We start from the raw sequence: 72,089 nt of genomic DNA, 5'->3' as shown, positions 1-72,089 counted from the left end.
AAATCAGCTGCTAGTGCTAAAAGCGGCAAAACCTGTTACAGATGCGGCAAAGAAGGACACTTTTCGAAGGATCCAGAATGTCCGGCGCATGGCGCTACTTGCCAATACTTGTACGAAATGTGGTTTCGAAGGACACTTTGCTACTGTTTGTAAAACGAAGTCTGGGAATTCCAAATTGGGAAAATCCGTAAAAGGCGGGAAAAGTTCGAAATTCCCCGCCAGGAAGTCCCAGTTCAAAAAGAAAACGTCTGACAAATCGAGATTTGTTGCTGAGGATGAGGCTGAAAGTGACAGCGATTATGGTTTCGCCATAACAAGTGGAAATGCTCATGACTATGGGAATATCAATGTCAAAGTGGGCGGTGTGTACATTCGCGTGTTGATTGACTCTGGGTGTACAACAAACGTGGTTGATCAAGAGACTTTGCAGTACTTGAAAAAACAGCGGGTCAAATGTGTTTCAGAGCCAGTGTCAAAAAGGCTCTATCCATATGGCCAGGCTGAACCGCTCAATGTCATTGGCAAATTCAGTGCCAACGTTCAAGTTGGAGATCGCAAATCGATCGGTGATTTCAGTGTGTTTGAAGGGAAAGGCCGTTCTCTTCTTGGCAAGAGCACTGCTGAAAGTTTGGGGGTGCTCAAAGTAGGACTTGATTTGAACGCAGTCACTCACACTAAAGATGAAATCAGTCTCCGATAAGACATTCAGCGTCGTTTTCCTGAGGTTTGCAAGGGAATTGGGAAATTGGAAAACTATCAAGCCAAGATTCACATTGACCCAAATGTGAAACCAGTCGCGCAGAGTGCTCGTAGGGTTCCTTTCGCAATACGCAGTAAAGTGGAAACAAAGATCAAAGAGTCACTGAAAGACGATATCATTGAACCAGTGGAGGGACCGACCCCTTGGGTGTCACTGCTCGTAATCATACCAAAACCGTCGGGTGATATACGCATATGCGTCGATATGCGTCAAGCCAATGAGGCTATTGTTAGGGAACGCCACCCTATTCCAACGGTGGATGAAGTGATCCAGCGCATGAATGGGAGTACTGTTTTTAGCAAAATTGATTTACGGTCGGGATTTCATCAACTGGAATTGGATGAGCCGAGCCGAGTAATCACAACTTTCTCTTGTCACCTTGGAATCTTTAGGTTCAAAAGATTGATTTTCGGTGCCTCCAATGCCCCGGAATTGTTTCAACACGTCAATCAGCAGGTGTTGAATGAGTGTGAAGGCGTAGAGAACATTTCGGATGATCTAATTGTACACGGGAAAGGAGATCTGGAACATGCCGCGCGATTGATCAAAGTTATCGAAACACTCGCGAAAAATGGACTGACAATTAACTTCCCTAAGTCTCTTATTAGGCTACCAGAATTAGAATACATGGGTCATAACATGAGCAAAGATGGAATCGCTCCCACAGAGGATCGAGTGAAAGCGATCTTAGAAGCTGGGCGCCCCGAATCGGCGTCCGAGGTTCGAAGTTTCTTAGGACTTGTAAACTATAGTGCCCGATTTATACTCAATTTGGGGACGTTAGCTGAACCGTTGCGAGAGTTAACGCGAGCAGAACAGGAGTGGCAGTGGGGTCCAGCCCAAGAGAAGTCATTCGAAAAGCTGAAAAAGGCGCTAACCTGCCACTTTTTCCAGGGGACATTTTAAACTTCTACACTGGCCTGGTTGACACGTCTCTCTTTATTTTACAACATCGCAAAATTGTGCACGAGCAACATAGGCCTACGATTGCCTTGATGATCCATCATAAGTTAAGATATTCAAGTCACATGATGACTGATGATGTCCAAGACTCCCAGATGACAAATCAGTTTAAACAGAGAATTTCCCACTCTCATGATAATAAATAAAAGATTTTTCTAAAACGCCCACCTGAGTCAACCATCCCACTCTTGATGACCAAACAGCCAGCAAGATCATGCGATAACAGGTGACAAGCCCGAGATCCTGGCAACGATCCTTAAAACCACCCCAAGTCCCAGGAGGCGAAACGACTAATTTTTGGGTAGAGTGACTCTCACATTCTCAGACACTCTCTTGATTTAGCTTGATTACATTACATCACGGCACCTTCAGCGCCACCACGTGGGGCCTAATGGTATTAGGCAAAGTTTGGGGGCGAAAAGGCTGGGGGCGAAAACGACCGGATACCCATAACATAGAAAATCCGCTGCAGACCAGATTCCGCAGAATCCGCAGAATCCGCAGAATCCGCAGGCATGGCAGGATCCGCTAAATCGCCATGGCCGCAAAATCGGTCAAATTCGGTCTCACCGACACCGGAACGTTAACCGCCAAATGGCCAAACCCGCCAAACCTCGGAGTGAGACTATAGACAAAATGGCGGTGTAACATTTTCGTCAAATGTCGGGTTTCAAAATTATGTGTCCCTTTAACTATCTTATACATAGTTTCACATTGTCTTTCCCTCCATCTTGAATACCCCTCTTTCAAGACACCTTTCTTTCAAAGTAAGTTATACTACTTATTTTATCTTAAATCCCCTATTTGCCCAACCAGATTGGTACCCACTTGAGTTTAACAGGTTTAAGATTTTGTCAAGCATCTCCCTCAATATCCTGTGTATTTTGGACTTCTATCATGGACTGATAAATTTATCTTTCAAATCTGCCGCCAGTTTTGTTTTTAGCAGTGACACTGCACAATTTGAGTGTAATGCAGCACAGAGACGCTGTAACTCATCTTCACGTATAGTATTACATGTATCATATACAGTGTACATTTTGTACACAATCAGCTGTTTGTAAAACTGTCTATCGTTTGTGAGTGGAGTCGAGATTTTCGGGTCAGAATCTAACAAAGTCGCTCGTTAAAATCAACCATATTTTACCTAAAACAGTTCTAGAGACACTGTTCTCTGAACTACCTATCTTCCTTCTCCAAGTTGACATCCTTGGGGACTTCAAATTTATACTTTATAGTGGTTCGCTCACTTTATAATTGGGCACCGCCATCTTGTCAAAATGGGTTTTGTGGGTTTCGCACCAAGTTGGATTCGTACCTTCTTTATCTCGATTTTTGCTCGTTGAAATTTCCTATAACTTCATATTACGATGGTTGAGACATTTGGCTGCATCCTTGACCAAATTTTGTGTATGAAACTCATACGCCATTGTCAAAATTCACATCGTTTGTCACCACTGTCATTTCACCTGTCGACTGGTGTCTGGACCTCGTGGTGCGATCACGCATCTGTCCATTTCGTGGAAAGCTTTATAGCCAGAATTTTCCTCGTTAGAATCCGCTATAAGTTTGTACTACGATAGTCATAGCATTTATCTATAGCCTGAACCAGATTTAGCCGTGTAGTCCGAGTATTTTCGTCAAAATTGGCAATATTGTCGACCTCACCGTTTTACTTGTCGTCTGCTATATTCGGCCATTGTGCACGTGCATGAGGCCGCTCGCACTTCCTTTCTCCACTTCCCGGAGAAACGTCATGATTTAAAATTGCCTCGTACGAATTTATTATTACTTTACAAATTGATATTCGAGTATTTGACGAACTTCATCATATCTATAAATATTATTTCGGTTGTGGGAAAGTTGGTGTATTTTGGCGATCTTTTCGGGACACCCTCTCGCCTGTTGTCATAGCAAGGCCTGAAACATGTCGCGCCATGCGGGATCTTTTGTTTCACCAAGACCGCGCGTAACTTCAAATATCTTAAAAACTACTCGTTGAATTTTCGTCAAATCTCGTTTACTCAATCTTGCATACCATATCTCTCTTGTAATATATTCAATTCCGCGACGGATTAGCCAGTTGCTGAATTATTCAGCATCTATTTCGACCTTTAGGTGGTTTTCGTCGTCATTTTGTAAAGGCCAACGGCTAACGTCACGTCGTAGAATTTACCCTCCCGGTGTGTGGAAAAGTCTACATATTTTCTTCTGTCGAATCGATTTCGATCAAATTGTATGAGTATTGTGTTTGATACTATGAGCATGGCTTGTTTAAGTTTCAGCAATTTTGTACGAGCCATTTTTGTAATATTAGTAAGTTTGTTCAGCGCAACATTGGAGAAGCGTCATTGTTGTGTCGTTTTACGCCTTGACGCCGCTATAACGAGGCGATTTTGCCTAGTTTCTAATAATATGCTGTCCTGTATCATAAAATTATATTGTCTAAGTTTCAGTAAAATCGTGCGAGCCGTTTTTGGAATATCGGCAAGTTTGCACGGCGTAAAGTGGGAAAAAGCGTCATTGTTGTATCGCTTTACGCATTGACGCCGTATTTGAAATTGTCTCCGGCTGGTGTGCGGAAATGTGTGTAAATATTTATCTAGGGAGGCGATTTTGCCCAAATTCTGGAAATATGTTCTTCTTTATCATCAAGACATATTGTCAAAGTTTGAGTAAAATCCTACGAGCCGTTTTCATAACTTTTGCGGATTAGTCGGTGGGAAAGCCGTAACTCCGTCAATCTTGCTACTGTGAAATGGCTTAGGAGCCGTTTCTCAAAAAACCTTGGGGATCTAACTTCAAACTTTATTAACTTTGGAACCGCTCGTTAGATTTTTCTCTTTTACGGCTAGTGTGTTCCTTACCGGTAAAAGAAACTTTTGTACGCGACGATTTTTGATATTCATCTTATAACTGTAATTTTAGAGTGAGTTTTGTCAGAATTTCTTACAAAAATTCCCGTTTCTGCCAACTCGCGACGCGAATCTGCGACGCTGATTGGCTGGGGACTGCGTCATTTTGCTATAAAAGACGTGCTTTTTCTAGTATAATCAGTCTTGATCGTGTGGTCAATCCGACAACATCGACACAAACCCAGGTACGCACCAAACCTGTCGCGCCTCCCCAGCCGGGGTCCGGCGGCGACCGTAGCCTTTCCATTCCGGCTACCCGGCGTATTCCACCTCCGCTTTGGGTTCCAATAGTTCTGATCAGACTCACTCCATCCATACCATGACCACACTATGCTTGCATGTACATTGGGTGTTCAGTCCATTGAACATTTCGCGCTTAATCAGCGCGTGTTACTTAGGCCACCAGGGCCTGTCGGTCGTTAGCCATGAGAGCGTAAACTTGTTAGACATAGGCTAGAACTTAGTCAAATTTCATCTCATCGTAAATATAAACATGCCATAAGTGATCATCTGTAATATTTCGTCAAGGACGTGGATAAGATACTTATCCTATCATTTGAAGTTTAAATAATATGTTATTAGTTATCTTATGACTTTGTCGGCCATTATTTAAAACGAATCCCACATTGTAGCAACGCCTTTTCGATGAGCTGTACGGATCTTTCTCTGAGGTCTGTTTCTGAGGCACATGTCTATTAGTTAGTTTCAGAAGAACTTCTCCATTTTTAATGATTACGCCGAGTCCGAATATACCTTACCAAGGCCAGCTTCCATGGCGTTTCCGTAACCGACCCAAAGAGCCAGCGACCATGGCGCCCATAGGCTAGTTTCTATAGCAACCAAAGGTCCGCGCCGTACCAGGTTCCTTGCGTAATCATTTATTTAGAGTTCTTTGTCCTATCATAAACCGTTGGTTGTTACAATCTAAAAATGCCTCAGAGACATATCTTTATTCACAGCTGGGCCTCGGATCAAATCAGAGATAGACATTTTTCAAGTAAAGACTTTTGACTTGACGTAGGGTCGTGTGCATATAAGGTAATTCCATAAGTAACGTATTCCCAGTCCTAGGGGGTCATGCCGACCGAGGAGGCCAGCCAACCAGGCGTTCCAATCCAGGGCTAACCTGAGCCTTTCTCCGCTCCTCCTACCGAACCGACCAACCTGTTACTTTTACCTACATGCACATTGATTTGCGTTTTGTTGAATGTCTTTGTCCCAACCCCTCAATTGTCGTCCGAAATGCTATAAGGAATAGCAGGAGGCAATTCGCCCTGTCTGGAAACAGGACGTCTGTCTCATGTCACAATCACAATCGAAGACAGGACAACCTGTCCCTCTATAGTTTCTAGTCTATGGTACTTGGTCTCAATAAGTAGATTGTGGGCGACGGTGGGAATCCGAACCTCTATGCGGCCGGGACAATCTCCATGTCGTCCAACTGCCAACCACCACGTCATGTCCTACCTAACTCCCCTGGACATACTCACATGGGCCGTCACAACCAGCCAAACCTATTCCTGTCCCCGCATTTACTGATACATTGAGCCAGTTACCTTTATCTACGTCATTAGTTTAGTAATCTAGATCGTGTTGTGACATAAACTCTAAATCTAAGTTGTGAAAATAACCACAATCAAGACAAGACTCGTGGTGTATCAAATGCTAGATCTATATCGTAATATGTCCGGTCCTACCGTCTCGCCAAATCACCAAGACGTGACGTCACCCATGACGTCATTGGCTGTGACGACCGTTGCTCTGGAGTCCGCGCAGTCCGTTACCAGGACTGCTTACCAACTAGGACTCTGTGACGTACGCCAAGCTGAGAAGCCGGTCATGATCCGTTAGTTTAGTGTAACCCCCCCCCCCCCCCATCGTCCCGTTTCTAAGAATCGCTACAGCGGCATCGGTCTCACTAGCCAGTGGTGATCAGGTCAACATTAGTCCCCCCCCCAAAAGTTCTTCAATCTCAGGCGATTACCATGGATACAGATAAGCCTATCATATCGCTATTGCTGCATGTTCAAATGTCGGTGTCCTGGGTATTTTGTGAAGAGGTAGCTCTGACGATTATTTGAGGAAAATATCAGCTTCTTTTTTATTATTATTATTATTATTTATTAAATCCAAATAAACAAAATTACATATTGAGACAATTGCCAGGGCTTAGGCTGAAAGCATTAATAGCCCTGGTTACAATGGTATACAAAGAACAAGTTGAATCAAGATAAGGTACTTTGAATGGAAAGAAAGGGATGCAAGTAAAGGTAAAGTAACACAAATAGTTATAGTTTGTACAAAGGTAGTGATTGATGAGGGGTTCAATTGATCTGGCACTAGTTACCAGAAAAGGCGTTAATATTACTGAGAAAAGTGGCTGTTTTTTCTACAACAAGCCTGTTTGAAGTAAGGTCCAATGAAAATTGACCATAAAGAAGAAAATGGAGCCTCTCATCAACACGAAGATTGAAAAACCTAACAGAAGTAAGGTGTGGCAGCAAACCAGGATCATTCAAGAAATCGTTACGTAAATCATTTAATAAAGGGCAATTAAAGAGAAGGTGTTTAGTAGATTGGGAGTGAGCCCCGCAATCACAAGATGGACTTAAAACGTTGGTAAAATTGTGGGAATAAAAGTGACACCGAAAAACTAAGTCACACCTTGTCCTATTGAGTGAAAGTTCATTTTTACGAGTAAGAGCCAATTTTGTAGAAGTAAGAAGGTTATGTTTACCTCTCAGAAAAATTCGGATATTGTATTTAAATGAGTTTCTTGAGAAGCAGTTTTTTATATTGACAGGCACAGACTCCCAATCTCTAATTACACATGGCATAGTTGACTTGCTAAATCTTGCAGATGATCTAGGGGGAAGTACATAGTCTCGCTGAGTCCTTAAACGGCCAGGAGGCGCCCGATTACGATAAATGTCAAAGATTTCATTGACATAACATGGTACCAAATTGTGTTGTACCTCATACATAAGCACCAATCTTTTTTCCCTACGCCGAGCAGAAAGTGACATCCAATCCAAACATTTTAAAACCTTTTGGGTGTTAGTCCCATGAATACAACCACTGACTATAATGGCACCCCTATAATGGATTTTATCTAATTGAGAAAGTAGACCCTGATTGGTAAAGTCAAATATAATAGATCCATATTCAAGATGAGGTAATATAAATGATAGATACATGCGTTCAAGATGCCTTGATTGAACCGTAAACTTCAAAGCATTCAGTGGATTTAACATGTTGTTACATTTTACTACAATATTGTTGATATGCATGCTAAAAGTCAAACACTCATCAAGTGTAACACCAAGGTGCTTATGGAATGCGCCCCTTGGAATAACTCCCGTACCCAAAGACAGAAGTGGATGGTTATTGATAGTTTTACGAGGAGAGTGAAATATGACCTCTTTGCTTTTTGACGCTTTAAAATCAAGTTTCCACACATCCGACCAAACTGACAAATTGTGAAGGTCATTTTGAATAAGAGTATGGGTTTCGTCAGTGGAATTCGGCAAGGCCGGGAGAAATAAAGAACTGTCATCAGCATAAAGATACAAGATACAATTTTTAACAACATCACTTAGATCGTTAATATACAATAAGAAGAGGAGCGGGCCAAGTATAGAACCCTGTGGAACACCACTATTAATATAACCTGTCGGGCTCAGATCCGAAGAAGAACTTTCGATCTTTACCTTAACCTTGCGGTTTGAAAGGTACGACCTGAGCAGTTCAAGAAGTTTTCCCCTTATACCATAGGCCTTAAGCTTTTGAAGGAGAAGAAAATGCGGAACAGCATCAAAGGCCCCCGCAATATCAAGAAAAACCCCTCTAGTTTCCATACCATTTTCAGAATTTGAAAGAATCATATTTACAATACTTAGAAGCTGCTTATCAGTACTATGACCAGGAAGAAAGCCAGATTGACGTTTAAATAAAAGCTCATTGAGCTGCAAATGATCATACATAGATGAGTACACAACCTTTTCAAACAACTTAGACATGGAGTTTAGCAGGGTAACAGGACGGTAATTAGAAGGACATGACTTACTCCCTTTATTCTTATAGATCGGCACTATGATGCCTAATTTCCAACAATCAGGAAAACTGCCATGCTGTAGGAGGACATTAAATAACTCAGACAGTGGTTTTGCAAGAGAAGAAGCTACAAGTTTGAGCATTTTATTTGTTACACCATCGACGCCGCCTTGTTTTGAGACGTCCAAGTCCAATAGAAGTTTTCTGACCTCGAGTTCAGTGGTCCTCAGGTCACTAATTGATGCCATTGTCCTTGCAGGGAAAACAGGGGACAAGACCTCATTGTGGTCATGATGAAATTTGACCATAAACTGTTCCAAGAATAGCTGGCACTTTTCCTGCTGGGAAACATACATATTATCATTGTGAACAATACATGGGATACCAGAGGCAAACTTTTTACCGAGCAGTTGCTTAATAATATGCCAATAGTTTTTGCTGCTGGACGAACTGGTATCAAGAGACTTACATACATTTTCATGAAATGTCTTCTTAGCTGAAGTAACTAGGTCAGACACACACTTAGCACAATCTTTGTATCGAGCAAAATTGCCAATACTATTGTTCCTTACAAGTTTCCTATACATTTTGTCCCGTTTATTTACAGCTTTCTTAATCCTACTGGAGAACCACGGCATGTCCTTAGCTCTGATAACTTTGTCATGATGCGGTATCTGCTCATTGAATATAGTGGATAACGCCTAAACAAAAGAGGAAGTGATGTCATTTACATTGTTGCCAATAAACACTCTTTCCCAATCATTGTCAGCGACAGCAGCATTTAGGGCATCAATGTGTACCCTCGAATAGCTCCAGATTGTTTTGGTTGTAGGAGTGTCAGTCACTGGTTTAGAGAAGTCCAAGGAAACAATAGTAGAACTATGATCTGACATGGCAATTGGGGCTTCAACCGTTGCGTCCAGCACATACCCAGGAGCATTACTGAAAACCAGATCATTACAAGATTTGGAACTGTCAGTGATCCTGGTAGGTTCATGAATAAACTGGGACAGTTGATGTTTAACAGATAAATCAAACAACTGAGAGCCTTCACACGTATTAACATCCCCGTCCCACCATAGTTTATTCCTAGCATTAAAGTCACCTCCAATTAATGTAACATCTACTTTTGATTTAGAAGCCAGGGTACAACTCCTGTCAAACTCAGCAAAGTAAGCGTCCCTTGTCGCTTTATCCTGCGAAGGTGAACGATAAAACACCCCTAAGAGAAGTGTTCGCCGCCCTATCTTTACATCCAACCACATACAACCTTCATGTGTCTCCAGGTCAAATCGCCTATCGACAACAAGAGAATCATGAACATAGACCATTAGACCACGGGCACTTGCCTTGTAAACAGACTGGTCAATGTTGTGGTATCCACTAATTGTACAATCACTTGGGTTCAAATTACACCCCGTTTCACTTAGGCAAGCAATGTGAATATTGTCCGTTTTTAGACGCACGCTTAGAGCATTGAGTCGCTGACCTTTTTCAGCGGAGAGACTGTTTATGTTTGTGAACAATACATTAAAAGCATTAATATTAGGCCCTGGATTACATTCAACATCACCAGCCAGGAGAATAAGTTTACTCGTAAAGTCAGGATTAACAACAAAAATGGTCAAATCCCACAGCCCAGGAACCAATAACAATAAGATGAAAACTGTTGAAGCATAGTAGACAATACCACGTGGAGCTAAAGGATGCGACAATAAGTTTTTGACAATCAGAAATACACCAAACGGCACCACGAGAAGTACAAGTCTTATCACTATCGTATCTTCTGTGCACGTCCGCAGTGACCAGGCCACGCATGCTATTTATAGCTCAATCGGATATTGACATGAACTGGTTCCTGTCAGAGTGCACATGTTCTCAAGGTGAGACTTCGCGGTCAAAATGCTCAAAGAAAAGCCGCAACGGCACCCTATTTTGGTATCAAAATTTAAAATGGTTATTATTTGGCTTTCTCAAGGTGATAAGTAGAAGTTTATAAAAATATTATTTCACCATCCATGTTAATTGTCAAGTTATATAGCGGGCGTCTCATGTATTGTGCTGCCCCCATGTTCTCATGACTGAATTACTTGATAACAATGAAAGCTGGCCAGATGTATTCTAGAAGCGACAAGCTATTCAGAAATGTATAGGTTTATGTGTGAGAGTGATATACTGCAAGGTCGACAGCCACTTGAACAGGGGTATCAGGGCCGTATTTGACTTTTTTGTCCAGGGGGGGCAGTGGGATAGATCGCCGAAGGCGATCTGCATGCGCCGCAGGCGCATCCGAACGGGGGGGGGGGGCCTCCCCCAGAAAAATTTGAAAATAAAAGGTCTGAAATGGCATTTTCCTGGCATTTTGAAGTGTGAATCAATAGTATTTTTACTCTAAAAAAGGACCACTTTTATGAAGTATTTTACGAAAATACCACATTTGGACAGAAAATGTTAATTTTCATAGTTTTTCATAGCTAGTCTTTACCTAATGTTGCATCATTGTGTATAACCATAGAAGACTAGGGTCAGGGCACTCGACTGGTCAGATTATAAAGGTTACACCTGAGTCGATAACATCTGCTATCCATATGCTGCTATCATGCTGGTAAAGCTATGGCTAAGATTAGTTTGTCTTTTTATTACTGTCTGAAATTTTTTTTTCAACATTTATTGCACAGGGGGGGGGGCAGCTGCCCCCCTGCCCCCCTTCTAAATACGGCCCTGGGTGCGAAATTTTTTTCTGCAGGATACTTCTGCCATAGTGTACATCTGACAGCCAATCAGAATTCAAGGCAAGCACGTGTCTTTGTTGACATCATCTTTCCACATGGCGCAATAATGTCAACAATGCCACGTGTTCTGATAATCTTGGAAAGAACAAGTTAGCAAATGGTTAGAGGAGTATATTAGCTAAAATATATTTATTTGCAGTATCTTAACATGTATTTTCATTGTCGAGTGGACTGTATTTATTGGACTTGTCTGTTAAAGACGCACTGTGCTCGGCAAAATAACCGAGGTTGAATGTCAACCGTGTAACTAGTTCTGCTGTATATGCATAGGTGGCGCCACCATTCAATTTTTTTTTTTGCTTGTCAAAATGTGTTTTATACAATGGCCCTTCAACAATGTTCAAACTACCAAAATAGGCCTGATACCTTCAACAGCAGACATCGGATACACTGTCCCTTTAATAATTATCAACATTGGCAACACTGTCAGTGTCACTGCCCCTTAAAATTTCACAAATCGCGAGACATCGGATACACTGTCCCTTTAATAATTATCAACATTGGCAACACTGTCAGTGTCACTGCCCCTTAAAATTTCACAAATCAATGCATGCACTGCAATGTAGCGATCAGATCAGCTGATGCCTCTTTTGTACGCATAATATCATCAATTTTACAATGAATCTGTGCAATTCATTCCTAAACACTACGACACAAACCTTGAGTTGAGCATAATTGGGGTCAGACAATGAACTATTGTCACATTCACAGTTGAAGTGGCACTCGGCATGCGACTCGGTATCGTCCATTGTATTGCATTATCATGCATAAATAAACAGTGTGACGTCAAAGATCGCGCCAATTGTGATTGGCTGTCAGATGTACACTGTGGCAGAAGTATCCTGCAGAAAAAAATTTTCGCGCCCTGGGTATGCATGAAATGACGTCGTGGGTTGATTCATTTATGTCGTGGTATAATTCAGATTTAATGGTCACCATAATTCATGAAATGCGGGGGTCTGATTGGCTGTCTACTATTATGAATATAGTCGTGGTATAAATCTGATTTATCCCGACCCTTAATTCAGATATTTGTCCACTCCCGCCATTAAATCAGATTTATACCACTCAGATATTTGTCCACTCCCGCCAATGGCTGGCGGGAGTGGACAAATATCTGAATTAAGGGTCGGGATAAATCAGATTTATACCACGACTATATTCATAATAGCAGACAGCCAATCAGAGAGCCGAATTTCATGAATTATGGTGACCATTAAATCTGAATTATACCACGACATAAATGAATCAACCCACGACTATAATCGTTTTAGACCCACGACTATATTCGTAATAACAGACAGCCAATCAGAGAGCCGAATTTATGGACGGAAGTGCGATTTATGGACGCCGGAAGTGCGATATATGGACGCCATAAATAGCACTTCCGGCGTCCATATATCGCACTTCCGGCGTCCATAAATCGCACTTCCGTCCATAAATTCGGCTCTCTGATTGGCTGTCTGCTATTACGAATATAGTCGTGGGTCTAAAACGATTATAGTCGTGGGTTGATTCATTTATGTCGTGGTATAATTCAGATTTAATGGTCACCATAATTCATGAAATTCGGCTCTCTGATTGGCTGTCTGCTATTATGAATATAGTCGTGGTATAAATCTGATTTATCCCGACCCTTAATTCAGATATTTGTCCACTCCCGCCAGCCATACCGGCCAGCCATAGTCGCGCCATTTGTGGAGCCAGGTAGGCCCGGCCATTGCACTGGCTAGTGAGACCATCATCTGGCATGTCTGCATGGACAGTGGACGGCTGCCGAAAGTTTCGGGCCGTGCGGAGGAGAAGACGAGGACAAAGCATGCAAACATGGCAACGTCGATAGGGTAGAGCTGCGCTGACCTGAGCATCCCCAGGATGGTTTTGTGAGTGATTTTTCCACTTTTTTATTGGCAGAGCGTATTTTCACTGTCACGTGCACTATGTTTATGTTATGTATGTATTGTACACACGCTGTACTCGATGTACACGCTTTGAGGTATGTGTCCAGTACGGAGGCGTGTACATCGAGTGCACGCTTTGAGGTATGTGTCCAGTACGGAGGCGTGTACATCGAGTGCACGCTTTGAGGTATGTGTCAGTATGGAGGCGTGTACATCGAGTGCAGCGTGTGTATAATACATACATGGTGCACGGGGCGGTGTAAATAGAAAATAGTCCCTCGATCATAGAGTCCTCAAGCAAATGCTAGAATGATTAAGTCCTTAACACTAACAGAGGGGGAGAACGGGTATTTTCGGGACGCCTGGATGGGCCGAAAATCACTATCGGGATTCGGGATAGACACCCTTATTTTAGCGGGATTCGGGACAAGCCATGTTTTGCGTCGGGATTCGGCTGAAATTGCTTAGGCCATAGGAATGAAAGTATTAGAATACCGTCCTGATGATCCAGAAAATTGATGAGGCTTTTTTTCATTATTCATTATTCATTATTTTTTTGAAAATGTAATAACCAAGCAAAATGTCCGAGTAGTTTGTAAAGATAATGTATTTTATTGAAAGTATTAAAGCACATATGAAAGATAATATATTTTCAGACATGTCAGGGTAATATTTGCCATGCTGCAGCATGGACGGTTTATACGAGAGTACAACAGTGCTAACAAAAAAGACAAATTGTTGATATTGTCCCACATTGACCACTTGATTTAGAGTCCTCTCTTCCTAATAGGGTCCTTCTGGCAATCATCACATTGAGGGTACACATCATCATCATCATCCACTCCCTCCAGGTTTTCACCACAAAAGATACAGATTGGTTCATAACCACATGAGTAGTACAATTTTTTAATATGTTCTCCACAGTCAAGATTTTTTATGTACACATCTAGGCCCTTGGGCAGATTGATGTCGCCTGAAAAATGATATAAAATACATGTCAAGATGGCATTTGTATTTGTACCACACCAACAAGATCTGTGCTGGAATCCCCTTTTACATTCTCCGTCAATGCAAGAGTCGTGCCTGCAACACCTTCCTTCAGAGTGTATTTTCTGCAGTTCTTCAATGAAGACAGTTTGAACTGTGAATGTTTTTGATCCATAATATCTTGAACAAGTTCACCATAGCTGTACGACGCATACTTGTCAATGGCAAGAAACCGCCACACTTCTTTCACTTCATTCCCCACCAAGATTCGGACTGCCACCTGAGAAGTTGTTGCCATGGCTGCTGAAAGTGAAAGAAGAAGGTATTAACAAGCCTCCTGGCTAGAATTCATGCATGTGACGTGTGGGGACTGTAGGCCTACGGTAGCTCTCCTACAGTACAGCATGAGTAGGCATGGTAGGTACGTATACAAACATAGATGAGTAGTGCATGTACGAACGCAATGCATGCATGGTATGCAGAAGAATCTGACATGCACGTGGTCCTTTCAGTTCGCGCCTTCAACTGCGCATGTGCATCAGCAGCACATTTTACACATCTGAATCAATGCGACACAGGCCGTGAAAGTATCTCAAAATATCAGTAGCAATATGGGCCATCTGATCACAACAAACATCTGAGCGAAACTATGACAGTCTGATAGCTTGATTGCCATCGAGAGTTGTTGGTTACATGGATGTTTTCAGTTAAAAAACTCACCTTTTGCGTGTGAATGCGAAAGATTTCACAGATTTTACCGGGCGGCCATGATGGTTAACGCAGACAAACGAGCTGTTACGAGGACGGTGATTGGAGGATCGCTTCGCGCCAAAACAGGCTTCGTAGATCTTCGGAATCGTTCGGGTTCGCGCTTGTTTGACAACCACGATCGTGTCTCTTTTTGAATAGATGTGCTAGAAACACTTTTAAACCAAAAATCAAGTTTGTGTTCTCATTTTTGGGGGAAATAATGAAAATTTTCGGCGGCGGCTTTGGGGGCATGCGGGCGGTGGACGGTAATCTAATACTTACATTCCTAAGGCCTTATTGGGAAACGGCCTTTTTTCATAACGGGATGTCAGGACGGGTACACCCTCTTAACAAACACCTGTGCTGCCGACTGCATGTACTAGCATGACTGGTGCATTGTATTGTGTACATGTAGGCTGGACTAGGGCATGATGTAGCCTACTGAAGCTAAGCCTACACCACACACACACACAGTACACAGACGCATATCGATTCGTGTGTACATGCATGCATAGCCTACGACAATCTGGATCATGTGGATGAAAATCGCTGTGATTTCCAAGATGGGCCTACCGTATTTATGCGAATTTTATTGCACTGCTCTAATATTCAGGGTGCGCTTAAATTAGGTTATAAGCGCAGAACAAAAATTACCGCTAAGTTCCAATGATTCTAAAAATTCTAAAAAGGCTGACAAACTGGACTATGGAATCCATAGAATCGCCCATAGAAATTAGTGTTGGCAGTTCAAAAATTTCTATTAAGAGCCCCTGTCTGAGAAAGTAGCACTGGTTGTGGAAATGACCCCCCTAGAATTGGACGAAAATTGGTGTGTGGGTGCATATACATGTTTCATGGAAAACCCCCAATTTTTTTTGCCAGGGGTGGCTTTTTTGTTTTCAGCGCCCCCTGGAAGAAGTTGAGGTAGGCCTAAAAATGTAAAATGGGCTAAAACTGCAAAATGCATGAGTTTTTGGCTCACCGTAGGGGAGTCTATACAACACCGCAGTGTCCGTCGTCCGTCGTCGTCCGTCGTCGTCCGTCGTCCGTCGTCGTCGTCGTATCCTGTTTCAAAAACAGTGGCACGTTTCTTAACCGCTAAGCCTATGAACTTGTAACTTTGTACACAGGACTCCCTTGGTCAGATGACCTGTGACACTAAATTTCGGTCCGATCTGATTCTTAATTTGGCCACCAGGGGGCCGAATGTAGATATCTAAAAAGTGTGATATCTCGCTTATTAATAACTTGTTTGGAATGAAATTTTTGTGGTAGGTACTCATAGCAAGGGTACATCATATATCATACGGGTTTTTAATTTGACCTACTTTTCAAGGTCACAGAGGTCAAATGGCGTAAATTGGCTGTTTCAGTGTAACTATGGCACGTTTTTCAACCTCCACAGCTATGAACTTGAAACTTAGTACATATAACCCCCTATACCAGATAACCTCTGGTGCTGAATTTCGGTCTGATCTGATTCTCAACTTGGCCACCAGGGGGCCGAATGTGGATACCTAAAAAGTGTGATAATTCGCTTATCAATAACTTGTTTTCAATAAAACTTTCGTGGTGGGTACTAATAGCAAGGATACATCATATATCGTACGGGTTTTTAATTTGACCTACTTTTCAAGGTTGCAGAGGTCAAATGGCATAAATTGGCTGTTTCAGTGTAACTATGGCACGTTTCTCAACCGCCACAGCTATGAACTTGAAACTTGGTACATATAACCCCCTATATCAGATAACGTCTTGTGCTGAATATCGGTCCGATCTGATTCTCAATTTGGCCACCAGGGGGTCGAATGTGGATATCTAAAAAGTGTGATATCTCGCTTGATGACTTGTTTTCGATAAAACTTTTGTGGTAGGTACTCATAGCAAGGATACATCATATATCATATGGGTTTTTAATTTGACCTACTTGTCAAGGTCACAGAGGTCACAACGCAGACACAGATATGGCCGAAATTGCATGTTTCGTGTTTTTCGTGTTGTGGCAATCCAAAGGTCGTGAGTTCAAACCCCGGTCAAGGACGGCCAAAAATATTTTTTTTATTTTATTATTTTTTTTATCTTTTCCCTTTTGTCTTTTCTGACTTGTATCTTACATTTTCTTGATTTTTTATTTATTTGGTGCCATATCATTAGGTGGCTATCTTGGAAATCATTTTTTGTCATTTTGTAGCCTATTGTTGTCACTAGAGTGATGAAATTGTTGGTGGATGTGTATACATATCACCCTGGTTTATCATTTGACCTATCAATCAGGGATCACTGAGGTCAAAGTTAAAAATTCACCATTGTCATCAAGTGGCACGTTCTTCACTATTATTTTGACCTAGACTGTACATGCAAGCTTGGTACCGCAAGTCTCGGATTCACCACTTGGCCAGGGCCAGTTCTGAACAGATCACAGATGCATGTGTGAATAAGGAGAGGCCTACATGATCATAGGAAAAAAGGCAGTTGTCTGATTTGTCATACCTTACAGAAATATTAGAACAGCTCATAGATCATTCCAAATTTAGGCCCCACAGGCCAAAGTGGCAGCTGCAAGTACCGCACGTCAAATTATGCTTATGATTAACCCACCACAATCGGGTGGGAAACTTGTACCATGTGACCATTACTTCTTGGATTTTATTGAAAATTATTTCAAAGATGCCACTAAATTTGTGCACGAAAGGCGCCCTATAAGTATAGTTGGAGACCATACATAAATATGCTGTACTACTACTATTGTTTCAATTCAGTTAGGAGGAAAGGATTTCTATGTAGGGTCTGCTGTATTTAGGTTCTACATCACTGAAACTGAAAAAAATACATATTTGAAAAATATCAGAGAATAATTTATTCAGTAAAGGCGCTCCATACATTGACCACTTCCTGTTTCTCATCTTGCAAGAGACTGCACATGTGCTTGATTTCAGGATTTTCAAAGTGTTATTAGTGCATTATTGGTAAGTTAAATGCAACATTTGGGACATGAGGTTTGATTAAAATGTACATTGGACCTACACTCATTGTATTTTCTAGTATTAGTAGGTCTGAGGTGTGTTTTTGGAAGTTTGGTCATGATGCTCGTGCTCAACTACATGCAATACACACAGCATGCATGCAATGATGCATGTCGTCTACACTACATTATTGTATAGGCCTACACATTGTTTGTTTACAAAACATGTACTGGTCGTGCTGGCCACTGTATACTAGTACATTGGGTTAATTGTACACAAAATGTACTGACTGTCCCTGCCATACCAGATTCTGCAGTCAACCCAGTTTGCAAAATTCAGCTGGCCACAACAAACTAGCAGAAAACTAGCATCTGTTCTTTTGTTCATTGTGCCTCTTAAAAGGTTTGTTGTGGATGGCGTGGCAGTGACTTCCTCCGGCTGGTGTGATGTTATCTCTTACAGCTAAGAAAGGTCGATCAAACGTTCTTGACACTTTCTGTCAGGCTGTGGTTGGGCTTATAATAATAGGCTCGATAATAATATGCTAGTACATGTATTTCATTTACTTTTTTAGGTTGTTGCTATTTCTATGAGTCATTGAGTGTATTGCTGATGCAGATCAAGCTTATTTAGGGCTACTGCGGTAAGTCTTACATCACCTGGTGTAATATGACGATGTTGTCGGAATATTGTCTGTGATATCGCCACCTTTATTGGGAATCAACGCCATGACGATATACAGTATACACACAGTGATAACTGAATATTACATTGATTAGTACGACATCGTCTGTGTATATGTATGATGTACATGACATAATAATTTTGTGCCCCGCCATGGCAAAACCAGTCGCATGGTGCACAGAAGATGACGTATGTTGTACATGACAACTGTTTTAGAAAACTTTTTCTCTGTCTCTTTTCAAGATTGACACACTTAAGCAAGGTTGTGTGCTATTGACACCAAAGTGGTGGTGGGGTTGTTGGAGGTTTTGATAATGTAAGTACACTGACATAATTGGATCACCAAGTACGCATACTTTCAAGGCATTATTTTATCAATGTATCTATTAGGAATTGGTGGACACTTCGCGATGGTAGTTCAACCCATGGCTGAACTGAAAGTTTTGTGGTGTGATCTCCTATGGTAGAGGAAATTCCCTATTGATTTTAGGCCCAAACCAAAGTCCCAGATGTCCACCAGGCCACCAACTTGTTTTCTTTTTGACAGACCTGAAACGTATGTGGGTCATGACCTACATGTAGTGAAAGGGAGATTCTCTACTAGTTCCAGACCCTATTCAAAATCAAACATGGCCGCCACATGGCTACTATCTTTGCTTTTCAAAACCACTTTAGTGGACGTCAGGCCTTTGGACTCTGGTGTCCATGGAGCAAGGGCATGCATTGCGATTCGCCTGCTTTCACGTTGCAGGTAATTTGATAAACCTTTTGTTCTTTCCCAAAACTTTCTAATTTAACCTGTTTCTCCTTCTTGTTTCAGCTAACGCAGATTTGGCTTGCACTAGCCACGACGACCTTCCACTGCTGACAATTGACCAAGTGTCCTTTGTACGCCTGCCCTCCGAGTGATATTGGCTGTGCCTGCCATATAACTCTGGCATTGGTGTTTATTGCCTCTCACCAAGACCCTCTCACATTGGTGAGAACATAGTTCAAGTGTCAGCGTACACTTGAACTTAATCGCAGGTGTCAGCGTGCACCTGTGCCTGCCGGGTAACTCTGGCATAATTTTCCATTGATGAATTTTCATCTCGAGAATTCTCATTTGGAAAATTTTGCGTAACGCTGCTGGCGCTTTCTCAAGTTGTCTGCCCTGCTTGAGACAGCGTGCAACTTTCCACAGGTTGCACAGTCCAGGCTCTCTCACGAGAACCCTAGCAGCACAGCAGGCTGCACGCCTGTTATATAAGCATAAGCAAACGAAGAACATAAGCATAAGCAAACAAACAACCAGCAAAGCAAACTATATAATCAGAAACAAAGAAAGCAAGCAAACCAGACCTACGAAGCAAAACCAAGTGAAGCGCTATCAAAGTTATGTGAAGAAGAAAAAGGTACTTCTCAAGATTGACCAGCAGAACAGTCCATTAAAGCCTGAAGGAAAAAGGTTGATACTCATTTCCCATCGACTCCATTTTATAGGTGCATCTTGTAGGACCAGCTACTCTTCATCATCGTTCCGACTATTTTACTGTATCCACCGTCATTCTGTACTATGTCTTTGTTATAATATAAGTATATTTTTTCTTCATAAATAAACTCTTACTTGTATATTATAGTAGACTTTGGTTCCTATCTATAGATAGACAGAGACATAGCTACAAAGGAACTGTTCCTGTAATATTGTTCATCACCAAAAGTGCACAGCTAATTGTGACAATTTGGACAACCGGTCAAGACTCAATAAAATTCATCGGAAGGTCGAGTGTAACCCTCTGATTGTTCAGTTCTTCAATATATTTACTACCCGTACTGATAATATATTTCCTACTTCTACCTGCAACAACGTGTTACTCCTGTTGATATTGAACCTAAGATTGTGACGATCATATTGGCCACAGAAAGGGTACGACATTATTGTCGCTGATTATGACTATTGGGGATAGACCGATCAAGAGTGTGAAGTACAATACTTCTGAAAGACAAGTACATATGAACTGAATCAACTTCTTGAAATATTGCACTATCGAATTATTTAGGGAAAAAAAGCGTGTCGCGCTTGTAGTAAGTTGTGTCAATCGTATTGTGTAATTTAATCCGTGGAATAGATAAAAGTAAGCATGATATCTGTTGAACAATACCGTTCAGCTGTGGGCTGTTTCTATAGTAGAGCAACATCCAGCAAACATAAGGACATTGGTCAGTGTGGATGCACCAAAATCTTCATACCACACAGAGATAACTCGAAAGGCTACAGTCTGTCTGAACTGTATAGCTACAACATTAGGTTTGACGAAATTACCAAGAAAAACAATGACCAGGTAGAAAATGTAAGAGCGGCTGCCCATTACTCCTCATTACAAAGCACTTGTGAATACTATTTTTCATGCTGCCTGCTGGAACATCTACTTTTATGTCGTTCATATAACTTCGATAAATTGAAATTAAGTGGTGATGTAGAAAGTAATCCTGGACCAATGGATAATCCACAAATAAGTCGAGTTGTCCAAGGCCATTTCCACCAAGGAGATCACCACTTCTTCTCTACCGACTCAGTTGGTAAGCAATGTGTTGCAAATGCAGTGACCGCACTGATGTATTCACTTGTCATTTCACCTTTGCATTGGGCATCAAATGATTTGAATGACATCTTGATGAATGGCGACATGTTGTATAGGAGTTTCAACAGTATTAGTTACCTTGCAGTTGACGAATTGCCTCCATTAATCAAATGTTTCAATGAACATTTCAAATTGAAACGGCTTGGCTCGACAGTAAATGTGATTTTACATGAAACAACAGTGGAATTGCCAAACTTGTCCATTCAAACTGCTGTTGATCACATCACAACTTGCACTGGAGCAATCTTGATTATTGGATACGATGCATTTGCAGTGATGTTTCATGAAAATGCTTATTATCTCTTTGACTCTCATAGCAGAGACAAGCATGGTAACCAAGTTCCTGATGGAACATCAGTATTGTTAAGCTTTGGTGATGACTCTCAACTTCAGTGTTATATAAACAAATACGCCAATGATTTGCATCAACTTATTTTTGAAGTGACTTTCTTCAAAGTTAGTATCCTCACACCAAAAGCCTTTCGATTAGCACTGAATAGACAACATGATCCACTCCATTTAAGCTTACCAGTACGCACCAGAAATATCACTGAACCTTCATCAACCACTGTTCCAAAAAAGATTAGAAAAAAAGATGAAAAAATTAACCATTCTGATGATAAGAAAATAACCCAACCAAATATTTTGAAGACACCTGCACATACAGCAATTTCAGAAAATGAATGCATGTCTGAGACAATAGTCTATCCGAATGACATCACGACTCCCTCCATAAATGCTTCGCATAGTGCCACTTCAACCAAAGAAAGATTATCATCAAATTGTCAGAAACCACTGTTAGATCATCTTGCGACATATTTCATGGATCAGAACGAAAAACATGAAAGGAAGAAAGCGAAAATGAGGGCCTACATACGTCAGAAACGTACTAATCCAGATTATAAAGCCAAGGAAGTCAAAAGTAAGCAACTGGTTCGTGCTGATCCAGATTATAAAGCCAAGGACGTCAAAAGTAAGCAACAAGTTCGTGCTGATCCAGATTATAAAGCCAAGGAGGTCAAAAGTAAGCAACAAGCTCGTGCTGATCCAGATTATAAAGCCAAAGAGGTCAAAAGTAAGCGACGAGATCGTGCCGACCCAGACTATCGAATTAGGGAAAATGAAAGAGGAACATCAAGCAAACAGAAACTGCGAGCTGATCCAAACTATAAAGCCAAGGAGGTCAAAAGTAAGCGACGAGATCGTGCTAATCCAGATTATAAAGCCAAGGAGGTCAAAAGTAAGCGACGAGATCGTGCTGATCCAGATTATAAAGCCAAAGAGGTCAGAAGTAAGCGACGAGATCGTGCTGATCCAGATTATAAAGCCAAGGAGGTCAAAAATAAGCAGCGGGTTCGTGCTGATCCAGACTATAAAATTAGGGAAAATAAAAGAGGAACACCAAGCAAACGGAAACTGCGCACTGATCCAGATTATAAAATCAAAGAATTAAAAAGTAAGCAACATGTTCGGCAAAATCATGAAGTAAAAGTCAAAGAACGAAGAAACAAACAAAAAAGTCGTAGCGATCCAAGAATATATTCCATTGAACAAAATAATGATTTATCGAGAAAAAAGAAATACAGATGTGCTGAGGAATTCCAAGAAATTGAAAGAGAAAGAAAACGATTTAAGCGGTCAAGTGATCGAGAATATAGGCACCAAGAAATGCTATCCAATAGAATGCAGAAAAAGATATCTAGAGCAAACGCCAATTACCAGTCTGTAGAAAAAACATTACGACAAAAAAATGAGTATGGTTCCAACCTTGACAAATGCATAGACAAATTTCATCAAAAAATTAAAATTGGTCCCCTTTATGTTTGCACGTGTTGTCATCAAACGTGGTTTAAAGATTCTGTCATTGATATCAAAAGAGCTAGTGTATCAACGGCACAACAAGATTTGTTGGCACAATGTAAGACTGAATATATATCTGTTGACAACAAAGAATGGATCTGCCGAACTTGCCGAGATTCCGTCAGTAAAGGGAAAATCCCAAAATTGTCAATTGCAAACAATGTTGGCTTCAAAGTAAAAGACAAACCACAAGAACTGGAATTGTACCAGTTGGAAGAAAGACTTATATCATTACGCATTCCGTTCATGCAAATGAGAGAACTTCCAGTTGGTGGTCAGAAGATGGTGAGAGGCAATGTGGTCAATGTCCCAGTAGATGTGTCAAAAACAGTTAGGTCTCTACCTAGAAATTTATCCGATATGGAAACCGTGCCAGTAAAACTCAAAAGGCGAATGCAATACAAAACCAATGAATTTATTGAAAATATCAGACCTACTAAAGTACTTAACGCTCTGAAGTGGTTAAAAGACAATGGTCCTCTTTACAAAGATATCACTATCAATGACCACAACACTTGGAAGGAATCTTTACACCAGCAACACTCTGGAGCCATGTCAGAATTTGTTGACACAGCAGGATCAGAGCCTCGCCCAAGCACTTCACAGTTATTGAAACAGGATGAAGATGGTATTGTCAATTTTGAGATGATCACGGAAAACGGCAAAGATATATTTTTTAGTGCTGACCCAACAGCTTCTTCACCTGTGCCAAGCACGTCCCAACTGAAAAGAAACCGTCAAAATAGTACACCTCATTTTGACATTCACATTGCCTCAAATACAGAGGATAAAACTAATGATAATGACACCGATGATGATAGCGATCATTTCAGTGAAGTCGACGAAACAGAAAAAACATCTGGCAACATGGACACAATGCTCGATGCTCCGGAAGTTGCTGAACCTCAGGAATTCATATTTGCCCCTGGAGAAGGCCAAAGACCACTAAGCATATTTCAAGATAGTAATGCAGAATACCTTTCATTCCCAACAATATTTTGTGGAAATGGTAGATCTGAAAATGACATACCAGTGCACTATAGTGATATCAGCAAATATGAATTGAGATCCGTAGATCGCCGAGTTTCCCAGAATATTCCTAATCTTTTCTTTAAATTGAAGAAAATACAAATCAAACAAATATCTGATAAAGTGAAGTTAGCTGTACGGCGTTGCAAAAGCAAAGGAAAAGCTTACACAGCCGAAGATGTGTTAAACAGCAATGTTCGAGATAATATTGTTCGCTTGGATGAGGGCTATTATATATTCAGAACCATACGGAATTCCCCACCCTACCTCGAAAACAAGAAAAAAGAAGTTTTTGCTATGATACGACAACTCGGAATACCAACTCTGTTCATGTCTTTGTCAGCTGCTGATACAAGATGGTCACCACTCCTTAAGACACTCGGCTTGTTGATTGACAAAGTAGAATATACTGATGAACAAATAGAGCAGTTTAACTGGCAAACAAGAAGCCGACTGCTTAGTGCTGATCCTGTAACCTGTGCTAGATATTTCGATCATAGATTTCAGCAATTCATGAAAATTGTTTTGAAAGGACCACATTACCCACTGGGCGGTGAAATTAATGATAGCTTTTATAGGGTGGAATTTCAGAATAGAGGTAGTCCACATGTACATATTGCTCTATGGATAGAAGGTGCACCAAAGTATGGCTCAGCCTCTGAAGAAGAAGTTGTGAACTACATTGATTCTGTAATTAGCGTATCAGCAAATGTCAGTGAATCTGATAAACCATTCCTTGCATTGCAATATCACAAACATTCAAAGACATGCAGAAAAGGTAAGCATCCAGTGTGCAGATTTGGATATCCAATGCCACCAATGAGAAGGACAAGAATTCTGGAACAACTTGATCCAGATATCGATGAAGAACTTCTGAAAAAATACAAGGCAAATTTCACCAGAATTAATGAGACTTTGAATGAAATGGGTGACGGAAAAGATGTCGTCCTCACGTTTGATGAATTTCTTGCACAGTTAGACATGTCAGAAGATGAGTACATCAAAAGCATTCGGTCATCCCTAAAATGTCCAAAAGTATTCCTAAAAAGAGAACCTTCAGAAATCCGTATTAATCCATACATGAAGCACTTACTTGGTGCCTGGCAAGCTAACCATGACATTCAATTCATTCTTGATGGATATGCTGTGGCAGTCTACATCATTGCATACACCTGCAAATCCCAGAAAGGAATGAGTGCTCTTCTTGACACCGCATCCAAAGAAGCAAAGGCAGACAAGATGGAACTCCGACAAGCTGTTCGCCACATGGGAAACAAATTTCTCAATTCTGTTGAAACGGGAGCACAAGAGGCAGCATATCTTGTACTACAAATGCCAATGACGCGCTGTTCACGAGATGTGGTCTTCATAAATACCAATACCCCTGAGGAACGTCCATTTATATTAAAAGACCGAGACAAATTAGAGAAATTGTCACCACAATCAACTGATGTACAGACTCTTGGAAACATCGGCCTCTATGCTAAAAGACCATTTTGTCTTCGAAAATATTGCCTTGCTGATTATGTGGCATGCTTCACCATTACATATCCAAAAACTGAACATGATGATGATCTCTTTCAAGACAATGTAGATGATTACCCTTCTGATGATTCCAGTGAGCTTGATGACCAAATGACTTCAAAACATGTTCACAACATAGATGAGGACCATGATTTTAACGTAGAAAAATCCTACGTCACAAAGAGTGGCATGAAGATAACGAAGAGAAATAAACCTAAGGTCATCAGATATGTCAAATTCAATAAAGACAACGATTCTGAAGCTTATTATAGGGAGAGAATATTACTGTTTCACCCTTGGATGACATCTGAAAAAAACTTGCTGGGGGATTTTGAAACCTATGAACAGCATTACAACTACCTGAAAACAACTACACCTATTGAAGCCAAACGAAGACAGTATGAACAGAACATTGACGAGTTACAAGAGGCTATTGCCCAAGCAGAAGAAGGCGATATCATTGAGCAAGATGAAATTGATCACACTATCCAAAGTAGCGAATGCTTATTCTTTGACCCTGAGCATGCAAATAATCAGAAGACTTATGACATTGGCCAAGACATTGGTATTTCTGTTCGTCCACCTGGTCATAAAGTTGAATTGATTGGTAAAAGATTGCCAGATGATCAGTACAAAGATTTGCTTCGAACTTTGAACCATAAACAAAGAGAGTTCTTCACACATATCGTACAAAGATTGAAGACCAGTGATGATCAACTGTGTACTTTCCTAACAGGCGGGGCAGGAGTTGGCAAATCGCAAGTTGTTAAAGCCCTATATCAATTCATGCTAAGACACTTATGTTCCGAAGAAGGTCAGAATCCAGAGGATCTACGAATACAAATAATAGCCCCCAGTGGATATGCAGCATATGTTGTCGAAGGCTCTACAATACACTCAGCATTTAGTATACCATTCAAAAAGAATTTCAAAGCTGACTACATACCCCTGGTACAAGAAAAACGAAATACACTACGAGCTAAATATAGGCACTTAAAAGTCCTTATCATCGACGAGATATCTATGGTTGGCTGTGGTATGTTCTCCTTCATTCACCAGAGACTAACGGACATTTTAGACAACAAGAACCTATTTGGAGGAATACATGTCCTTGCCATTGGTGATATGTATCAACTGCAACCATGTTTTGACAGTTATGTGTTTGAAGATTCAAATGCACCGAATGCCTACTTGGCAGGTAATTTTTGGCAAGAATACTTCTTTGTGTACGAACTTGATCAAATAATGAGGCAACAAGGTGACATGACATTCGCCAACATCCTAAATAGATTAAGAACAGGAAAACAAACCCAAGATGACTTGACTCAATTAAAAAGTCGTATGATTACCCAAAATGATCCAAATTATCCTGAAGATGTACCTCACATATTCTTGCTTAATAGATTAGTCGATGCTCATAACAACAAACTTTTCGATAAAGCAACTATGACAAAAGTAACAATTGATGCTCATGATGTTCTCATAACAAATGTTTCGGAAAAACAAAAACAAAAGATATATGACAGCCTAAAAACAAAAGACACGTACAAAGCCTCTGCAAACCTCCAAAGGACACTCAACATTGCTGTTTCCCTCACATATTCAACAACAATTAACTCCGATATAGAAGACGGCATAGTAAATGGCTCATCCTGCATTGTAAAATATATTGAATTTAAAGACATTGTTAAAAATCCGTCCATTATATGGGTTCAATTCGAAGAAACAAAGATTGGACAACAAAGATGAGCAACCAATCGCTCCCTTTACTCAGACCACATCGACAAATCATGGACACCTATATTTGCTGTCAAACGTCAGTTCTTATGGGGAAAACATCATACCATTATGAGAAGTCAATTTCCCTTGAAACCCAGCAATGCAAGAACTGTCCACTCTGCACAAGGGGGCACATTCAAAAAGCTTGTGGTTAACATGAACACTAACCAAGTACTGCAAACAACACCAACAAATTTAATGAAACATTCACATTATGTTGCTTTAAGTCGAGTCCGATCCATCGATGATCTGTACATCCTTGACCTCAATGAAAGTGCCATTTCGCAATCAGCCAAAGTGATCAAGTACATGAGATTAATGAAGCAGAAAAACAAACTCTCCTTGTGCTACACACCTGTCTACCAGGGAAAAGAACTTGCCATTGTCTTCAATGATGCTACATCAGTGTATGATCATTTTGATGAGATTAAAAAAAATCAAACCATCACAACAGCGTCCGTCATTGCACTTGCAAATTCTCGGTTGAAACAATCTGATCACACTGAAACATATGCCTTACCAAATTTCAGACTTGTACGTAATGATCACCAACCGACAGACAATATCATGAGACCAATGCATGGACTGATGCTATACATAAAAAAAGACATTACTGTCTTGGAAACCACAACCGATCGAACAGACACTTTTGAAACAATCCTCCTGCACTTACAGCCTCCGCAATCTATCTCGTGTAAACAATACTATGTCCTTTTCATAAACGTGTATCCAAATTCCACTTGGTCAAAACTAATCAATAATTTCCATACTTGCCTTTTGCCCTACCAACAATTAGAGAGATTCTTCATCATTGGAAATTTCAATAACATTGACAAGCCAGTACTAGCTAATGATCCAGATTCAGCGAAAGCAAACAAGATAATGGTCAACATGTACCAGAACGACTTGGAAACCATCATGATGCAGAGATATCAATTTGAACAATATATTGGAGAACCAACCACAAAAGGTCTGCCAAAACATTCCAAAAGGGATGAACATCTGTTTACACAATCAGATAATGGTATGTTCACCGCCTATCAATCAAATGAAGAAACAAGCACGAAAAAAAAGAAAAAAGTTTACAAGTGTCCACATGCAGAATTAGATTTAGTGTTCACCAATCAATTGAATACCCAGTACATCCACTCACTGCACATAGCTGACCAGAGTTGGTCAAATCATCAAATAATACAAACTGCCCTGTCTTACCAGCCATCAAATCTACTGAAAATTGTCTACCACAATGCTAGATCTGTCTACGCACACTTTAATGATTTAAAACCGGATCCAAACATAACCGCTGCATCTATTGTTGCATTAGCAGAAACACGTTTAAAACGATCTGATACCGACAAGAACTATTCTATCACTGATTTCCAGCTTGTGCGCAATGACCAAAATACTGCCAACCCTGTGCAAAGACCACCTCATGGTCTAATGATTTATGTGAAAAATGATATAAGAATAATGGAGAAACGATTTATTACCACCAGTAACTTCGAATCTATATCTCTTTGCATCCATCCAAAAGACTCCAACACAGTCATCCATGTCATTGCAATCTACACAGCACCAACTTGCACATTTCAAAACCTGGTCTATAGACTACAAGAGTGCCTCTCAACATATGAACCAACTGAAAGGTACCTCATCATGGGCGATTTCAACATGAAGTCAATAGCTAATACTGAAAACTACAATGCTAAATTAGAAACCTATATGTTGCAAGGATTTGATTTCACACAGCACATGACAAAAAACACCACAGATTTTGACTCAACGTTAGACCTAGTCTTCACCAACACTGCTTTATCACATGATATTGAACTTGTCGATGTCATTGACAATTATTGGTCAGATCATAAACTAATATATACCACCCTGTCCTATTACTAGCCATTCCATATATATGTATGAGTACGCCTACCAGGGTACCTATCACCTATTCACATATCGCACATAATTAACAGTACTAGATTGCTTTCTACGGTGAGCACAATGGCCCCTGGCCGTTTCATTTGATGCAATATTATGAGGGCACTATTCAAAGTGCCAAGCTAAATTTGATTGATATGAATATAAAAACTAGAAATTTGAAATTTGCTTGTCAGCAAATTTGATAGCCCCCACGGGCCCACACAGTACACGTATGGAGGATTGAAGTCTATTCCGTTTCGCGGATGATCTATTTCCGGACAAACACGCTCACGCTTTCTCAAAATCACACGCTCAATAACATTTAAACAACACCCTAACCTTTTCAGATGGGCAGGATGGATCATCGATAAGCATTTAAGGCTATTCCTTTATTTTATTCCTACATTCAACCGTCGTTCTTTGCTCAAAATACTCGACAGCTCGCCACTTCGGGGGATCCCCCACTTCGGCAAAGAGATACCGCCGCCATGATGCATGAGGATATGACGTCACCATTACGGGGCGGAGCTTATGCTAATGTACGTGTGATTGACAGAATCGTGCCGGAGATTTGAAAGCAAATCAGAAAATCGGCGCATAAAAACGCTTCAAAGTCATCAAAATTATCCGAATTTCGAAAAAATCTTTAGTTTAGTTTGATGGGACAGGGGTGACAGTTTTTCAGTTGAAATAGCAGTTTTGCTGGACTACCTCCATAATATAACCTGGGAAGAATGCAGAAGCCTAGTACCTTCTCCTAGTAATCTCAATATAGACCCCACATTTGTTGTATGTGGGGTCTATAATGATGTTGAACTTCCATGAAAATCAGTTGCCACCTGGTGGCCGCCTGGAGAATTTTGTAACCAGGGCTCAAAGTTGGGGGGAAATTGTAAGGGTACCACAAATTTCGGGCTTCATTTTCAAAATACTCCAAGTGAATGCCATGATATAGGAAAGGCCCACATACATAGAGTTGAAAAATGCAAAACATACTGCGGCACCATTTCAGAGTTTTTAGCTCACCTCTTAGCAGAGGTGAGCTTATCCCATACCGTGGCGTCCGTCGACCGTCGTCGTCGTCGTCGTTGTCGTCGTCGTCCGTCGTCGTCCGTTAGCAGGGCACGTTTCGTAACTGTTAGAGCTATTGAGTTGAAACTTGGTACACATGTACCCTTATGTAATGACACCTTGGAGACCAAGTTTCGGTCCGATTCGTTTCATGGTTTGGCCACCAGGGGGCCAAACGTTAAAAGTGAAAATATGCAATATCTCCCTTAATATTAGTCGGGAAATTTTGAAAAAAATATGGTAGGTACTTCTAGCAAAGGTGCATCATATATCCTCCGGGTTTTTGATTTGACCTCCTTTTCAAGGTCACAGAGGTCAAATAGTGTAAATTGGCCGTTAGGATGTAACGATGGCACGTTTCTAAACTGCAATGACTATTGATACCAAATTTGGTACACATTTACCCCTTAGTCAGGTGATCTCAGGGACCGAAGTTTGGTCCAATATGATTCACCACTTGACCACCAGGGGGCAAAATCCAAAAACCTTAAAAATGTGATTATTCCTTAACTTCTTGCCCGATTGCCACCAATTTGATATCATGGGTATATCTAACCACCATACAGTATATGTCACACAGGTTTTTAATTTGACCTTCTTGTCAAGGTCACAGAGGTCAAATGGCGTAAATTCGCCGTCAGGCCGTAACTATGGCACGTTTCTTAACTGCAATGACTATTGATCACAAATTAAGTACACATGTACCCCTTGGTCAGGTGATCTCAGGTACCGAAGTTTGGTGCGATCTGATTTGCTGTTTGGCCTCCAGGGAGGGGGCCAAATCCTAAATTCTTCAAAATGCCATTATTCCTAGTAATGACTTGCCCGATTGGCACCAATTTTATATCATAGGTACATCTAATTCTAACAACCATTCAATGTGTCACCCGGGTCTTCTTTGATTTGACCTACTTTTCAAGGTCACAGAGGTCGAATGTACTGTAAATTGGCCATTTTGGGGAAATTGTAATTGCTTGGACCTACATCAAACCTAACACTACATGACACAATACCATGCTCTTTATCCATCTTTCCTCCACATGAGGTGAGCACAATGGCCCTGGCCATTTCATTTTATATTTGGCCCCGAACAGTGAACTTTGGCCATTTCAGCCCTACTATGAGCTCAAAAATCTAAATCCTCCAAATAGATATTTGACATTCAGATATACTGATTTATACCTTCTTCCTTATTCTAACAAATGCACTAAAAAGTTCCATGGCACTCTGAGGGGTTTTCATGGTTGCCCTCTGCGAAGTGGCACGGATCCCATGAAGGGCACCATTTTGACCTATCTGGAACCATCTTTAGGGACTGACAAAATTTTACTCCAGATAGCCAGACACTTGAAATATCCAGGATCATCAGTCTTTGTCTTGTACATCACAGAACAGGTGGAATCACTATGGCATTATGTATGGCTCTTGAGATATCCAATGTATTATCCTAGCCGAAACGGCCACCAGGGGGCTCTGAAGTCAATACCTCACTTTACAGCATCTCCATGGATTTGCCATTGCAAAACCTTTGCTAATCTTTTGGTGAGCAAAAACAAAGGAATTCCTGTGGCACTAACATGGAGTGTCCAGATACATCATTAGGGGGCGCTTTCATTCGTACAAGTTTGACGCGGACTTCTCCAGACAGATGCCATGGTGAAATCTCCTCAGATATCATCTATGACCCTCATGTAACTGATCTAAGCAGAAATCACTGTGGCATCTTTCTGGAGTTGTTGGTATAACAGTGGTGTAAATGCCTAGGGATGGGGTTGGCATGGTTGGGAGAAAGCGCTAGTAGAGCCAGAGAGGAGATGGGGATCGGGTAGACTCCGGAATGCACATGCAGCTGAAGGTGTGCCTAAGACATGTAAGACTAAAAGGGACTGTGAGAAAAAGGAGTCTGTGTTGAAATTGTTTGGGAAAACCACTGTTTGGAAAATTAGTTTAGTTAGTTTTTAGCTCACCTCTCGGCAGAGGTGAGCTTATCCTATGCCGTGGCGTACGTCGTCCGTTGTCCGTTAGCAGGGCACGTTTACCGGTAAAAAAACTTCTCCCAAACTAATGATCGGATTGCAACAAAATTTGTTGTGGTTATGTGTCTTTTTACTCATAATAATGTTCCTAATTTTCAGTGTAATCCAATGACAAATAACATGCCGCCATCTTGAAAATCATGTAACTCGGATTTTAAACTATTGGTTCATTCTTATGGCAAGACAAAGCGGAATTTATTCAAGACTTTAGAATTACCATTCAAGAAGTTAAATATAAGTTCAAGAAGGAAATATGTTCAAGACTAAAATATGTTCAACCTTGAATCAAATGTTTTCAACCTTGAATAAAATATGTTCAACCTTGAATAAAATATGTCCAACCTTGAACAAAATATATTCAACCTTGAACAAAATATATTCAAGACTCACGTGACCATATTCAAGACGCACGTGACCACAAAATTGATGACGTAGAATCTGTGGTACTTCTGATGCGTTCTGTTTCACGACATGATTGGTTGCCTGTATAGCCTAAACACTCAAACATGTCAAAAGACAACGAGAATCCGATACAGTGGTGTCGGCCTTAAGAATGAAAGGTGAGAGGCATTGCGCATTTTGAACCTATAATTTGCCTGATATGTCTGTGAAACATGTATCGACTCTGACATTCACTCGGCATCCATGTCATGATGTGTAGGATTACAGTACATGTCAGGTGTAGGCGGCTAGGTACGTGTACAACCATGTGTCAAAACCTCGTGCGAACAATTCGAGCTCCATACGCAACACAAGTACCATGGGTTCGGGAAAGTCCGGACGCGGGTTCGGGAAAGTCCGTAAAGCATCAAAACATGAGCAACTACGTCATCAATTTTGTGGTCACGTGCGTCTTGAATATGGTCACCTGAGTCTTGAATATATTTTGTTCAAGGTTGAATATATTTTGTTCAAGGTTGGACATATTTTATTCAAGGTTGAACATATTTTATTCAAGGTTGAACATATTTTATTCAAGGTTGAACATATTTTATTCAAGGTTGAACATATTTTATTCAAGGTTGAAAACATTTGATTCAAGGTTGAACATATTTTAGTCTTGAACATATATTTCCTTCTTGAACTTATATTTAACTTCTTGAATGGTAATTCTAAAGTCTTGAATAAATTCCGCTTTGGCTTGCCATACATTCTCCTCTTTTGCCTCCTTACTCATGTCACAAGTATCACTATTGAAACCATCGTCCTTGGCAGAACATTTAACATGTTTAAAGAACAGTACAAGATTGAAGGAGTCAACATACTCGTAGTTCTTATTTTAAAATTGAAAACAAAAGCCACTAAGTCAGCATAGGCTTTGTAAATAAGAACTTTCTTGCTTTGCTCCTCGCTCCAGTCCATGTCCTTGGACAACTTATAGGTAAGCACATGGTCATGGACCATTTCATTCTATCTGAACTGTATTTATAATTATTGTATCTTTTCACTTGCAGTTCTGGATTATATCGTATCAAGAGAGAGCATTTTTGACAAAAATCAAGGTCCCTGCAAGACGGGTTAGGTCGACGGCTGCCCCAATATTTTGTGATCCTGCTGTACCAATTAAGTTGAAGTTCATCACCAATCATCCTGATCGTCTCAATGCAGATGGAAGAGTAGAAGATGTCCCAACTTACCGCTTTCAGAATGATTCGATTGATATGGAGCAGTCATTATTTGAGGCAAAAATAAAAGAAGCATGTTTAGATGCATTTGACTTTAAGCTGTCAGTTGATGGTGAAGAATGGGACAATGCTTTCAGCATTATCAAAGGGAAGGAATTCTCCTATTCCGAATCATCTCTGTCATGGATGTCACCAAAGCCTACTTTATTGCGTAAGTATGATTCAAAAATTTAGGCTCACCTGTGGCTGTGAGCCTAATAGTCTTTATGACACAGTGGGTGAGGTCAAATATAAAAGTTAACTCTGACACCGAGATTACACAAGTGTAACCCTGAAAAGTTAAGTTAAACTAAACCCTTAACCCTTAACCCGAGCTACACTACAGATTAACTATTAGTTAACAACAAGTTGACACAGAGATGACACTTTTTCAACTCTAAGTTAACACTTCCTGGTAGGATTCAGTGAACCTGTTCCATGTACATCAATGCAACGAACAGCACAGAACGTTGGAGTGCATACTGGAATAAGATGTATTTTTGAGTTCACAACAAAAAGCTGGGGTTCTGATGAAGTTTTCTCCCTTCCCTGGGAAAGAATTTGTGGCTGTGGTACATCAAAGATGGCTGCAAACCCTAACTCTAATATTTGACTTCCCTCAGTTTTGACTCGTAGTTAACTGCCAGGCGGTTAACACCTGATGTACATGAACAGTAGTGCATTTTCGCTAACTCTGGATGATTTCCTGGGTTTAATGGAACACCAGAGTGACTCTGGTGTCATCTCAGTGTGAACTTTAGGGTTAACTTGTAGTTAACCATGGGTTAACTAAACTCCCGGTTGGAGGTCAAATTCAGGGATTAGTGGAACTATAAGTTAACACCTGGGGTTACCACATAGTTAACTTTTAGATTTGACCTCGCCCAGTTACCCTTGTTGATCTATCAGTTTCATTTTGTAACCGCTTATGCCAGAGGTCTCAAATTTGATACAAATGTACCCCTTGGGGATCCCTGTTCAGACTCGGATCAGAGACTGAATTGTGGCGTCAGGATCTCCAGTTTAGCCACCTGCAGGCCAAACGTCAAAAATGATAATATGCTATTGCTCAATTAATACTGGTCCGAAAAATGTGAAGAAAAAAATATGGGATTCACTTCTAGCAATGGTGCATCATACACAGGGTGGCCCAGAAAAAACACAACCGCATATTTCCCGCATCATATAGGCCTACCCCAAACCACTGGTACCAGTAGTTGGAGAATTTTTCTGGAAGAAAAATGTGCCCAAACTCCAAAGATATTACGTTTCGGTCCAGTAATTTTCATGCTAGCACATTTTTTCTGAACCTAAGTCAAGGCAATATGCAACAAGTAAGAACCTAAGATAAGATTCTTGAAACCCATTTGAATGCGGCGCTTGAATGTGAACGTGGCGGTTAAACGTATACGTTACGTAACCCTTGTCACTTGTCATGATGATTTATTGTTTTACAGGTTTCTAGTTGGCCCTGCTGCTCCTGGAATGTAGGAGACATACACATCCCGTTGAGGCCTTCTCGAAAATGATTCATTCAAATGCAACCACTGACCAAATCGACCATTGTTAGCTCACCTCTTAGCAGAGGTGAGCTTATCCCATACCGTGGCGTCCGTCTTCCGTCGTCGTCGTCGTCGTCGTCGGCGTCGTCGTCGTCGTCGTCGTCGTCGTCGGCGTCGGCGTCGTCGTCGTCGTCGTCGTCGTCCGTCGTCCGTTAGCAGGGCACGTTTCGTAACTGTTAGAGCTATTGAGTTGAAACTTGGTACACATGTACCCTTATGTAATGACACCTGGGAGACAAAGTTTCGGTCCGATTCGTTTCATGGTTTGGCCACCAGGGGGCCAAACGTTAAAAGTGAAAATATGCAATATCTCCCTCAATAGTAGTCGGGAAATTTTGAAAAAAATATGGTAGGTACTTCTAGCAAAGGTGCATCATATATCCTCCGGGTTTTTGATTTGACCTCCTTTTCAAGGTCACAGAGGTCAAATGGTGTAAATTGGCCGTTAGGATGTAACGATGGCACGTTTCTAAACTGCAATGACTATTGATACCAAATTTGGTACACATTTACCCCTTAGTCAGCTGATCTCAGGGACCGAAGTTTGGTCCAATATGATTCACCACTTGACCACCAGGGGGCAAAATCCAAAAACCTTAAAAATGTGATTATTCCTTAACTTCTTGCCCGATTGCCACCAATTTGATATCATGGGTACATCTAACCACCATACAGTATATGTCACACAGGTTTTTAATTTAACCTTCTTGTCAAGGTCACAGAGGTCAAATGGCGTAAATTCGCCGTCAGGCCGTAACAATGGCACGTTTCTTAACTGCAATGACTATTGATCACAAATTAAGTACACATGTACCCCTTGGTCAGGTGATCTCAGGTACCGAAGTTTGGTGCGATCTGATTTGCCGTTTGGCCTCCAGGGAGGGGGCCAAATCCTAAATTCTTCAAAATGCCATTATTCCTAGTAATGACTTGCCCGATTGGCACCCATTTTATATCATAGGTACATCTAATTCTAACAACCATTCAATGTGTCACCCGGGTCTTCTTTGATTTGACCTACTTTTCAAGGTCACAGAGGTCGAATGTACTGTAAATTGGCCATTTTGGGGAAATTGTAATTGCTTGGACCTACATCAAACCTAACACTACATGACACAAGACCATGCTCTTTATCCATCTTTCCTCCACATGAGGTGAGCACAATGGCCCTGGCCATTTCATTTTCTATGTTAACGTTCCCAATCAAGCGCGCGGAGTGTTAAAATTGGGCTTTATGCAGATATTGATTGAACTTCTTTTTTTGCCACAGCTTCACAGGGCAAGGTTACATCTAAGGACCTACCGTATGGCTCAGAGCCTGGAATGTGCGCTGTTGTGTTAGTCAACATGGGTAATGGAGAGGCAAAAAGTTCATCGGATATCTGCTGACCAGCATTGAAAACCATTCAAATGTTGATGACGAGCTTGTGGACCATGAGAGTCCAGTCATACATTCTTACACAAATGGTCAAATCCAGTTTGTAGACCCAAAGGATGTCAGCACATGGCGTGATGATAGTCAAGATTCAGAGGAGTTGAAGGTACAGGACATGTTGAATACAACATCTTCCATAAGTGATTTAGTAACAGGCGAGCTTATTTGTGAAAGCTCAGTTCGTCGAAAGGTTCCTGATCATATTTGGTACTTGCACCAATATCCAGGATACTTTGTTCTTAATGTAGAGTGCAAGCAGGTGCCTGACTATAGTGCTAGGATCAAGTGCATTCACCAAATGTTGACACAGATGCATTTTCAGAACTCTGTATTTGGCCTTGTTATTTAAAAAAAAACCTGGATTCTTATAGTTATCTACAAAAATGGTGACCGATTCTCAGTAAATCAAATAAGCAGGTCGCTCATCGATTGTGAAGCAAATTTTGATATTGAAAACTTCAAGTTTTTGTGCTCTTGGCTGTACAGGATCCTAGACTACAGACTAAAATGTTTAGCTGGCTAATTTTGGGGACACGAGTCAGACTCGTGTCTGGCAATAATGTCTGGTACATGTGCAGTACATTGTGTATTGTATTATTAGATGGTGTTGCACTGCAAAGGCTATAAGATTAAAACACCCGTGAGAATTTCATGGTTTACAGTATTTAATACTGTACAGTGTCTGTCTGAAAAAAATATATTGGAAGAATCATGGGACAATTTATCATTGTTACTTAAATACATGTAGGTCTTCTTTCACATGGCATCATGGTTGGTTTGTCTCTATGGGGACCACCATAAATGATAAGGCCACGCTTAGTTTATTCATCCATTGGCATTCGGATCCTCTGACCTTTGAAAAATCGGAAAATGAAAAGAAAAAATTTCCCAACGAGACATTTTGCACCGTTTTAATTTTTAGCTCAGCTGACAAAGTCAGCGGAGCTAGTAGAATAGCTGTTCAAATGGTGTCCGTCCTGCAATCCATCCATCCATCCATCCATCCATCCATCTAGGGACCCATCTGTGGACAAAATTGGACATTTCTGATTGGGAAGGCCTAGCCACTTCGTTGACGGTGCTAAATTAGGAGTTGCCCAAGGTGAACTCAAAACACGAAAAATCAGCGCGATCCGACCTGTATTAAGAGAATGAGGTCATTTCGCGTTTAGATTTCTTTCCCTTTTTACCTCGGTCCACAGAGCAAATATTGTTTTCAAATGTGGCTGAATATTTTTTAATATTTTTTAATTTTTTACTTTTAATGGAATTAATATAGTTTTCACCGCCAGTTGGCGCTGCAGGCACATTGACTGAATTTTGGCGATTTCAAATTTGGCGGTGGCTCAACTTTTTGCAAGCAGTGCCGCTGATTGGCCGATCGACAGAAGAGATGCCACCATTTAAAAATGGCGGTAGTCGCTGCTTCAATGAAGATGAGTGAACTTTCTCATGTTCAATCGGTTGATACTCTTTTAATCAACATGACCATGTACCTGAAATTTGTTTAGGTACTGAGAAGAGTCTATATAATTCAGATTTATCGATAGTTTTTTATAATATTGCGGAAATTTTGTGCACAAATTAGCGAAAGTTGGTGCTCGTCTCATGTCATTTTAGAGCGAGAAATTTGTTTCCGTCGATCTCTACCACTGAAAAATCGCTTGCATAGCTTCGAATTTTTGTGAAAATAAGTATCTGAACTTGGTTTCAAATAGTCTAGAGAGTTACCTTTGTGGTGATACATATGGTATGTGATAAATATTTGTAGAATTTGTGAAATTCGGTTTTCAAACGTGCCGATGAAGCAAGCGATCTCGCGTGAATTTTGCAAGTCCTGATATGTCGTCCGGGTGTCAAAAATCACTCGCCTAAATTCAATTCAAAGATCAAAAATAATATCTGAACTTAGTTTCAAATAGCCTACCCAATTATCATTTCGGTGATATATAATGCATGCATGTAATAATTGATTAATCTGCCTAAAACGCGCAATTAAAACGGCGAAAGATCGTGATAAACACTCTGGTGGCGGTCGCACTAAATAACGACCGGTAGGGCCCGGCGTGTGGCGGAGAAAAAAAGGTAGCGCCCGGAGGTTGAAACGGGATTTTTATGCACTTCTAACTGTATATATATGTTGTTTGGATGTATTTCTAACAGTTCTGTAACTTTGATGACCAAGCTTGCGCCCAAAGTTGGTAAAATTAATGCTTGTTTATGGACTGCGCTAGCGACCGGAGAATTCGCCGTCGGCCATTTTGGCTACGGTCCCTGAGTTGTTGTGGATGGCAATTTTGCAACAAATTTCGCCATTTACGTTTGTTTACAATTATTTTGAAAGTCACATTATGACATCGTAGTATGAATCCCACTGCAGTTTCGTTACGCAGCAATGCTCATGTTTTTGGTTTGCAATCCTGTACTGTCTTGTCTGTACACTGCGCTGTGCATGGCTGTACTGTAGCTGTAAAAAAGACAAAAACCATAGCCCAGCCCTATAGGACAGGCTTAGAGTATAACTCAACAGGCCCTCATGATTCATTTGATGGACACCTTATTTGATAGTACCTCATCATTAAGTCCACTAGATCCTGTTCTGTCACATGTCGTAGACGATAGACAATTTTCAAAATGTGGTACACCACTCGTTCATCTTTAAGCCCAGCTCTCGGCTCACATCATGTGGGCACGGTTGGCTGTTGAGTGTTATGGTTCAGTCTGTGAGACTAATTTAAAGAGGTTACACTTTTATTTTGAATTGGAAAACAGCCCACAGGACTGACTTTTCACTGAGTAATAAGTGTGCCCTTCGAAGGTTAAGTCTCTTTCTGGATTTGCTTCCATAGATGCCTTGTTCAGGATATCATCTGACCGATGCCTGATCAAGCACAGACTGTATCCGGTGGTGTACATTTCCCCGTCTATGTCACCCTTTTTTATTCAGTCAGTGTTAATTTCTCTTCTCTTTTTTTACAGATCAACTGTTGTTGGTTATTGCAAGAGGAGTCGTTGGCACATTTCAAGTCCAGGAAAGCACTTGCTGTTCCCACATTCAGAGTATTAAGGTGTGCTTACTCGTTTTACTGCTTTCCATTCCCGGAGAGCGTTATCAAATATCTGCCGCAAGGCAACAAATATCAGCCGCAAGGCGCTTCAAATATCTGCCGAAAGGCATCAAATATCTGCCGCACCAATAAAGTTCATTTTGTTAACCAACTCTTTATCTTCTTTTCTTCACATACAAAAAAGACCGTCCCAAACATTTGGCTGCATCCACTTCATCAATGTCCAGACAACAGTCGGTTCATTTGACCATTGTAAAGCACCAGGCCCCACCTCACAAAATACACTGTAATAATTATGTACCTTGTGTCCATGTGCATGTTATTAGTTCCACCTACGCTGCATGAAGACAAGGACTCCACTCTTTGACGTCACCACACAACTCCTTGACGTCATCACACACCCCACTACTGCAACGGCAATAGAAATGACTTTACGTCATAATACCAGGGTGACGTCAACTCAGTACTTCAGCATGCACTGATATAGCAAGAAGGTCTTTCGCATCAGCACTTCTGCGTGCTAGACGTTATAGCTTCACGTTGCCTCATAATAACGGTACCGACACACACTTGGCCCTTGCCTTCACCTATCCATTTCAGCTGAGCGCCAGGCCCTTGGGCCTCTTGTTTTTCTCCCCGCCGATTGTTAATTTCCATTCATCTTGACTGCAAATTCTACTTTTAATAGTGAGAAAAGTTTTTCTCTGCCAATCGTCAATTTCCGTGATTCTGGTATGCACGTGGTGAAAAAGTAGCCCCTCTGATTTACGAGTATGTAATGTACTGTTGCTTTAACCAAGAAATTACAGTATTACGAAGTTGGGGTGGTTTAGTTGAAAACATGCATGATTTTACAATCAACTTGGACCACTTCCATTCGTCAGACTATTTTAAGGATTTCATCTGCCTCTTTAATCTCGAAAACATTTAAGAAAAACTGGTCCTTGGAAACAAAACTTGTTCTATTCTGCTTTAGAATGATACCATGACCATGTCTTTTGAGCATAGTATGTATTTTTGTGTACATATTTTTGAGAAACTCTGGCAGGGTGCTCGTTAGGAGGCGGATCATTTCACTGGCTTTACCATGAGCCATTCATTGCTTAAGTTATGTGAATGTACATGTAGCTCTGCTAATTTGCAGGTTCACCAATAGGCCCTAATTATGTTTTTTTACATGTAGTTATAGTACGTACATATGTTGAGTATGCATCAGTTCAGCACAAGTCTGTTCAAACGTTTAAAAGGGGCTGTTCATTTTAAAATCAAGGGTTCCTTTTGTGGTCCCTAAGAAAATGGAAAGAGCTATGAGTTTGGCATTTACAGGGGTCACTCTGGGCATGAAATAGAATAGAAATAGAATAGTAAATTAATTTTTCAAAAATGATGATTCGAAACAAGTCCCAAAATCACAGTAGGAATTAAAAGAACCAAAACCACTACCGGTAACTGAATTGGCAAGTTATGCTGTGAAATTGAATGAAATTGACTTGTGCCAAGGAAGTAGGCCATCTGACCTGTTCTTCCCCAGGGTTGTCAAGTATGAGTCCCACTGCTCCCTCTATTGTGCTTGGAAAGGGTATGAACCAGTTGAGGGCCTATGCTTTATAATTGGCCCGTTGGCAGTCCTTGCCTTGACAAGACTGGTTCATGATGAGAGTGGACAGTAGGATAAGGATTTTCACAGAGTTTCCTTCTTGAAAAACACAAATATCAGACCGCTTTCATCACTATTTTTTTGCTATTTGGGATAAAAAACCACAAGATTATATTGGTGAAATGTGTTTGGGATTCTTTTCAAAACCCATATTGCTAGGCAAGCTTTTCCTGAAATGTTATCGTTTTCGGACTTCAAAATCAAAGTCCCTGTTTTGAATAATGAATTTAAATCAAATTCACTTTTGCACCATTATCGTTGAATTATTTCATGCCTAGAATGACCCTTGTGAATTGAAAATTCATAGCTCTTTCCATTTTCTCAGGGACCACAAAAGGCAACCATGATTTTTAAAATGAACAGCCCCTTTTAGACTGCAGACAGGTAGAACTCAATTTATTGAGTCCAAATTTACAAACGTGTCTGTGAAATACTAAAACGGGAAAAATTTGTGGCTATTGTACTTCATGGTTTTGTGAAAAGACATTTTTCATGCCGATTTGATTTAGTTTCTTGGTCTCTCCTATCCTACAACAGTAATATCAATTGAAATTTGATTTTTGTAGTGTTTTATTTTCTCGAACTTTGCTGAGCGCGAAAAACATTGTTCTACCTGTTTTAGCATGTTAAGTCAGTCAGACCCTCTTCTTTTTGGCCACATCACATCTTTTTTTAAGGTTTCTTGATCTTGAAACCTGCAAGATTTGTAAATTAAAATTTGCCTTAACATCGTCCAAGGAAACAACAAGGCTCGTACTGAACTGTATAATGGAATTCTTTGTTTTGGTTAACACGGGTAAGCACATACATTTTTGTCATCTTCATGACTAATGAAAATTATTGTGTTTGATTGAACATTTTTTTTTCTGCTGTGCATGTATTAGAGAAAGAATTTTTTTGTTTTAACAGAGCTCCAGATTTCGTTGTGTCAAGTAACATTTCTTCTACATTCCTATATTTGTCCCTACGGCAGCTGTTACTTGGGAATGAATGATTCACTTTTCAGGCCTCACGGCTCACGTTTTCCTTGCGTTCGTTGATAGAAGCACACAATAAGGCTGAAGTTACATAGACCTCACGTTTCATCGACTCACGACTCATTTGTCACTTGTCATTCGTGAGCTGATGAATGGACATTGGAAAACCTATTGACCTGTTCTCATTGAAGTGAATTTTGTAAGTTTTGCCCGCATTCGTCGCCTCACGTCATTTCATGTCATTTCACGCGTGAGGCGATGAATGGACATGTTCATTCTTTGTGAAATGAGCTGGCAAAGAAAGTGGACGTCCATGTGCATTTGTAGTGATATCGCCTTCGAAACTGTGAGTATAGCTACTTTTCGGCATTTTCATTAGTTTACACATTAACACAATAGCTAATTTCGATTGGAAATGAGAAACAAAAAATGCAAAAATGCAGCACTTTTATGTACCACATTGTTCTCGTCCGTCGCCTCCGCTTACGTTTTCTATTCTCCATCAGGAGCAGCATGGCTGCCATCTCTTCTTCTTCTGAGACCATGTGCGTCGCCGAGAAAATCCAAGTGACAAATGAACGAGCGAAAAATGATCTGTATGTAAACCGCCGCGGTCACTCGTGACAAATGAGGAGTGACACGTGAAAATGAGCCGTGAGTCGATGAAAAATGTGGCGTGAGTAGCTCATTCCTATGTAACATCAGCCTTAGACACCCATTGCATGTCTTGAGTCATGCTTTCACTGAGAAACAAAAGAAAAACTTGAGCCGTGACGTGTGAAAAATTAATCATTCATTACTATTTAACGGCTGCCTATTAAAGCATCCAATACAAAATGTACCAGATTTCAGTTCCTCTACCGGCATGCCCTTACAAGCGAAAAGTGTCACTTTTGGGCTCACCATAGGGGAGTATACTTAGTAATAAATACGGCAGTGTCCGTTGTCGTCGCAGTATCCTACTTTAAAAGCAGCGGCACGTTTCTTAACTGCTTGGCCTATGAATTTGAAACTTTGTACACAAGACCCCCTAGGTCAGATGACCTCTGACACTGAATTTTGGTCCGATCTGATTTTCAACTTGTCCACCAGGGGGCCAAAAGTAAATATCTAAAAAGTGGGATATCTCGCTTATTCGTGACTTGTTTTCAAAAACAAATTTGTGGTAGTAGGTACTCTTAGCAAGGATACATCATATAACATACAGGTTTTTAATTTGAACTACTTTTCAACGTCGCAGAGGTCAAATGGGGTAAGTTGGCTGTTCAAGTGTAACTATGGCACGTTTCTTAACCGCCAAAGCTATGAACTTGAAACTTGGTACATAAACCTCCTATCTATATCATAATACTATAAGGCGGCTCGATAAAGTGCCATTTTCGGGTAGTGTTTCGTCTCGAAACTTTGCACGTTTGCAGGTGATATGTTATCCTGATGCAACGTTATGTTTATTAGAGAGATTGGGCTACGTCGTTTCCGAGATCGAGACCGGGATAGATTGCGTCACGCCTGAGCCGTTCTCGATCTCGTTGTCGTAACGTCGTTTTTTTGGTTCGGCTATGTCGGCGAGTTACGTTTTTTGCCGTTAGATGTCATCCATGTCTAGATGTAAAAATGGCGGCAGATTTGAACTTGAGAGATTTGGCCTTGTTGTCAGACGACGATGACCTTCTTGTTTATAGTTTAGAAGATGTGAAACCATCATCGTCAACCTTTGACCCAACTTACAATCGTTTCAACATAAATCAGATAACAGATGAGCAAGCCAAAGTAATGTTTCGGTTTATGAAAGAGCAAATCACACAAATGGTCGTTGCTCTAGGTATCCCACCTGTGTACAAAGCAGGTGATAGGTCTATCGTTACTGGTCATGACGGGCTGTGTATGCTGCTGCGACGTTTTGTTTATCCAAATAGGCTTTGCGAGTTAGAAAAAGAGTTTGGAAGGCCCAAAAGTGTTTTGTCCGCAATAATCACAACAGTCCTTGAAGATGTCTATTCGCGCTTTAGAACGAAGTTCACTGGCCTGGATGCCCATCCATGGATGACCATAGCCACCATTCGTCACTTCGCAGATACTGTCCACGAGAAGGGAGCTGCTCTTAGGAATTGTTGTGGGTTTATAGATGGTACACCTAGGCCGATTTGCCGACCAACAGTCAACCAAAGGCTATGCTTTAGTGGACATAAAAGGGTGCACTGTCTTAAGTTCCAATCCGTTGTGGCTCCCAATGGTCTCATCGTTAATCTTTACGGTCCTGTTGAGGGACGTAGACATGATTCAGGCATGCTGAGAATGAGCAACCTATTGCCGGAGTTGGTTAGGGTCAACTACAGGTTGATTGATAACACACCTATGTGTCTCTATGGGGATCCGGCTTATCCCATCAGGGATCAGCTTCTAGCACCATTCAGGGGTGCCGTTGTGACTGACGAGCAAAGGGCTTTCAACTAAAGCATGAGTGCCGTACGTGAATGTGTGGAATGGCAATTTGGAAAAATTGTGTTGAACTTCGCTTTCTTGGACTTAAAAAAAAACTTGAAACTGTACCTCCAGCCTGTTGGCAAATTGTACATGGTAGGGGCTTTGTTTTCAAATTGCCACACCTGTCTGAATGGCTCGGTCACTAGCACGTATTTCAGTGTTGACCCACCAGCACTGGAAGACTACTTGGCCTTGCAATAGGGCTTTATTGAAGACAATCCATGTCTTAGTGACAAAAGAAGATTAGTGAAGACAAAACGTTTAGGTCATCATCCTATAACCAGATGGCAGCACCCTACGGTGTAAGATATCCATCTCAACGCCGTTTCATGTTTTCCTCTTCGACTTCATTCAGTCTTTTCCAGTAATATTAGAACTATTGGACTGTTCTCTGTTGCACATGATAGAACTGGATTGCTGAAGTATTGGCACCATTGTTTCGACCAGAATAAGAGTGGCAGGGTTCCATACATGACCACCCTTCAGACCTCAAGGAACAGAAAAGAGATAGTATATAGTAAGCTTAGCTGCATAACATTTAATAAGCAATTCAAAAATTCACAACAAATCCAGTGAGTCTGGGCTGATTTCAATATTGGGACTGACTGTTCATAGCCTGCGCACACTCATGTTTTACAGTGACAATTAAAACGTGAATGCAATTTTATTGTTTACAAAATGTTCATTAAATAATCAACATTTTCTTCCTTGCCATTTTCATTAAATCTTATGCCATTCGACTTTACTGTTCTTTTTTGTTCATGTCACTGGCTAATTTCCCCAAAAGTTCAATCATAGCACGTTTCTCCTGAGCCTCTGCTGCTATCTTCTCTTTCTCGGCCTCAAACCTGCGGGTTTCCAACTCAAGTTTCTTCGTTAGGTACTCCCCAACATCAAATTTTGCTTTCTTTGTTGGAGTTACTTCTGGCTCTGAAAAAAAACAGAATAACATAATATTCTTCAAACAACTATTTCAAACACCTTGCATTTAGATAATACTGCAATGACTTGTAATGAATGATGAGGGGGTGATCCATCATCAAGCTATGAGAATACATATCAATAAGTATAAGAAGAATGTTGAAGGCCATGACAATTATATATCACCTACTGTTCATTCCCTCCATCGCTTTGAGGCGGATTGCTTCCCCCTCATTTTCCTCTTTTTCCCTATTGCGCTTGTCTTCGACCTTCTTGTCCTTCTTAACCGTGTCTGCTTCTTCCTTTAATTCGCGAATCTCTTGGAGTAACTGTTCACGCTCGTTGTATTCTTCCTCTGTACCAGATCTGAACAAAATAGACGAAATGTCAAACAAATGTACTTCACTTTTAATGAGGGTTATATTTTTATATGGGGGCACCTCCAATGCTTTTTGGCTCACCTGTGAGCCTTTACCATCACGCAGCGTCCGTCATCGTCCGTCGTCCATCGTCGTTAGACATGGGTGGCACGTTTTGTTACCGCTAAAGCCACTGAACTGAAACTTAGTACACATGTACCCCTTGGTGACCACTACTCAGAGACCAAAACGTGGTCTCATATGTTTCACGGTTTGGCCACCAGGGGGCCAAAGGTAAAAAATGAAGAAATGCGTTTTCTCCCTTATTACTGGTCCGAAAAATTTTAAAAAAATATGGTAGGCACTTCTACTAATAGGACATCACATATCCTCCGGGTTTTTGATTTGACGTAATTTTCAAGGTAAGATAGGTCAAAGTTCGCCGACGGCACCGCTGTTAGTCAATGGTGGCACGTTTTGTAACCGCTGAGGCTATTGAACTCAAACTTGGGACATATTTACCCTTGGGTGACCTTTACTCAGAGACTGAATCGTGGCGTCATACGATTTACGGTTTGGCCAATAGGGGGCCAAAGGTCAACAACTGATTACCACACCAAATTAGACCTTGTATTTACAAATGCACATCCTGTGCACCATACAGGGATCATTGACAATTGCTGGTCTGACCATAAAATGATATATACAGCTTTACCAATGTCAGAATCACTGACTCCATAGCCTCCCCTTCGACACAGGTGAGCACATGGTCCCTGGACCATTTCATTTTGATTACGAGCTGTTGCTCACCAAATTCCCTGTTTGAATTTATCATTCAGTCTGTCAAAAATATCCTAAGGACTTCCTACTCTTGAGACTAGCATCTCCAAATGTAAATTTTTGCATGTTAATTCCATGTAGAAGTGATGAAAAAGAGAGTGATGAAATTTACTGACTTCCTTAGTGCTTCCATGTCATCTCTGTGGCTGCTGTCAGGCTTAATTCGAAATAACACGTAAAAACGCAAGAAGTCGTCGTTTCCCTTTCTTAGGTCTTTATTGGCTCCATCGTTATCACCACCATGTTCATGACAAGATTCACGTAAAACTACAAAAGAAATAAATTCAGACTTTAAGTTTCAAAGCATAACTTGGGAACCTTACAGTAAGTTAAATCTTGAACAGATCTCGGCATATAGCCCCTTTAAATGCAAACAACAGCATTGTACAGTAAAGACCGCTGGGAGACAACCAGATCAGAATGAAATTGGGTGCTGTACCATCTACTAAAAGACGTAATTTAAATACTGTGAATTACCATCAAATGTGGCAGTAAAAGTCTACTGGAGGACATCAGATCTTAGGGTTACTGTATTATGACAGCTTCAGCATCTCAAGGCAACAGAACTGTGGACAGACCATACAATTATGGCATCTAATAAAGCCAAGTTCGTCTAATAAAGGCCCAGAATCATCAATTGGCCGGTGGCGCCATCTATTGATACCAAAAAACACCACCAACGTGACTTCACGGAGATTTTACATCTTCAAAAACCAAATTTACAGGTCTTATCAATAATAGATTCATCAGTGCTGTGCTGCATGACCTTATATAAATTCTTATGATTGTTTACCTCTGTTGCCACTTGCGATCCTCCAATTAAAACTCGTAATTAGCAGCAAAATAATCGCAAACAAGATATTTGACATGACAGCATCGTGATTCCTGCTTTTGGGCGGAACTACGCTCGCGTGGTGCCCGATGGGAAAATCACCAAAAGGCGCAAAAAAATTTTAAGCGCCAAATTCAAAACAGGCGCGCTCAACAAAAATAACAAATTCCAAAGTCGCCGCCAGTGGCGGTGACATGCCTCTCCTAAATTGGCACAATTTAAAATTCAAACAAAATTTAAACCTGAAAAGGGTTAATACCATTTTCACACGCCAGTCAAAACCCTGTAAAATTCAGCTGTCTGATCTCTACCCTTGGCAAGAACCATGACTACTTTAACAGAAATGCCCACTGGGAAGTTGCTAAACACAAATACAAGAGGTCAAAACCTGACCACAAAAATACCGGTACCCAAAACATGGTAGGCATCATACAATACTGCATTTGCCTCAGTTTTAAACTTCTCAAGAAATGCAATTTCGCACTCGGAATCAAATGGAATAGTATGTCCATGGACAACGGTTACAAAACCCAAAATTTAGTGGTAGGGCGAAATCACATGATCATAACGATTCAATAATCATTAGACTTCACCACTGCAAGAAACCCTAACTGAAATGCACTGGGTTTGCAAATCAAATCCTGGCTTAAAAATGATCCCAGCGCTCCCTAGGCACATACATGTACATATACACACAAGGAAAATGTCTATCTTTAGACCTAAGACAACAGGACTAGTTGTCCTTGCCCTCTGATACATCGTTCTTAACTTCTGGTGAATTCTCAAGCAGAAGAATGAGCTTATGGATGGGGCGTTCCATGTTCTTGCCCCTAACTTTCAACATGACCTTTCTAACCAACCCGTCGGCACTAGGAAAGGTCTCTACAATGCGACCAAGAGGCCACTGGCACCGCGGCAGCTCCCCGTCGATCATCAGGACCACATCACCAGTCTGCATAATTTTTGTGGGCTTGTTCCACTTCTTGCTTGGCTGAAGTGTAGTTAAGAACTCACTGCGCCACCTGGTCCAGAACTGATTGGCCAGAAACTGCACGCGGCGCCACCTCCTTCTACAATATAAATCCTGTCGGACAAACACCCCTGGAAGCGGTTTCACAACCCGAGACTTTAGTGTAAGTATCTGACTAGGCGAAAGTGGCTCCAATTCAGGAGAATTAGTATCTACAACAGTTAGCGGCCTACTATTTACTATGCATTCGGCTTCAGTTAACAGAGTGCGCAATAGCTCATCGTCAAGCTGGTGGCCATTTTCCTGGAGGAGAGCAGTGAGGACATTACGTGCGGACCCAATCATGCGCTCCCACACACCCCCCATGTGGCTCGAGTGCGGAAAATTCATTTTGAACTCCACCCAATCACACTCGTCCTTCAATAATTCATGTCTTATCTTATTATTGTCCATCTCTGCCAGGGCCGCATTCAACTCATTCCGTCCTCCAACCATATTTGAACCTCTATCACTACGTAACATGCGCACAGAACCCCTTCGAGTCTCTTTGCCAAAACGAGTTAAGACACCAGTCAAATTATTTAGCATATCAGGACTGCGGAGTAAATGACTGTTCAATGCCTCTCTGTAGAATTGTGCAGCGCAATCAAACACCACGCGTAGCTTATTGGGTTTGCGCGGATGATATACGCCATGGTGGGGTATATAGTATACAGTACCATCATTGAGACCAATCTCGTTATCAGGAACACATTCAGCGTAACCATTTTCAAACAACTTGCTCATGAAACCGCAGTAATCATCTCGGTATTTGGAGTCCCTAGTCAGCTTGGCCTTGAGACGCCCCTGTCTTGCTAGGACAGCATCCTTGTTGTTGGGGAGTATCACGTCATCGTCTCTAAAGGGTAATGGAATCTCGAAATGCCCATCCTCACGCTGTCGAATGCCGGCACCGACTTTCTCCAAGAATCGTCTGTCTTCCACGGAAGTTGCCTCATCCTTCCCACAAAGCTCGCTGAAATCTTGTTCAAACATTTTCACTATCTGCATAGGACTTATCTCCTTTACTCGTGTGGCAAAGGCAAAATGTGGAGACTGATCGGAATCTTTAGCACTCATGTTACCAATCACCCCCCATCCTAGTGCAGTTTTCACAGCATAGGGGTCGTTTTCCGCACCTGCGACGACATCCAAAGGACGTATGGCCCGTGAACAATTCATACCCACCAGGAGACCAATCTCCACCTCGCTAAGATGAGGTGTGAGCTGGTCCGCGACCTTTGTAAGATGTGCCCAATCACGCGCGGTCTCAGGGCGCAGTATTTGAGACCGCTTTGCGGGGATGCTGTCACGAGAATACACAGGGGGAAGAGCCAAACTGTCAGGCTCCCTCAAACCCTTGATCACAAGACCAGTCACCTTTTTACAGACGACTGTTTTCTCTGCTAGGACAGTAGAAAGTTTCAGATCAACATTTAAACCCGAGACATCCATCCGCTGAAGAACCGAGTCAGTGACAAAGCACGCATCAGACTGTTCGTCTAATAACGCATATACAACCACGTGGTTGTCAGGGTTGTCCTTATGATGGACTGTGACGGGCACTATGAGGGAGTGGGACAAACATTCCGAGCCGCTGCTGTTGTCACTGGTCCCTGTCCTTCTACAGTTGGCAGACTCAACATTGTTGGTACCACTGGCATCAAGTGTGCCAGTACTATTGCCAGTAGGGTTGGACTTATACACATATGAATCATCATGCAGTAACGTTGGGTGTAGGCGACTACACTTTTCACACTTTCGCTTGTGTTTACAATCACGGACCCGGTGGCCCCACTTAAAACAACCCAGACATAGTCCATGCTTCTTGACAGTGTCCGTTCGCTCCTTCAGACTCATCTCCTTGAAGGTGTTGCAGAAATCGAGGCTGTGATTCCCGGTTGAACACAAAACACACTTTCCAAAGTTCTGCACAGTTGGCACAGCGACTTGCCCGAAACTGTTACCGGTAGTACGGCCACCAGGTGGGGCCGTGGACGTGGAGGCAGAAAACGTGACTGCACTCGGGTTAGAACTTGAAGTTGTCTTTGATTTCGATGAAGACCAGGATGATCCTGACTTGGGGTTCGTGGTATGTGAAACGTTGGGGGTGGTACGCTGCTTCTGACCACCATCATGACCAACTACTAGAGCGTTACAGGCTATTCTAGCTTGTTTGGTTAGAAATTTACAGAGTTTGGAAAATGAGGGGTAATTCCCAGAACTAACATAGTCCTCATCATCATCACCATACAAGGACTTGTCAACAATGACCAGCCATTTGCCCTGAATGGCTTTGGGAAGTTTTTCCAGAATTTTCTGCTGTTCACAGGGATCATCAAGAACACTCAGCTGCCCAAGAGTGGACATGGCAGCGTTGCATTGATTCAAGAAGTCCGAAAGGTCCCTAAGGGCCTTACCGTCCCCATAACGTACTGTCGGCCATTGCTCTAAGCGATCCCTGAAAGACTTTGCCAACTTTAACTTGTCCCCGTATCGTTCTTGTAATGTTCTCATCGCCCTCTCATAGGCTGCAGCAGTATTAAGGGCCAGCATGCCCTCAATACACATCCTGGCTTCTCCTCCAGTGTACTTGCTAAGATAGTAATTTCTGTCATTAATGTCACTACACCTTTGTTCCACAAGCACACGGTAGGAGTTAAGCCAGACTGGAAAGAGAAAAATGTCCCCTTAGAACACATTTGGTTCCTTTTTTGGAAGTCCATCATGCTGTTCACGCAGGACGTTTGTTAGCAGTGACAAGACCGAAGTCAGTCCAGGGTCCGGTGTACTGATCACAGTAGGGGCTGGAGGAGTAGCAGAATCTGTCGTGGCTACTCTTCCCAGATCTGCCCTGGCGACCGCCAGCTGTGCAGCTAACTGTCTATTCTCTTCTTTGGCTTCAATCAGAAGTCGTTCCTTTTCAGCTACACGTGCCAAAGTGTCAATAGCGGCATGGTCGACACCACCGTCACCGCCAACAGGGGCAGGGTCGACACCGCCACCTACAATCCCTAAGTCGATGAGGTCTCGTCCTCCGGTTGCCATTGTCGGTATCTGTAATCGTGGCAGAGTTTTACTGTGGCTGCTGTCAGGCTTAATTCGAAATAACACGTAAAAACGCAAGAAGTCGTCGTTTCCCTTTCTTAGGTCTTTATTGGCTCCATCGTTATCACCACCATGTTCATGACAAGATTCACGTAAAACTACAAAAGAAATAAATTCAGACTTTAAGTTTCAAAGCATAACTTGGGAACCTTACAGTAAGTTAAATCTTGAACAGATCTCGGCATATAGCCCCTTTAAATGCAAACAACAGCATTGTACAGTAAAGACCGCTGGGAGACAACCAGATCAGAATGAAATTGGGTGCTGTACCATCTACTAAAAGACGTAATTTAAATACTGTGAATTACCATCAAATGTGGCAGTAAAAGTCTACTGGAGGACATCAGATCTTAGGGTTACTGTATTATGACAGCTTCAGCATCTCAAGGCAACAGAACTGTGGACAGACCATACAATTATGGCATCTAATAAAGCCAAGTTCGTCTAATAAAGGCCCAGAATCATCAATTGGCCGGTGGCGCCATCTATTGATACCAAAAAACACCACCAACGTGACTTCACGGAGATTTTACATCTTCAAAAACCAAATTTACAGGTCTTATCAATAATAGATTCATCAGTGCTGTGCTGCATGACCTTATATAAATTCTTATGATTGTTTACCTCTGTTGCCACTTGCGATCCTCCAATTAAAACTCGTAATTAGCAGCAAAATAATCGCAAACAAGATATTTGACATGACAGCATCGTGATTCCTGCTTTTGGGCGGAACTACGCTCGCGTGGTGCCCGATGGGAAAATCACCAAAAGGCGCAAAAAAAATTTTAAGCGCCAAATTCAAAACAGGCGCGCTCAACAAAAATAACAAATTCCAAAGTCGCCGCCAGTGGCGGTGACAATCTCTGACAAAATTAGCAAGCAGACCAGTCAAGCGGTCTTTCAGAGAACGTTCTGAAAATGGTTTGGCATCCTTCCGAAGCTGACCAATGGCTGTGTTCACGTTTGTAACTTTAGCCGCCCATCTGTTGGAGTCTTCAAATGGAGGAACAGCTACTATTTCACGCAGGAACAAAATGTTCACAGACGGGGTAAACCTAATGAATTTCAACTTTTGAGGTTCCATTTTCTTGCACAAATTACTTAATTTAATTGAGCTTAGGTTTAAATGAAATCCTTACATGATCAGTATAGGCTAGCCTGAAATGAATCAAATGGAAATTGAAAAACATGGCTTTTTAGGCCTAAAATAGCTAGCTAATAGGCTAGGCCTAATCAAACTAAAAGAATACATCTTATGTGCAAAACAAGCTGCATTTTCCCAGAGAACCAGGCTTACTCCAGGTGACCACATCCTTTCCTCCCACACCAGAAATGATAGGCTCTCATCTGGAGCAATGAAATGTAAACTGACGGCCTTACAAAAGCAGAGACATTATTTGAAACGGCATGTGAAAAGCTTGAAGGAAAAAGTTCAAGACTTGTTGAAAAAGGGAGATGTGCAGGTGGCAGATTCACTTAACAAGTCCCTACTGCAAGTGATGGAAGACAATACCAGTAAAGTTCTCCAAAGTTTTGAGGCTGCATGGTTCTCCCATGGAACTGCTCTGGGAACAGCAGCTTTTAGCAGCAAGAAAACCTAGCAAACAGGTGAGATGGCATCCTGCTCTTATACGGTGGTGCATAGCACTCCATTCAAAGTCGCCTGCTGCATACCGGATGATAGGCCGAAGTAAATTTCTCCGTTTACCACATGAAACCACTCTCAGGGATTATACTTCTTTCACCAAGTCATCAAGTGGTTTCAATAACGATGTGCTAGAAAGGATAGTGAAGGACCACCTATCAGACATGCCTGATTTCAAGTTTAATGTTAGCTTGCTCTTCGATGAATGAAGATAAAATCGGGACTAGTGTACTCTGCAGCTACTGGCGAACTGCTAGGATTCTGCGATCTTGGTGACATTAATAATGAGATAGCACAGTTGGTACGGCAGTGTGATGAAAGGGATGATACTCCTACTGTGGCTACACATGTTATAGCCTTCATGGTCCGAGGCCTATTCAGCAATATGGAGGAGACATTTGCTCATTTCCCCTGTACTGGTTTCAGCAGCCATCAGTTGTACTGGGTAGTATGGGAGGCTGTTGGGAGGCTGTTGGTCGACTGGAAAGTGTTTGATTCTACGTCAGAGCATTTATATCAGATGGAGCATCTCCAAATAGAAGATTTTACCGCCTACATGGAAATGACGCACCTACTTACCACACAACAAACCCATATGATCCTTCTCGGAAGATTTACTTCATTTGTGATCCTCCACACTTGATGAAAACCACAAGAAATAATTGGGAGAATAGTGGATTCCACAACAAAACAAGAAATCTGATGGTATGTATCCATAACTTTCATGAACATCCATATTAGTGTTAAACATAATCAGTAATTGTCCTAAATCGTCCAATCGACCTCTACTATTGGTCTTTTTGACCGGTGGGCATCCCAATTGAGTACCATCATTTTGTCTGTTTTTATCACCTTCTCGCCTCAGAAATGTTAATGTAAAAAACATTCCAACATTCTTCTTCAGTTTAATGGTCAACCAATAAGATGGCCACAGTTAATAAGCCTAGTAGAAGATGGAGGAAGGTTCAGCCTTGCAAACAAAATGACCTATGATCACCTGCATCTGACACCGTCATTAAGAATGAAAGTGAAGCTGGCAACTCAGGTTAGTTACTTATCAGGAGACATGTTAGCAAGAATGTGACTTATAAACTATGTAAAACAATGTACCTATTGTATTGTGTACAAATGAACGGTATTGGACTGACCATCAATAAATGTACACATGCATACTAGTATACTTGAAGAATAACATATTCCTCATGTTTCAGGTCCTCAGTACAAGTGTTGCTGATGCCTTCAGGATTGTTGGAGGTCATGACACAACATCTGTCGAGAAGTTTGTCCGAATGATGGATCAGTTCTTTGACTGCCTGAATGTTTCAAATCGCTGCACTGGTGCAAGGAAAAGGAAACCAGTTCTTGAACCATACACTTCTCCTGATGACTGGCGTTTCAAGGTAAGCATCAGTTATTGCAAAGACTTGGACAGTCTTGATTCCTGCATGTACTAGTAGAATGTGTGTACACTGCATGTATATTTCAAATGAAATAAATGCGCACCAGCCATAGATATATGCTAAATGTTATTTTCCTTTGCAGTGGCTCGAAGAAGATTTCCCCCATGGCTTCATTGACCAATGGGAAGCTGAAGCACAGGCAGTACCTAACCTGAGTAAGGACCAGAGGAATCAATTATGCCTCAGTAGGGAAACGCTAGAGGGAATCCGAATCACTGGTAAGTGGGAAATTTTGAACACAAACAACATATTTTAAGATGATATTGTTTCTTTTATTGTACACTAGTATAAACAAAGGTCATGAATACATGTATTCACTCAATTGAAGATAATTCTACAACAGTAATAGACATCCGAAGTATTCTACTGCATATACATGTTATCATTGTCACAACCTCGGGGCTAAAAGTGCCAGTGGTGACCTCCAGGTCAGAGTCTCTGGCCAAACTTACTAATCCTCCTTGTCATAAATTATCTCGGCCAAAAATGACGCCCCCTGATATACACTGACATCAGGCGGGTAATCCAATTAAATAAAGTCCAGGCCAACAGTTAAAATATACGGCATCTATTCTCAATACTCACCCCACCCACACCCGGTTACAACATTAATATATACAGGTACATCACAATATTCAACACAATCGCACATAAATGGTCCCTCATAAAACATCAGGGAGACAGACCACTCCTCCGTGGCATACAATAACTTCAGACATATGTCGTCAGGGCAACAGTTAGCAACTGTTGCAAATCAAGGCAGAATGGCAAGGGGTTAATCCTCAGGAGACCGGCATGGAAAAGTATTTAAAAAAAAAAACCTCTTGGAATAAAACTATTCCAAGAAGAATCAACCGACACCTCAATTCCAGGTGTATACAAGTTTTGCCCCAGCAAAACAGAAAGATTCCCGCAATTGAATTTACCCGATACAAGAGATTCTGGGCCCGTTTACCAGTCCAACCTGGTGAGCTCGCCAGAAGCAAAAAAACTGGTCCAAAGAAAATTACGCGAGCTCAACACGCATATCGGGAGGTCTAGCGATTTCGAAATGGTCTGCAGTGACCGCAAGGCCCCAGTGATCCACCAGCAGCACGAGGGGTATGCAGAAAAAAAAAGAATTTATATAAGTCAGAGACTTGAGCAAGTCACTGGCCTCTCCACAGACAGAGGAATAAAAAGGGTACCCTCAACTCCTGAAGAAAGGAGGAGATAAAAAAACGTACCAATGCTCGACTCTTAGCAAGAGGAGAAAATCGTCTGCGTCTAATCGCATCTGAGCCGGTCTGCTCGGAAACCCACGCTATCCCATTAAATACCCGAAGTCCACGTGACCACATGATCATTCAACTGACATTCCGATCCACAATGCACTGCGCACACAAAGACACCCCCAATTAAAATATGAAAAGATCACCAAGCAACCCGATACAAAAGCCTTCGTTTCCTGGCAGAGATCGCACTGAATATAACTTAAAACACCGTAGTTCGAGGCACATGCTAAGGAGTGATTAAATAAGCTTACGATTAATCGAGATAAATTCCAAATTTGCAAGTTAAAAGAAGTTTTCGTTAGAGAGGTAACAATGTAATTTTAACTTTAGCGGTGCTGTAGGAAAGGAGGTCATTCGGCATTCCTCAGCCACTCACGTGATAGGAAGAACCAATAAAAATACGAGAAAATTGTAAACAGTGATGGCCGCCGTCCAGGTCACATGACCGATAAAATGGCGACGCATCCAGGAAATTGATAGAAAGAATTGTTGACAATTTGTCCGAAAATAAACGAAATAAACCGTTGTGCCTGGAACTAGGTTTACATAAAAGGTTACGAAAATGAGAAGGTAATTTTGGTGACCGTTTCACTATCCCCCTCTTTAAAACACAGCCGTCCTCGGCGGACTTAATATAATGCAATATAAAACGTGTGTGGTATGACGAATGTACACTACCATACATTGATACTATAATATAATATAAAGGGACAGTGAATGTGGATGGGAATGTCGAGTAAAACAACGCCCTGGCAAGAAACAAATATACGAACGGAACCATTTACAATCACAGTGTTAGAACCACAGCTAACACCACTCATCTGTTTAGCACCCTTGTATAGCACCAGAATGAGAAACTCCAGGTTTAAATTCAATCTAAATCAACTAACTAAACAAACTACTGAACTACATGGCGACCAGAAATAATATGATATGTACATCTAGAACATGGTAAAAGAAATGATATGACAGGAACTGATCAACATGATATATATTTACAACATCGACTGGGTAATCCGGGTGACAAAGGGGGAGGGGATTAACGGCGCTGGGAGTTGAGGTGCTTGCGGATATTACGCATCCTATCGTGATATCCCTCCACAGCGGGGCTAACCTCCGGGAGTCTCCCCCTTGCCACGCGGCCAGTCGAGTGGGCAACTCGAATGGTACTCCTGACGTGTTGTCGCTGGTGTCTCTGACTGCGGGGTCGTGGTGGCTCAGCTGGGGGCGGCATTACTGGGGAGTGTTGGCGCGCCCGCTTCTTTGGTGGCAGGGTCGGCTCTGGTCCTGCCATGACAACTTCCTGCTGGACCGTTGGTGACGAAAGTGAGGCAGGGGTGTCTTGCTCATTCCTAACACTGACATTCTTGGCTTCCGCCTGTTTTGGAGGGTCAACTCTAGCCAGCACGTCTTGGAGCATGGCCTGAATGCCCTCTACCTGGGTGCTTAGCCGGAAGATGGCATCCAGCACCTCTAGTTGCTGGGGAGCGGGTGGAAAAGTCGCCTCATCAATCGCCGCCCCTTGTGACAGGTGAGACGGAGCTGGGTTGGCGGGTGGTGGGGTGGCTGCCCGCGGAACTTGCTCGGTCGGGCCTGTCTTCGGTGAGGAAAGGAGGCAATCGAGGATCTCTTGGCCTTCTGGCTGGTAGTCGTCATTCAAGAAGGCATCCAATTCCAGGTCAAAAGCGAGGGCGTCCATCTGGAAGCGAGAGAAGTGAAGCGTAAGCATATTTCCGGACATATTCATCTTTTACATAGGTGAAACACATCATGCGTCAGCCATGCACCCTCGAAGCGGAATGTCATATTCGCTAAAGTACACACCCTGTGTTTAGAGTATCGGCCACAAGTTGACCACGACCCGACATCAGTATGGATAGTCAATGAGGAACAGCAGTTCCTGAGTTGTAATAAGTCTTCTATTTTCCCTTCTAGCTGACTGGAACACCACCCTGGCCTATACCAGTGACCCAGTTGGCCATGAAGACATCATGGGCGTGGCATACCCTCACATCAATCGACCATGGCTGGCAGCAGCATCAGCCAGCACATCAATAATATACGAAAACTCAACACAGAGGGGGGGGGGCCTGGTCAACCCCAAAATACAGATTTATATATATGCATCATAAGTGACATCAACATGACTGTGGTTACAGTGGATATAGTAGTACTAGTAGTTCCAAGTATTGTCAGCCAAAAACATCGATAGAAAGGGCTACTAGTACAGCATTCAAAACAGGACAATTACTGCATGTATACCAATGGTGTACATGTTCTATACATGACAGCGTATGACATCATTCAGGCAACTTCCGCCTGACGCTCCTAAACCACAACGGCGGACTCTGGCCCTCATATGGTTTCAACTTGTTGTGGTGGACCAGTTTGGTCTTTCCCCGCTTATCCATCTGGATGACGTAGTCAAGGTCGTTCACCTTTTTGATGATTAGATATGGGCCTTGAAATGCCTTCCTTAGTTTTGGGGCTATCTCCAGCTGACTTATATCTGTGAGGTACCAGACGCCATCCCCAACTTTATACTTGTTAAAGACGACCTTGCCATCATGATTCTGCTTGTGTCTTTCAGCCGCGGCCTTCAAATTTTCCCGGGCGACATCATGGGCATGGACCATCGTGTCACGCAACTTGTCCACATACTCGCCATAAGACGTTATCTCATCATCCTCGATGCCAGGTCTGTACGGGAACATCACCTCTGCCGGTAGTCGAACCTCACGGCCTAACATGAGCAGGTTTGGAGTTAACTTCGTCGACTCATTTGGAGTGGCTCGGTAGGCAGCAGCCAGACATCCTAAGTTAACATCCCATTGGTCTTGCTGACCCTTCAGATAGGCCTTGATCATCCGGATCAGGGTCTTGTTGAAACGTTCACATTGCCCGTTACAGCGGGGGTTTGCAGGAGACGCCCTTGTCTTCCTGATCTCAAGCAACCTACACAACTCTTTGAAGATGTTGCTCTCATAGTTTCGACCCTGATCTGAGTGGATGTCAATTGGTGTTCCAAACCTGGCAATAACCTCGTTGAGAATGAGGTTGGCCGTGGTGGTGGCAGTCTGGTCTGGCGTGGCAAATACTTCCGCCCACTTACTGAAAGAATCAGTAATGACGTGTATGAATTTATTCCCACGCGCTGAGGTGGGGAGGGGTCCAAGTACATCGGTCGACAATCTGTCTAATACCCCCCCTGCAGTCATCTTTCCCATCGGGGCTCTCGGGGGTTTTGGGGGCTTCTTGATCTGTGCACAGAGATCACATCGGGACACCCACAGGTTAACATCTATCCGCACCCCATACCAGTAGAATCGCTGCAATGTTTTCTCACGGCATTTCTTCTTTCCCAGGTGGCCAGCTAATGGAGAATCATGCATCTCTCGTAGGACTTCTGACCTCAAGACTCTGGGAACAAGGAATTGTTCGTGGTGACCTGTCCCGTCTTTCCTGCTGAATTTTCTGAACAGAATGCCGTCAGTGAGGGTAAGGCTGTCCCAACAGTTCCAATAATGTCTGGTGGCTTGGCTGGCTTCACATACAACCGCCCCAAATGGCCGTGTGCCTGTTTCGAACCAACTTAGAATTGGGCCTATGTCTGGGTCCTTGGCCTGATGACGTCTTAGGTCCGGTGGGGCATAGGGCAGCGCCCAGCTAGGCTGGGCCTGAGCATTAGGCCTGTTCCTGGCACGCGTTATTCGCCGCACTGGCTGAGTGCCAGGATACATGGTACTTTGCATGTCATCCGATTTCTTGTCACATTTGGCACATAACCCACAGGGGATGTCCTCGCCATTGGTAGGGCAGGCGCAGTCCATCGGGTTGGGACAGCGACTCATGCTGTCAGCATTTTGGTGCTTTTTGCCTGGTCTCCATTCCAGGGTGAATTGGTAAGCTGACAAGATCTCGATCCACCGTGCAACGCGGCCCTTGGGGTCCTTGAGGGAAAAGAGCCACTTTAATGCCATGTGGTCCACGCGGCAGATGAAGGGCTTCCCCAGGAGATACTGGCGGAAATACTCAATAAAGTGTTTCACGGCCAATAGTTCCCTGTCTGTGACACAATAATTTCTCTGTGCCTTATTTAGGGTTGCACTGGCATAGGCAATCACCCGCTCCCGCCCGTCCTGTACCTGGGACAGTACTGCCCCTATTCCCACATCACAGGCATCAGTGTCTAGTATGAAGGTGTCCTCAGGCCTAGGGTAAGCCATGACTTCCGGGCCTGTAAGTTTTTCAAGCAGTATTTTGAATGCTGCCTCACATTCTCCACTCCAGTGAAAGGAGACCCCCTTCTTGGTCAGTTGGATGAGGGGATGCATCAGGGATGAAAAGTCCTTGATGAACCTTCTATAATATGAACCCAGGCCTATGATCCCTCGGACATCAGTGACATTTCGTGGAACGGGCCAATCTTTCAATTTCTGCACATTTTGCGCATTGGGTTTGACCCCATCTTTAGATACCGTGTGACCCAAGAAATTGACTTCGAGTTGCAGGAGGTGGCACTTTGAGGGCTTTAGTTTACAACCGGCATCACGGATACGGGTAAAAACCTTTCGTAGCCTACGATATGTGATTCAAAATCCACTGAGAAAGTGATGATGTCGTCAAGATAGAGGGCGCATACCCCCTCTGGCACTAACCCTTTCATGGCCAGCTCAATTAGCCGCTGGAAGGTCATCGGGGAGCCTGCTAGGCCCATCGGCATAGTCAGGTATTCAAAAAGTCCATGAGTTGTGGCAAAAGCAGTTTTTGGGATATCTTGCTCCCTAATGGGGACATTGTGGTAGGCCGACGTGACGTCAAGGGCACTAAAGTACACTGACCCAGACAGTTTATCAATCAGGGTGTCACATCTGGGGAGGGGTGTCGCTGGAATGTTAGTTGTCAATTTGTTGAGCATCCGATAGTCAACACAATGGCGGACGCCACCATCACGTTTTCGAACTAAGACGACCCCAGAGGCCCACGGGGAGGTCGACTCCCTCACAATGCCTTGGTTCAGCATCTTTTTCAGCGACTTCAACTCCTCTCCGGCAAAGGCCATAGGAACTTTTCTGGGAGCCTGCTTGAAAGGTTTAGCATCCCCAGTATCTATTTCATGCTCAACCAGGTGAGTCCTTCCTATATCGGCATCATCCTTGGAAAAGATATCAGAGAACTCCAGTATGAGTTCTTTTAGTGTGGTCTCTTCCTGGGGTGATTTTAGAGCCTCCTTGGCGCCATCTAGCATTGGCTGTAGGTACTCAGGTAATGTCATGTCTTGGGCGGGAGTAATAGGAGAGCCCTTTCCTACAGCTCGGATTCTATCAGTGACTCTGGGTTTAGGGCACATCTGAATCCGCCTTACAGTATCATTGTTGTCATGGCGACCAGACTCATGCCTTAGCACTGACGCTTTTGGCTTCCCAACTGTCCTGGCCACTCCTATCACCATGTCCTGCTTGATGGAGGCTGGGGCTTCGAAGGGGTTCATTACTCTTACTGGGACAGTGCAATCCTTGGTGGCATCAACAAGTGTTGGAGCAACGGCAATATTGCAATGCTGAACCATCACGGGGTTAGCCTCAATCAATAAACAGGCATCCTTTTTCCTGGTTGTGTTTGCTCTGTCCACAAGGCCTTGGATGATAACCTCTGACATAGCAGGAATAATGAAATGATCTGCAGCACGCACCCGTCGTGCTGTAATTGGTAATCCAATTTGCTTCAAGGGGATTAGTTGGCCCTTCAACATAATCCGGTTTTGGGACAGCAATATGTCCGCTGGGCCATCAGGGTCCCGCTGTAAAATGTCTGCCCCTAACAGCACTTCATCTTCAATGTCAGCGACTAACAATGGCTTCTCGAGTTTCAATGGCCCTAAGTCCATCCAAAACAGCGCTTTCCCGTAGTACGTGATGGACCCCCCATCAGCATTTGTTAGTAGGCCCCTCTTGGAGGGTGGAACTAATACCGGTCGCTCCGGTTCTGGAATTTTCATATAGGTGGCATGGGACATTATAGTCTTGGTCGACCCCGTGTCGACAGTGAATGTTACATCCAACCCCTGGATGTGGCCTTCTATGTATATTCCTGCATATGAAGGCTTTTGCCGCCTGATCGCCTCCAGGTCGGCCTCCTCCCCATCCCCAATATCGCTCTCACTTCCATCACCTTCCTCAACCTCAAGTGCTAACTCTGAGTCTGACAATGCTTCTGTTTCTTGGCCGACATTTACATCAATGCGGGCTGCCCCTTGGCCTACTGGGGTAGCCCGTTGCAGTTTGACGCCTGCTGTAGGGCTTGATCATTCCGTGGGGTAAAAGTGGGCGCATTAGGACTAATGGCGGTCCGTGCTGCCTGGGCAGCCACTGGTGGTGCAGATTGCATCACAACTGGCGGGTTGGTGCATTCTCGCGAGTAATGCCCATATTGTCGGCAACGGAAGCAGAGGATATTCTCCTTTGGTTGCCGGGGACGACCTGGCTGGCGGCCATGTTGCCCGCCACCCCAACGGCCTTGGGATGAGCCCTTCTTTTCAAGATTGCTCAGCCGTGACATCACATCTGTCATCATGCTAACAATCTTTGTCATCTCCTCACTAGGGGGAGCAGCGGGTGATGCATCCTGGCTAGGCTGCTGATTACCCGTCCCATTACTGGTCGGTCTCTTGTGAGACTGAGTCTGAGGTTTGGCCCCATGGTTTTTAGCCATTCGCACATTCTCCTCATCAGATTCTTCAGTCTCAATGTCAGTCTCCCGGGTAATTTTCACTGGCTTCTTACGCTGAACCCGCTGTGTGTCCTTGAATCGGACTACCTCATAAACAGCTTGGTCGATATTCTTTGGATCTTTAATGTATTCAACATGAAAACGGACATCATCATCATGGAGGCCATCCAGAAACCTCCGGAGGAGATCCTCACTCCTGGTTTCGGCATCCCTTGACCCATAGGCCTTGCAATACAACCGTTTTAGCTCAGCAGCAAACTCGGAGGCGGACTCTCCTGCTTTTTGGGAGCGACACGAAAATTTGGCTCCATATGATTTTGCTGTTTCAATCCGCCTAAAGCGGTGATTTAGCTCTCTAATCAAAGCCCTATAATCACCCCTGACTGATTTGTCCAGCTGGCCGTAAACAAATTCAGCCGCGGCGCCCTGGAGCTTAGGGAGGAGGTGGTCCAGCTTCTCCTCAACGGTCCAGCCACATCGGCTGGCCACATCTGAAAATCGGTTATAGTATGCCTCCCAAGATTCCTTGGTGGTGTCTCTGAATGGCGGTAGCTTAGGACCCCTTGACAACTGATGACGGGGCCTTGGGGCTTCATCCTCAGTGTCGCTGTCACACCAGCGATCTAATGAGTTTTTCCTAGGCCGCTCAGAGCTTGAACTGGAAAGACTAGCCTTTCTAGGCCGTCGCACAGCCTTACTGGACCTGGGGACATGGGGAGTTTGCTGTGGCTCTTTATTCATACTAGCGCCATCCCCAATTGGTGAATGAGGCGAGGACACATGGCCCTGGCTTGGGCTGGCTGAATGACTCACCAGCACGGTTGGCTGTACGGGCGGCTGCGGGGTCCACGAGGCATAGCCATAGCCATTACTAGTACTCATCAAAGGGTACTGCTGCGGGCCTAACGACATTTGGGGATTACCCATCCCAAACATTTGGCCATAACTCGTCCCCACCATCTGGGATTGGCCATGAGTGGCATAACTACTGGGGTGTGGGATTTGTCCTGCCGTCCAGGGTGGCATACGCTCGCCCCTGGATGTGTTCAATGCTGGCATCGGCATTGATATGGGATTCAGTAAGGCAGGCCCAGCCACGGACATCATTGTTGATCCGGCCACAGCCCCAGCCATGGTTCGAGTGGTGCTCATCACCACACTTGTACCACTCGTCATCATTACTACACTCGTGGTAGTAGGAGTCGTCACCCGGGACGGCATCATAGAGGGCCCAGCTCCCTGTGCTGGGGGAGCACTGGAACTCGAGATAGGGAGATTACTGGCTCCCTGATCAGGCCTACCTGCACTACTATCTTCCGCCAACATTATGCGTTGGTATACCTCGTCAATGTATTCGTCTGGTATCTCTGTTTCAGCCTCAGTGAAGTATTCATCAGATTCAGATTGAATCTCTCGCGGTAGCAATCGGATCGGGGTGAAATTCTTCCGTTTGGCTCTCAATCCCACTGATTTCCTGGGCATCGTGGTATCACTGGCATCAAGGGGAGGTTCGCATCACTGGACCCAGAAAGTATATCTGGATCCCACCGCTGTCATCAAAAATGTCACAACCTCGGGGCTAAAAGTGCCAGTGGTGACCTCCAGGTCAGAGTCTCTGGCCAAACTTACTAATCCTCCTTGTCATAAATTATCTCGGCCAAAAATGACGCCCCCTGATATACACTGACATCAGGCGGGTAATCCAATTAAATAAAGTCCAGGCCAACAGTTAAAATATACGGCATCTATTCTCAATACTCACCCCACCCACACCCGGTTACAACATTAATATATACAGGTACATCACAATATTCAACACAATCGCACATAAATGGTCCCTCATAAAACATCAGGGAGACAGACCACTCCTCCGTGGCATACAATAACTTCAGACATATGTCGTCAGGGCAACAGTTAGCAACTGTTGCAAATCAAGGCAGAATGGCAAGGGGTTAATCCTCAGGAGACCGGCATGGAAAAGTATTTAAAAAAAAAAACCTCTTGGAATAAAACTATTCCAAGAAGAATCAACCGACACCTCAATTCCAGGTGTATACAAGTTTTGCCCCAGCAAAACAGAAAGATTCCCGCAATTGAATTTACCCGATACAAGAGATTCTGGGCCCGTTTACCAGTCCAACCTGGTGAGCTCGCCAGAAGCAAAAAAACTGGTCCAAAGAAAATTACGCGAGCTCAACACGCATATCGGGAGGTCTAGCGATTTCGAAATGGTCTGCAGTGACCGCAAGGCCCCAGTGATCCACCAGCAGCACGAGGGGTATGCAGAAAAAAAAAGAATTTATATAAGTCAGAGACTTGAGCAAGTCACTGGCCTCTCCACAGACAGAGGAATAAAAAGGGTACCCTCAACTCCTGAAGAAAGGAGGAGATAAAAAAACGTACCAATGCTCGACTCTTAGCAAGAGGAGAAAATCGTCTGCGTCTAATCGCATCTGAGCCGGTCTGCTCGGAAACCCACGCTATCCCATTAAATACCCGAAGTCCACGTGACCACATGATCATTCAACTGACATTCCGATCCACAATGCACTGCGCACACAAAGACACCCCCAATTAAAATATGAAAAGATCACCAAGCAACCCGATACAAAAGCCTTCGTTTCCTGGCAGAGATCGCACTGAATATAACTTAAAACACCGTAGTTCGAGGCACATGCTAAGGAGTGATTAAATAAGCTTACGATTAATCGAGATAAATTCCAAATTTGCAAGTTAAAAGAAGTTTTCATTAGAGAGGTAACAATGTAATTTTAACTTTAGCGGTGCTGTAGGAAAGGAGGTCATTCGGCATTCCTCAGCCACTCACGTGATAGGAAGAACCAATAAAAATACGAGAAAATTGTAAACAGTGATGGCCGCCGTCCAGGTCACATGACCGATAAAATGGCGACGCATCCAGGAAATTGATAGAAAGAATTGTTGACAATTTGTCCGAAAATAAACGAAATAAACCGTTGTGCCTGGAACTAGGTTTACATAAAAGGTTACGAAAATGAGAAGGTAATTTTGGTGACCGTTTCACTATTCTTGTTTTCAGTGAAATCATTTGTTGCCTTGGCCAGAGATCTCCTGATGTTGCCTGGTGTGACATTCTTTCTCTCCGAAAAACTGTCACAGGATCCGCTTGAAGAGTACTTCTCACAGCAACGAGGGATTGGTGGCCGTTGTGATAACCCAAATGTGCAGCAGTTCAGCAACAATGCGTTAAAGATTCAGGTTGCACGATCACCTGCAGTTCTAGCATCAACTCGAGGTAACTGCCAACATCGACAAGGCAACAACAATGTAATGGATGACACCCCCCTCCCAAAGAGACAAAGACGACTTTAAACATTACGATCTTTCTGGGATCTCAATCATGACATTGAAAGATGATTCAAGTGGATTTCTTCAGTTTTTTCCGCAGTGGTTTTTCGGACTTTCGTGACACAGATTTCTCGTTCTTACTCAGTGTGTAGGAGTATGCAGAAACAAATGCCCTGCATCGGAGAGTGACCCAGTTTTTCACAAGCTTGCTCAATAGTAGTTCTTTGAGTTTTTCATCATCTAGATTTGTCAGTTTGTGAAATCCGAGTTGCACAAGTTTGTTGTCAAGAATGGCTGTGGTCAACTTATGATGCAAATTTGAGTTCTGCAGATTTTTCATGTTCGAAGCACACAGCAGAGGTCCAGCTACTAGTTCCATTCTTCGAAAGAGAATGTAAAGATCATCGTTGATTTGAAATAAACCACCCCTGTCTTTGATATCGATCATCTTTTTTGTGTAAACTAAGAAATTTGGAGCTGTTTCAGTTCCTTTGGTGTCCCATGAATCTACAACACTAGCACAGATTGCTGCTGCTGGATTGTTTTTGGCATGTGTTTTGAAGTGCTTTCGAAGTTTCTTCGTAACATATCCCGAAGCATAGCGTAGAATCTGTTCTTCAGTTGGCGAGAGTTTGTACGACGAATCTTTCACATCAGATGGTCCTGTTGTCGCTCCTGACTGAATGCACTTGATCACCTCCAGTGCGGTCTCCTGATACATGAACTGTTTCAGGATGGGGTTATCAAGGCCTACGGTGCCGTTAATGAGATTTTGAAATGTCCTGTCCATCTCCTTATCGAGACGCAATTTGTGAAAACCTTCCACTTGAAATTCAAGGCTCTGATTTGTCCTTGATTTGGTGATGCTGGCTTCGTTGATGCCGCTCCACAGCTTCGTAACAAAGTCTTTGACAACATTGTAGGCTTCACTGGTCTGACACTGTTGCAGTAATTGAGAAACTTCCTTATCCAACCTCGGTAACTTGTGGCGAACATTCTTGAGAGAACGCTGAAGAATGTCGGCGGATTTACTTCTCAATTCCTCTTCACTGAAATGTGTGACTGAAATGAAAAAAAGAAAATTAAGAACAAGCATGATACTAGTACACATGTACACTCCGGTAAAACAGGCTACAATGTAAATTGTAAATGTATGTTAATCATGCAAAATTAAAAATAAGTTCAAATTCAAACTTACCATGAGGCTTTTGTACAGTTTTCGGGGCAGTTTTCTTCAAAGCCTTCTCCTTCGGCTTCGTGATCTCATTTTTCTTCTTGGGCTCGCTGACAATGATGCTGGCGACCGAATCTGGCGACTTTCTTTTCACCCCTGAAATTGAATAGTAGAAAGTTCAGTGAATCGAATGTAGAATTTAAGTCAAATAAAGAGATGTAATTATAAATTAATATGGATACGAGTATAACCATGCCCATGGAGGTATTCTTAATAATACCTCCATTGACGGTATAACTAACAGGCTCATTGGTCAGGACACATCAGGTGGACAATGTCAATGAAAATCATATTAATCTCAATCTCAACCGTTGCTTACCTTTTAAACTGTTTTCCTTGCCCATTGCACTGATCTCGTTGCAACTGCTATCACTGTCAGTGCATTTCATGCATATCCACTCTCCAGCAGGCACTGTGTCTGGTTGCATACCAACACAATTATAATGGTGCCACACTATCACGCATTCTGGAGAGTCACAGGCTATCATCTCATCAGTTTCCGCTCCACCGCATATACAGTAAACATCGGCATCACCATCGTCAGCTTCGAGAGCGATAAGATCATCTTCTTCAGCAAAAAAACTTTCAAAATCGTCGAGCATCAGGTATTCATCCCGATCATAGGCCGCCATGTTGTTTAATGAGTTGCCACAGTGAAATGACGAAGAAGGCGCCCGATTAGTCACGGAAGTTGCCGATCGCGACTCGGAAACTAGCTCGGCAGTTTCCGATACTTTCCGACATAACGCGCTCGGCCGGCCGGGGTATTGGAAGGGATTAACTCGAGGGGTTTCGAATACACATATCTATGGTCGGAAGGATGATTGTATTCTTTAAAGTGGGCTCCGTTCTCTCTCCTTAATAATACCTCCATGATAGGAGTGAGCAAACTGCTTCTCCACAAATCGGGGAAGCTACCGGAGGTCAAAACACAGTTAAATGCCTTCTCCAAAAGAGGAAGTAAATAGGGAGCAGCAGCTTTAAGCATTTCATTACGGATACCATCAGGACCACAAGCCTTGTCTCTCTTAAGTTTCCTGATTGCAGCACTGATCTCAGATGTTGTTATTTTATAATTGAGTTCATTGAAAATCAACGATTTGTTCTTTTGGATATATTCGTCCAGTGATGTTTCGCATGTTTTCAAAGCTGGCGAGACATTATTCATAAGGCTGTTAAAATGCTTAACCCACTGTACACAAGTGATTGGATTGGAGCGATGAGTTTTATCAATATTCCTTAGTTCATCAAATAGTTTCCAGAACGCTTTTGGATTGCTTCCCTGCAGGTGATCAAGCTTATTTAGGATTGACTGTCTAAATGACGATCTCTTCCTGTTAACCAGTTTCTTGTAGATTTTTCTCTTTGCTCGAAAACACTGGAGGAGATTAGGATCAAAAGGACTAGCATGTAATAATTTACCAGCTTTTTGAAGGTTCATTTTAGCATTTCCACAGTCTGAATCAAACCATTGGTGTTTATTCTTAGGAGAAGACACCCTTTTGTTTTGACTGACATTTTTGCTTTTCTTTTTTGACTGTTTAATTCGAGCCAGTACAGCTGCTTTAGTCATGATATTTGTCAGACATTCAATAGTTGTGTTACTAGTTTGACAGGAAGAGAACTGTTTAGTTTGACTAGAGATAACATCTTGCAGAGTATCACAAAAACGATCATCATCACCATCAGACCAGATAACATTTTTGGTCTGGTTAGAAGTATCGAGAAGGGTGTCACTGACGCTATCAGAGGCTGTACTGAGGACACCAGTCTTGATTATACTAGAGATCATACAATGAATTGAGAGATCACATGGTTCATGTACATACATATATACAACCTCATCTACAATATCTACAGATGAAAGAGCATAATCAATCAGACTGGGACGGCCAGAGTGACTATAGCAAGTGCAGTGGCCAAAAGAATCACCAAAAGAGCGGCCATTCAAAATACGCATGCCAGTAGATTTACACAATGTCAATAGTTTACGACCATGGTTATCAGGAGGATAAAGATCACTGTTATTTCTGGCAAGTGGCTCATCATTGATATAGGCAGGGAAAATATCTGCTATCTGGGCAGATCCATCATCAAGGCAGAAATCAGGCTCTAATCCTGTCTTAGCGTTAAAGTCACCGTATACATGACACTTGCCTAACCAGAGAACTTAGCAATATCGACTTCAAGAAGATCAAATAAATTGTCTTTATCAGATGAGTAAGGAGAAGGAGGGCTGATGTAAATCACAGCAAGATATCGGTCCTGTTCAAAGTTAAAAAAAGACTTGGGGAGTTTTAACCGAGTTTTTTCACTGCTAGTAGGGGGTATAAGTTTAACTCCTTTCCTAATGTGTTTTTTAACAGCAACAGAAATACCGCCATAATGTCTTGTGGCTTTTTTACTCTTTGGGCGAATGTTATGAAATAAGTCAGTCAAATCCTGGGAGGTCAAAAATATCATCATTTCCCATATGCGTCTCAACCAGGCAGATAAGGTCATGGTTTAACAATTTATCAACAAACGGATGATTATCAAATTTACATACTCTTTGACCACCCTGCCTTTGAAAAAGACCATCAATATTCCATTAAGACAATGAAACAGGCATTTTACCAGTTTTATAGGCCTACAACTAATCTCAAAATTAAGAGGAAACACTGAAAATACACTACTTATCAGGATATAAAATATTGTACTTGCATGCAGTATAGTACACGTATAAGAGAGTTCATATTTGTCATAAACACAAAACAGTTGCAATAATATACATGCTAGTAGATAAATTCAAAATTCACAATGTATCTACCGGCCGTTGATATGCTCGACAGATTGGCAGTCTTAAGTTCATAGGGAAATGTTTGCTAATGTTACTACTGTTAGTTCATTAACACGACGGCCGCCAATTATCTTGCTGCCACTGACGGGTGCGGAAGTTAGAATCCGCCAGAACTGACTGAATTAACCCTTTTAAATGCATGTCCTCAGGGTTGCGGAATGAGCTGCGTTGACTAGTATTAGCATCTCGATAGTTCTGGTTGCGCGGTCGATTTTCACGATAGTTCTGGTTGCACAGTTGATTTCCACGATAGTTCTGGTTGTGAGCGTCTCGATAGCTCAGATTGCATGGCGGTGGAGAGCGACACTGCTGATTATCATGCTGGCTATCAAAATAGTTCTGTTCATAGTTTCGTACTGACGATTGAGAATGCCTCCACTGATTGCGACTAGGATGTGCCGGCTTGTCATATTCAGTAACGGGCTTCATGCCCAAGAGTGGATTTACTACGGTCTTGAAGTCTATCACAAATCGTGAGAGGCCTTCTCTAGTAAGGTGTACCCTATCACAGTATAGCTCGTCAGACACTACTCGAAGTGAGGGGTGGGGAATTCTGTGAATTGACTCGATTTTGTCCAGGAATGATAAGAACGCGTCACATTTATTGTCATATTCCTGTTGGTGCTTAGGGATCACGTCCAAAGTCCGCACGCGATATTCGCCGGCGAAATTCACTCTACAGTATTTCGCCTGCGAAATCTGTCCGAAAATCAACCGGCGAATGTGAGGCGATAATATGAAATCGCCGGAATGTCAGATGCGAAATTCGCCCACAATTGCGCCAATTCTTCGATTTCGCCCCAAAAATCGCTCCAGGCGATAATGGAGCGATTTTACGAAATTGGTGGCTCTTGCATGCTTGTCCGATATTCGGAACGATTTTGCAACGACTTTCGTCTTGTTTTATTGGCGGCAAAGTGCAGTCACGTAAACAAATCGGGTCATACTAGACAGCGTCCACCAGGTTTAAACACATACATACATTAAAGCCATCAAAGTAAAATCTAATGGTCATAAACGAAATAAGCATGAAATCTTCAGGAAATGTATTTTTTAT

At 42.3% G+C, this 72,089-nt stretch overlaps 1 protein-coding gene and 2 long non-coding RNA genes across 3 annotated transcripts; all 3 read left to right on the top strand.

The window, feature by feature from the left end:
- The first annotated feature begins 13,201 nt into the window (after positions 1-13,201).
- LOC135482673 (uncharacterized) lies at positions 13,202-39,382 on the top strand. The gene is made up of 3 exons (XR_010446261.1): positions 13,202-13,366; positions 34,063-34,444; positions 37,105-39,382. It is a non-coding gene; the product is annotated as an uncharacterized LOC135482673 (long non-coding RNA).
- Positions 16,169-21,309, top strand: LOC135482671 (uncharacterized). The gene is made up of 4 exons (XR_010446256.1): positions 16,169-18,087; positions 18,659-18,727; positions 19,012-19,084; positions 19,589-21,309. It is a non-coding gene; the product is annotated as an uncharacterized LOC135482671 (long non-coding RNA).
- A 15,244-nt stretch (positions 39,383-54,626) lies between the features above and the next one.
- Positions 54,627-67,148, top strand: LOC135482905 (uncharacterized). Its single transcript, XM_064763387.1, has 6 exons — positions 54,627-54,874; positions 55,074-55,214; positions 55,381-55,569; positions 55,712-55,847; positions 66,691-66,906; positions 67,105-67,148. Exons 1-6 carry the CDS (start codon positions 54,812-54,814, stop codon positions 67,146-67,148), a joined length of 789 nt encoding a protein of 262 aa, XP_064619457.1. The 5' UTR covers positions 54,627-54,811.
- Positions 67,149-72,089: the final 4,941 nt, after the last annotated feature.

This window comes from Lineus longissimus, chromosome 2 (genome assembly GCF_910592395.1).
Source record: "Lineus longissimus chromosome 2, tnLinLong1.2, whole genome shotgun sequence".
NCBI lineage: Eukaryota > Metazoa > Nemertea > Pilidiophora > Heteronemertea > Lineidae > Lineus > Lineus longissimus.
This window is presented reverse-complemented; position numbering and strand designations above follow the sequence as displayed.

Bases quoted from the DNA above. Each gene is read 5' to 3' on its own strand.
- LOC135482905 (XM_064763387.1), top strand. From the start codon at position 54,812: ATGAAAACCACAAGAAATAATTGGGAGAATAGTGGATTCCACAACAAA. The intron at 55,215-55,380 runs GTTAGTTACTTA...CTCATGTTTCAG, and splicing joins AAGTGAAGCTGGCAACTCAG to GTCCTCAGTACAAGTGTTGC. The intron at 66,907-67,104 runs GTAACTGCCAAC...GTTCTTACTCAG, and splicing joins AGTTCTAGCATCAACTCGAG to TGTGTAGGAGTATGCAGAAA.